This window comes from Coffea arabica, chromosome 10e (genome assembly GCF_036785885.1).
Source record: "Coffea arabica cultivar ET-39 chromosome 10e, Coffea Arabica ET-39 HiFi, whole genome shotgun sequence".
Lineage (NCBI taxonomy): Eukaryota > Viridiplantae > Streptophyta > Magnoliopsida > Gentianales > Rubiaceae > Coffea > Coffea arabica.
In genome coordinates this window covers 18,011,837-18,083,925 of record NC_092328.1, presented here as the reverse complement: position 1 = coordinate 18,083,925, position 72,089 = coordinate 18,011,837, and the positions used below count along the sequence as shown (strand labels likewise).

Here is a 72,089-nt window from a genome sequence, read left to right as displayed (position 1 = left end):
TCCTTATTTGTCACTTGTCAAACAACTACAACTTCTTGACCAATTAGACAAGGATTTCCCTGGGCTTGCCACTTGTCATTCTACTACAATTTCTTGACCAAGACTAAGAGTTAATATTTATCCTAAACCAAACTATTATTTCAACACCATTTCTTCTTATTTTTTCTTTAGTGAGAAAACAAGAAAGAAAACAAGAGAAAACAAGTCTTGATTCCCTATTTCATTAATGAGAAAACAAGGGAAAAAAATCCTAATCCAGTCCATAAATCCTTGAGTCAAGCATGAAAGGAAGCTATTGGAGGAGTTTTGGAGGAAGCAAAAAGCCGTGTAATCTTCTTGATTTGCTTGCCATCTTTGGGTTTGGAGATAAGGAGGTGAACTTTACTAGAATTCCTAATTTTCTTCCTTTCTTTTGAGTTTAGTTGATGTATGAGGTAAAAGGAAGGACTTGTATGAGGGTTTTATGATTTTTAAGTTATGTTGCAAAAATTCCAACTTTGGTGCATAATCTAGTTAGTTTAGTTTTGAACTTTATATATATGCAATTTTGATAAAAACAAAGGATTTTGTGGAGGCTTGCATGTTTTTCAAATTATGTTGTGAATTTTTTAGTTTTGGTTCGTGAAGTGCATAGCCTACATTCAAGTTAGATATTTGTAATTTTGATGGTTTTTCTTGTCAAGAATATATACCGTATAACACATGCTATACTAGCTATGATTTATTGTATTTTTGTCATGAAAATAAGGTTGAAACTTTGAAATTAGAGGAAAGGAATTAAAGGATAAGTTGCTAGAAATTCTTGTTTGAGTTGGAAGTTTGGGATGGTTTTGACATAGTTTGCTCAAGACACTTGCTAATATTTTGATCTTCACATGTATGTTGATTTGGAGCTTTTGAGTTTTAGGTTTGGGTTGGTTTTGATCTATCTTTATTCGAATTACTTGAGAAACCCTTAATTTTCACATGTAGGTTGGATTTGAACCAAAACAAAGAGATTTAAGCGAAAGGAAATTGTGACGACCCCACCTCCCCCTAAGGCGTACCAAAGGGTTCGGCGGACCGCCTGCCCAGCTCTCGCCAGGACTCACTCACTATCTCTATCGAGTAATGTACACACAACCATGAACCATAAATAACAATCCCAATTCCAGCTTATAATTTACATTGATAGAAATCGAGGTACAAAGTCTCAATATACTCAAACTGGTTCAAGGCGTATACAATCCAAATACAAAACATTCTATTCGAGGAATAGCACGAGTACAAGTCAAAAATCAAACAACTAGTCTATGCTAGACTTTACATATCTCGCACCTCGCTCGTACCCCTGAAAGGAAAACAAATGGAGTGGAATGAGCTAAAAGCCCAGTGAGGTTCCAAATAGCAAATTGACCATTATTTATAAGTACGAGTTTTCGATATAGCAAAGTAACGAGCATAAAGTTCATAAAGTGTTCATAAATGTGAACAGTAACACGTCAAGTAGCAATCTTAAAATGAGCAAATGTAGAAGTTTTTCAAAAGAAACAATAATCCAATAAACAATAAGTATTCCAAAGCATAAGGATACGGATGGCTCTCAGGAGCCAAATTCCCCTTTGCATTACCAGAAGCTTGATCACGTAGTAGTTGACACTCCGTCAACTTTCAAGTGAGTAACTAATCCAGTAGAACACCACTTACACGACTCTCCGTCCACCATTCACACCCCCTACTGGGCCCAAAATCCTCAATAAACACGGGTGGTAATACTCGAGTATACCGATTAGTCGAGGAGATATCACTCCACTCGACAATACAAGAGACCCAGGGTTCGTTACCCAATCGACCAAGCCCTTGCCGGCTCGACTAGAGTAACTCGCCACAGGGTTTCTGGAATTCCAGGAAGTGCGCGCATCATAATCAAGTATATCAAGTCAATTGCAACAATAAACAAGTATATCACGTAAGGGCAAGTGCGATAAAGTACACTCTTGCCCTTACAATTCACGTATATAACATGTAATCAGATTGGTCACGTATCAAGTTCAAGTATCAAGTTCAATTCGGTATTTGAAAGCACTCACCAAAAGATATAGTGCCTTTACTGGTCACTTTCAGGTTATACTCCGGTTCGGAGTCCAAATCTGCGATAAAACTCAGTTTGAGAACTTTGAAACATGACTAAGATTCACAACTTAGACGTTTAGTTCAATAAAAATCAAGAGATTGAAATTCACTCGGATAGTAGTCGTGAAACACTTGCTCGCTTTTTAAACGATAAAACTTTGTAACATTTATACTTGAAATTGTCTTGCGAGTTGAAGTACAAGGAAAACATACTTCGAGCAATCATTATTTCATTTCTCAAGGGTACAAGTTCGGCCAAGTCCTTACTTACATACCTCGAAACAAGAAGACTCAAGTACCCTAGATGGTTCAAGTACTATTCATATCAATTCGACCCAAGTCGCAAGTGTATTTATATAGTCCTCGAGCGTAAATTTGGGCAGCATGCCCTTTGTGTTTACCTAATTTTCCAGCCATTTAGGCTTCATTATTTTTCTTCAACAACAGCCCAACAACATACATATCAGCAATTTATGTCAAGAGCCGTTCCATAGGCTCACAATATCATAACAACAAGAATCGCATCAAGTACAAGTGCAGAAACGCAATGTAGTTCAAGACAGATTTGACGTACAAATGCGGTAATACCATACCTGAGGCTACGCTTATCGGATTAAAACGAAACCTACGCCGTTTCGAAGCTAAGACACAGAGCTACAACATTCATGAAGGTCACTTAGTCCATTTCCTAATGTAACTTAGTCAAAATCTCAGATTACTAAACCAGAAACCAATTCACCGGCAGTTTAAACGCATTATGCTGTAACGGACCTAACTCAGTGTACACAAGTCCAAATCATGTGTTCTTAGAGGCATTTTAAAGCTACTTCAGAACACTACAACTTTCATGTTTTGGCCCAGAGCTAAATCAGAATGGATCCTGGTCAAAAATCGTGATAAACTGGACTGAACTGAAGAAACGGACTGCTGGGAAATTCTTAAAACAGCAAGGGTATTTTGGACTTTTCACGACCTCCGTTGCTCCGATTGAGCTGAAATTTTATAGGAACCTATAAAATGCCATTCTCTACAACTTTCCTTCTTTGACCAAAGGCCAAATCGGCCTATAACATATAGATACAATTTCGGACAGAATGCTTGGGAAATTTTCCAGAAATCTGGAATTTTTAGCTCTAAGTGTAATTTCCTCAAATTTCTGGTTCTAATCACCACTAAACAACCTTATATAACCTTAATTGCAACATTTACACATCATACATCACATTGAGCAGAAAATCAGAACCCCTAGTTCATCAAATAAATTGGGGAAAACCTCTAAATCATGCTAATCATCCATGATTCCACCACTATAATCAAACTACTAACTTAATTTAACAAAATCAAAAGCAAAACTTAGAGAGATGAGTTCTCTTACCTTGGTTAGAAGTCTCTAAAAGCAGCCCCAAGCTTTCCTTTTCCAAACTTTCACCACCAAACACTAGCTAATCACTCAAGGAGAAGATTAATCGGTTTAGAATTTTTGTTTCTCACTTGGATGGTGTAAATCAAGAAGAAAATGGTTGTTTCTTGCTCTCCCTTTTCTCTCTCTCTTGCTCGGCTGTGAAGGTGCAGAAATGAGGAAGAAAGGCTGCTAATATGGTGTTAATAAGACAAGAGGATTAGGACTAATTATGACCACAAGTTGGCCTAACACTTGGCTCAATTTCAACCACTCAAATTTTCTCTTTCCTTGTTTTTTCTTTGCCTTAAATTTCGGCCAATAGGAGAGCTAAGAGGGGGAAGATATTTTTCTCCATTAGTGATAAACTTGTATGGCAAGAAAGTGGTAGTCAAGTGGTGCGTTCAATCGGTAGTGCGCGGGACCCGCCGGTTCGCGCCGTTTTTCTTAAAAACACACGTACTAGGATTTTTACTTCCTATTTACTAACCTTATATTATTGCTACTACTCACATATTATTTTTCACTTAAAAGTCACTTTTAATCACCAAATTGATCCTTGGTCAGTACCGAAAATTCATCCGGCGAAAAAAATCGCGAAAACCCCAATTTTGCTCAAATCTTGAAACCGAAGTGTAAAACCCTATTTCCAGGTTCATCTGCACTTATTGTTGAACAATTGGGTAGTAGGGCCTTAATAAATAATAATTTTCAAATAAAAGGAAATTTTTAAGAAAACGTGAGGAATTTACAATTTCAATAATTAACATTAGAATCTCTAGTAAAATATGAAAGATTTAAGAAACCGTTTAATCACAAGTAAACTAGGGTTTTTGATTAAACATTAGGGTTTCTAGTCGTTTAAAACAACATAAGGTTTTAAATCAAACCCGAAGAAATATACTTTAATATTTTCTTCACAAACAACCTCCTAATATTCGGGATGTTACAATCTCCCCTCCTTAAAAGAATTTCGCCCTCGAAATTCCAACGGGTACTAAGAGTCCTTTAAAGTCAGTCAGGTACTAGAAATCACTCCAATCCCTTATATATGACCTTATCATTTAGTAAAGAGCTAAGAGATAACCAAATAGAACATGCAAAAAAAAAAGGCTCAATTCGCATAACTAGCCCTAAGTTGAAACAAAAGTCTCAGATATTCGAAAAATTTAAAACATGGCTTAGCCTCAAGTCGAAAATTTTACCCCTGGCGGTGCTTGGAAACACAACAGGCAAAGCCACACAAATACGAATAAGTTCAAAAGCAAGGTCAAAGCAGGGTTCAAACATATAAGTTCAAAAGTAGATTCAATTACTTCAAGTTCAAGAAGCACGGGTACAAATAAGAACTCACTCGACTAGCCTATACCCAGCAATTGACATTCTCAAACAGTCGCCGAATTCAAATCCTCATATAGGTCATATTACTCATGTGTAAAAATCAAATCAGGTCCATTACATGTACGTAAGAGCACACTCACCAAAACAAGTTCAAGTCCCAAATGAGCTCATCTTAGTCTGTCTCAGACAGTTCAAGTATTGCAAACCCCTTTGATCAGTCCAATAACAAGGTTAAATGTTAGAATCATCCACGCATTAACCTTTCCATCAAAACTCACCTCAAGTGCAATCAAGATACAGACCCTTATTCTAACGCTCTTCACTATATGATACCCAAGTACAAGAATCCACAATAAGACAATTCACAACTCGAGCCGGCCGGTCCCAAGAGCAAATCATCCATATTAGAGATTCCCACCTGGCATAACTAACTAATGTCTCTAACAATAGACAATCGTTCCACACTTAACAAGTCAATTCCCACAGTGCGAGAACCTTCTCCCGGCACGAGCTCAAAAGGAGCTCTGATACCATCTGTGACGACCCCACCTCCCCCTAAGGCGTACCAAAGGGTTCGGCGGACCGCCTGCCCAGCTCTCGCCAGGACTCACTCACTATCTCTATCGAGTAATGTACACACAACCATGAACCATAAATAACAATCCCAATTCCAGCTTATAATTTACATTGATAGAAATCGAGGTACAAAGTCTCAATATACTCAAACTGGTTCAAGGCGTATACAATCCAAATACAAAACATTCTATTCGAGGAATAGCACGAGTACAAGTCAAAAATCAAACAACTAGTCTATGCTAGACTTTACATATCTCGCACCTCGCTCGTACCCCTGAAAGGAAAACAAATGGAGTGGAATGAGCTAAAAGCCCAGTGAGGTTCCAAATAGCAAATTGACCATTATTTATAAGTACGAGTTTTCGATATAGCAAAGTAACGAGCATAAAGTTCATAAAGTGTTCATAAATGTGAACAGTAACACGTCAAGTAGCAATCTTAAAATGAGCAAATGTAGAAGTTTTTCAAAAGAAACAATAATCCAATAAACAATAAGTATTCCAAAGCATAAGGATACGGATGGCTCTCAGGAGCCAAATTCCCCTTTGCATTACCAGAAGCTTGATCACGTAGTAGTTGACACTCCGTCAACTTTCAAGTGAGTAACTAATCCAGTAGAACACCACTTACACGACTCTCCGTCCACCATTCACACCCCCTACTGGGCCCAAAATCCTCAATAAACACGGGTGGTAATACTCGAGTATACCGATTAGTCGAGGAGATATCACTCCACTCGACAATACAAGAGACCCAGGGTTCGTTACCCAATCGACCAAGCCCTTGCCGGCTCGACTAGAGTAACTCGCCACAGGGTTTCTGGAATTCCAGGAAGTGCGCGCATCATAATCAAGTATATCAAGTCAATTGCAACAATAAACAAGTATATCACGTAAGGGCAAGTGCGATAAAGTACACTCTTGCCCTTACAATTCACGTATATAACATGTAATCAGATTGGTCACGTATCAAGTTCAAGTATCAAGTTCAATTCGGTATTTGAAAGCACTCACCAAAAGATATAGTGCCTTTACTGGTCACTTTCAGGTTATACTCCGGTTCGGAGTCCAAATCTGCGATAAAACTCAGTTTGAGAACTTTGAAACATGACTAAGATTCACAACTTAGACGTTTAGTTCAATAAAAATCAAGAGATTGAAATTCACTCGGATAGTAGTCGTGAAACACTTGCTCGCTTTTTAAACGATAAAACTTTGTAACATTTATACTTGAAATTGTCTTGCGAGTTGAAGTACAAGGAAAACATACTTCGAGCAATCATTATTTCATTTCTCAAGGGTACAAGTTCGGCCAAGTCCTTACTTACATACCTCGAAACAAGAAGACTCAAGTACCCTAGATGGTTCAAGTACTATTCATATCAATTCGACCCAAGTCGCAAGTGTATTTATATAGTCCTCGAGCGTAAATTTGGGCAGCATGCCCTTTGTGTTTACCTAATTTTCCAGCCATTTAGGCTTCATTATTTTTCTTCAACAACAGCCCAACAACATACATATCAGCAATTTATGTCAAGAGCCGTTCCATAGGCTCACAATATCATAACAACAAGAATCGCATCAAGTACAAGTGCAGAAACGCAATGTAGTTCAAGACAGATTTGACGTACAAATGCGGTAATACCATACCTGAGGCTACGCTTATCGGATTAAAACGAAACCTACGCCGTTTCGAAGCTAAGACACAGAGCTACAACATTCATGAAGGTCACTTAGTCCATTTCCTAATGTAACTTAGTCAAAATCTCAGATTACTAAACCAGAAACCAATTCACCGGCAGTTTAAACGCATTATGCTGTAACGGACCTAACTCAGTGTACACAAGTCCAAATCATGTGTTCTTAGAGGCATTTTAAAGCTACTTCAGAACACTACAACTTTCATGTTTTGGCCCAGAGCTAAATCAGAATGGATCCTGGTCAAAAATCGTGATAAACTGGACTGAACTGAAGAAACGGACTGCTGGGAAATTCTTAAAACAGCAAGGGTATTTTGGACTTTTCACGACCTCCGTTGCTCCGATTGAGCTGAAATTTTATAGGAACCTATAAAATGCCATTCTCTACAACTTTCCTTCTTTGACCAAAGGCCAAATCGGCCTATAACATATAGATACAATTTCGGACAGAATGCTTGGGAAATTTTCCAGAAATCTGGAATTTTTAGCTCTAAGTGTAATTTCCTCAAATTTCTGGTTCTAATCACCACTAAACAACCTTATATAACCTTAATTGCAACATTTACACATCATACATCACATTGAGCAGAAAATCAGAACCCCTAGTTCATCAAATAAATTGGGGAAAACCTCTAAATCATGCTAATCATCCATGATTCCACCACTATAATCAAACTACTAACTTAATTTAACAAAATCAAAAGCAAAACTTAGAGAGATGAGTTCTCTTACCTTGGTTAGAAGTCTCTAAAAGCAGCCCCAAGCTTTCCTTTTCCAAACTTTCACCACCAAACACTAGCTAATCACTCAAGGAGAAGATTAATCGGTTTAGAATTTTTGTTTCTCACTTGGATGGTGTAAATCAAGAAGAAAATGGTTGTTTCTTGCTCTCCCTTTTCTCTCTCTCTTGCTCGGCTGTGAAGGTGCAGAAATGAGGAAGAAAGGCTGCTAATATGGTGTTAATAAGACAAGAGGATTAGGACTAATTATGACCACAAGTTGGCCTAACACTTGGCTCAATTTCAACCACTCAAATTTTCTCTTTCCTTGTTTTTTCTTTGCCTTAAATTTCGGCCAATAGGAGAGCTAAGAGGGGGAAGATATTTTTCTCCATTAGTGATAAACTTGTATGGCAAGAAAGTGGTAGTCAAGTGGTGCGTTCAATCGGTAGTGCGCGGGACCCGCCGGTTCGCGCCGTTTTTCTTAAAAACACACGTACTAGGATTTTTACTTCCTATTTACTAACCTTATATTATTGCTACTACTCACATATTATTTTTCACTTAAAAGTCACTTTTAATCACCAAATTGATCCTTGGTCAGTACCGAAAATTCATCCGGCGAAAAAAATCGCGAAAACCCCAATTTTGCTCAAATCTTGAAACCGAAGTGTAAAACCCTATTTCCAGGTTCATCTGCACTTATTGTTGAACAATTGGGTAGTAGGGCCTTAATAAATAATAATTTTCAAATAAAAGGAAATTTTTAAGAAAACGTGAGGAATTTACAATTTCAATAATTAACATTAGAATCTCTAGTAAAATATGAAAGATTTAAGAAACCGTTTAATCACAAGTAAACTAGGGTTTTTGATTAAACATTAGGGTTTCTAGTCGTTTAAAACAACATAAGGTTTTAAATCAAACCCGAAGAAATATACTTTAATATTTTCTTCACAAACAACCTCCTAATATTCGGGATGTTACAGAAATGAGTTTTCTCCAAACCGATTTATAGTCAAAATTTTCCAATTTTGAACATCGAAAGCCTTCACCAGTTTTATTCCAAATTCTTGACTATAATCGACATATTTTTGCTCTATATTATACTTGAAACATTGTTTTAGCATGCACGTGATTTTGCTCTTTGATTTAAACAAGAAAATTTTGCCCTTTTGGAAGTTATATGGGAGATAAAACCAGCAAATTAATGTGTCTTCTAAGTGAAGTTTTGAAATTTCAAGTTTCTTATTTCTATTCGCGTTGAATTGCTAGACTCTTGATGTATTATCTGACCACAGGACTTGAGAGTGTCTAAGAAAAATAACCGAGGTTTGAAATGGAAAGATTGAAATCAATTGGTGAGTGTTCCAATTGCATGTTAGGACCATGTGACTTGTTGATTGAAATTGCTAGATATCTTGATTTGTTATTGCAATAGGCGAGTATGTACTTTATCACACTCAACTTAACTTTGCTTGAATGATACTCAATCTGCCGAATTGAGTGATACTGCTATATTTCTTAAACTGCAAATGAAAAGGCGAACGTGTATTTTATCATACCCGACCTAACTTTGTTTGAGCTCTTGTCATCCTATTTACAAGAGAACTGTTTACAAGTGAACTAATATACATATACATGATTTGAAAGTTGGTTGAAATTGTTATCTCATCGATTATATTGGGTGCTTAGGATCCCAAACCCCATCGGTTAATTAGTCGAATCGAGCCAACAAGAGATTGGTCGAGGAGATTGATAAACCATGGGTAGTGTTTAGTGTTTATTGTTTAAGCCATTGGATGCATCATTTGGAATCTGTATACTTGAGTATTACTATCTAGTGTTCTTGGAGTTTGGGTCCGACAAGGGGGTTGATCGGTGAACGGAGATTGAAGTTAAGCGGTGATTTACAAACATTATTATTGCTGCATTTCAAATGTTGACGGAGTGTCAACGGACTTGAAAAACACTGCTACAGAATTGGTTTACAAGAGCCCACTGTATCCTTGAGTTGCAAGTGAAATATTGAACGAGACTAATTGGTACGCCTAGAATCTGGCAGGAGCCATCATATCAGTTGTATCAATGATCCTGGGTGCTTTGCTGAGAATCTGGTAGGAGCCACTATATTAGTTGTATCAATGTTTGAATCTTGGGTGCTCTACTTAAATTCTGGCGGGAGCCATCGTATCAGTACTGTATCATTTTCTTGTTGGTGTTAAATTATTTATTTGAATATGTGAACTATTAATGACTTTGCTTGTAATTGTTCACCTTTTTCGCTTTATGATTTTGATATATGTGATTGATATCTTATCAATTTGACTGCATATTTTTTTGAAACTTCACTGGGCTTTTAGCTCATCCCATTATTTATTTTCCTTAATAGGGTGCTAGAATGAGAAAGACAAGAATAGTAATAATTTGTAATAAGATATCTTGAGTTTGTATTTGGTCGACACTGTATTATGGTATTAATCATTTAAGTTCTTTTCCTTTGATTTGAATATTTTGACGATTTGTAGCATGTAAATGTTACATTGAAGGATTTTAGTGTAATTGATTTGAAAATATTAGTGAGTGAGTCCTGACAAGAGTTGGGTAGACGGTTCGCTAACTTCTGGGGTATGCCTTAGGGGAAGGTGGGATCGTCACAGATGGTATCAGGGTTCTTAATGAGTTCAAATCGGGAGAGGGTTCTCGGACTATGAGAAATTGCTTGTTAAGAGTGAAACGAATTACCATTGTCGACGAAAATTAGATATGTATGTCGAGTAGGAATCTCAAATTTAGTTGATTTGCACTTGGGAGCGTACGGCTTGAGTTGTGAATCATCCTATTTTTGAATTCTTGTACTTGAGTACTGAATACTTCTTCTGATAGAATACCTGTGAATGGGAAGAATATAGTATATTGCATTATGATGCGAATAGAAATCACGAGTGAATTTGAAGTAAGTTATGATGGTAAAGGTCAAGGCGTGAAGGATTTTAGTATTGGACTTGGAATTGAACTGATTGAGGAGATTGGATCAATGAGTGCTGCCATAGGCTAGTCCAATAAATGTTTGGCTAGGGTTTCAATAGATGGTAGTTAGATTTGAACTTTGATGGTTGTCGTGAATATTTAAGGTGCTAGCACTGTTGACCTGGTTCAGTTTTCCTAAGAATGTATGCACTTGTTATGTGTTTACTTGACTTTGATGCTGTTTGACTTAAACTAAATATGTATTTATTTTGTGATGTTAGATAAATGTATTTTAACTTCTGATTGACTACTCTTGCCTATATGCTTATTTGATTCCCATCATTCTATATATCTATAGACGTGGATTTGTGTCAAAAATAAAAGCTAAAAAAATGATGCTGGGGACTTCCACATAGGCTTAGCAACCCTAGGATTAAGGGGGGTGATTGGAATTTGCTGCCGACCAAATCAAGAACCCATAACTGAGATAGGAGACCAAGTAGTGATAGACATAAATTGGATGATAGATCTTTTAGAATATCTAGTACCCTAATAGGACCAAGGGGTTGGGCTTGCAAACCAACTTAGAGACCAAGATATGGGAAAGGTTAGGGCTCTAGAGAGATGTTAAAAAAAAGCGATGTTTTTTGCTTAACTTTTCTAGAAGTCCTGACCCCAAAGCAGTTGAACGTTAATTAGTGAATATAATCCCTATCTTTGATATCTTAGGGTACCCAAAGGAAAGGTAAGTGATTTTTGTAGTATTCAAATTTAGAGATGCAGCTCGTTCATGGTGAAACATGCTTGATACTTTTGTGTTTATTAATATTTTTGTGGTGTTGATTAGTACTATAGTAGAAATGTAAGAATGTAAATCATCTAAGATTGAGAGTGTTGGATTATATATGGAGATTCCAAGAAACAAGATTTGGGTTCTAATATTGTATACAAACTTTTGGTGAAATTATAATGATCGTCCCGATTGAAGTTTGAAAAAGACACTATTGGGAGTAAATGTTATAGTATCTTGAGGTATTACCTCATTTGTATTTAGATTTCTCACCTATCTAATTTGAGAATAGTTAAGACTGGTTTTCATGGATGACTTGGAAACAAAAGAACTTAAGAGTTATATGGTTAGAGTTTTAATTTATGACCAGCTATTCCTTTAGATACTTTGATTTATCTGCTAGACTATCATTTAAGATTAAGTAACTCGGTGATATGAGGAATTCGAAAGCTATACATGAAAAATAGAGATTCTTAGAAAGGAGTTAGCATTTTAAAAGAAATTGACTGAACACTGGGAAGAATGATGGAAACAAGAGTATATCGAGAAAATTGAATTACTGACCAAGAACATAGAAATGAAAAGAAATGATATAAAGAGATACTAGAGAAGTTGCGAAATAAGTTTGAATTGGTGTATTCAATTATACAAGTTGCATCTTGTGAGACCCCGTAAATTTTCCCAGTTTCTAGGTTTTATTTTATTTAATTGCATGCTTTTCTACATTTTCTTTATTAGAAAATTTTCTAGATAATTTTTATAAGTAAATATAGTTTTTAGATGATTTTTCTAGTATCGGTTAGTTTTTGAGAAATTAAGAATGTATACCGGACGTGGGACCCGCTAGTGCGAAAAGTTCGGAAAAATTCGGCCAATTAGGTTAAGTGTTGGATACCGGGTTTATTTTAGCAGGTGTTAAGAGATAACTAGAGGATACTACATGAATTAGTGTGAGAGAGACAAAAGGATAGCTATGCATTTATGGAAGTGACAAGTGTCACTTGGAGATTACTTCTTACTTGTTGACTACTATTCATTACTTTACCAAATAAATCAAAAATTGACCAAAATTACCCCTTAATTGCAAGCTCTTGGCCGATTCTCTCCAAGCCAAAAAGAAAGGAAAAGCTCTCAATTTTCTAGTCTCCAATCTTGCCCAATCTTTCACTTCAACCGTTTAATCTTTAAACTACTCCATAAAACCTCTTAGTTTGGTGATATTAAGATTAGTTGTGAAGTTGTTTGGAAGGCTAAGGTGGTTAGTTGCTTCCTTTCTTGCATTTTAAGGTGAGCATCTAAGGAACTCCTCTTTTGTTCTTGATGATGTATAATTAATGGCTTGTGGTAGCCTAAGAGGTGTTTTTGTGGGTTATTTAATGATTTTAGTGAGATTGATGACATTTTTCTATTTAATCATGAATTTTCTGTTTTCATATGATTATTATGGTGTGGCTTGGTATGATGGTTGGAAATAATCTAGAATGGAGCTAGAATGCATAAATTGTGGTTGTTACGGAAAATTTCCGCATTTGACGGAAAATTTCAAAAGTTAGGGTTTCATGTAACCATATTCTGCCCGGTACTGTTACTCATAGTTAGAGGCCGAATTTGTGACAGCCCCACCTCCCCCTAAGGAGAACCAAAGGGTTCGGCGGACCGCCTGCCCAACTCTCGCCGGGACTCAGTCGTTCACTCAAGAAAATCAGAAATACAACCACCAGAAAGAGCAAAACAAGGATCCAAAACTTAAAACAAAATTTTATACATTGCTATCTCAAATGTACAACCATCAAATGTACAAAGGTTCTCACTTCACCATACAACCAGCCCGTGCCAAGCACTAGGGCGAGAACCATTACAAAAACAAAGACCTAGACAAAACGAGTCTATACCAAGCTCTCATCCTTGCGTGCCTTCCCCTGTTAAGGAAAACAAAATTTAAGGGATGAGCTAAAAGCTCAGTGAGGTTCCGAACACATAATAAAACAATCAATCCAATACACTAACACGGAATATCACTACTTCACGAAACATTTACAATGGAAAGCGATAAAACATTCATGAAAAGGATACGGCTCACATGGAGCAATTCATTCGATCATTCATTCGTTCTCTTGACATTTCCCCTTATTCCTCCAATCATTTGAAAATTTCATTTTTATAAATAAACCCTCATTCGTTCGTTCGTTCGTTCATTTCATTCACCCCCTCCTGGAAATTGGCCAGACTCCACCAACCTACAAGGTAATACTCGAGTATACCAAACGTTCACCCAGGTCACCATATCGCCCGATCGAGTCCGCTTCTGGCTCGAGTCGATCGGTAACAAGGGGCAGTGGCCAGTTCAGCCAAAAGGCTTACATTCATGCACAAGTAACATTTCAATCGTTCAATCATTGAAAAGTTCACAATCATTTAGGCTGAGTGCGATAAAGTACACACTCGTCTAGAAAACTCGTTTTGGCTAATCATTGAAAGCACTTAACACGTTATCAATCAATAAGAACAAGCCAATAAGTCAAGGAATATAGCAAACAAGGAACACTCACCTAACTATGCAAAATAACGTGCAAAATATCCTTCTGGATAGTATCCTTAATCACCGAGAAAACCTAAGATTCAAAGAATATAGCACAACCAATTAGGTGAAATCGAAGAAACCCAATAAATGATGAGTAAAACGCATAAAAATGACTTTAAAGCGAAACGGGGCATTTGTACTGATGGTCAGAAATATCTAGGGTTTCATAAACCAAACGCAAAAATTAAACTAGAAAGGGTTATAAAATTTTGCGGCAAAAAGCACTTGGATCAAAGACAAGTCGGAATCCAACTAGCCTTCAAGAAAAATTTCGGCAGCAAATCCCTTGTGTTTACCAATTTTCCAGCCATTAATGGCTTCATTATTTTCTCAAATCAGTCCCAACATCTCACACAAAATAATCTCATTTCCAAAAGCCGTTCACTAGGCTGAAAGTCATTCAAGTACGGAATTTAGCTAGGAAAATGACCGGAAATGAAAGTCAAGCCCTAAAATATTCCAATAAGCACAAGAAGACTTGATTACAAGTCATAAACCAATTCCAAATACCACCAAAATAGGGCTCCATAAGCATACATAAACATTAGAGGAAACCAGAAAAATCCAGAAATGATTTAGCTTTAGCCCTGAAAAAAAACAGTTTTTGACCTCATTTTGCGATAATGGTACCTAAGACACTACAATTATCGGATGAAGGTTTAAGATACACCGTTTCGAACCTAAAAGACAGGGCTACAACATTACAGAAGGTCACTCAACCCAGTTTTGAGTGCAACCATGTCAAAAATGCAAGATACTACACCAAAACCGTAAAACAGATTCACAAAATGCATTCTAGCGGAAACATCATAAACCAGGCTATCCAAGTCGAAATCCAGAAATTCCAAAACCAGATGAAAGCTAGGAAACAGGGATACATTTCATCAGAAGGCCTCAACAACCAATTTCGAAGAAATTCCAGCCAAAACAACCAATTACAGGCGCAATTCTTACATTCGGGTAAAACCAGGACAGCAAGGGTAATTTCGACTTTTCTCATTCTACGCTACTCCGATTGACCTGAAAGTTTGTAGCCACCTCTAAAATGTCATTCCCTACAACTTTCATGTTTTAAGCCAAGGCCAATTCGGCCTCTATATATGAGCTACAAATTCGGGCAGAATGAAGAACAACAAACCCTAACTTTTTCAATTTTCTTCCAAAACAGCAATTGATTGCAAGTAACCACTTTTCCCACCTCATAGAGTCCTTAAACATCATTTCCAACCATCATATATAGCCACACAATCATGTTCATATTAAAACAGAAAAATCACCAATAAATAGAAAACTTCACCAATTCAACCAAAACTCAAGATGTAATCCATCAAGTTTCATCTTCTACCACCACTAATCATAAATTAGGCATCATTAGAGGAAGGAAAGTGGTTCTTCTCAACTCACCATAGAAACAAGAGAGAGGGAACAATTGGTCCTCTTAGCTTTCCAAATAACTCCACACAACACCTCACTAACACTCACTTAATGTTTTCTATGGAGCAAAAACAAATTCCAATGGTTGATTTAGAAGATTGGAGCAAAGATTGAAGCAACTTGGAGAGCTTTCTTTCTTCCTTTCTTGAGAGAGAGAGCCGGCCAAAGAGGAGAGAAAAATGAGGAATTTTTGGTGAAGTTTTAGTTATTTAAGTCAATTGGTAAGACATGGAATAGTAGTCAAATGGTCCACCCAATAGCCAAGTGACACTTGTCACTTAATTTAATGTTTGCCTAACTTTTGTCTCTCTTATACCAATCCACTTAGCATCCTCTACTTATCTCTTAACACCCGGTAAATTAATTCCAGTATCCAAAACTTAACCTAGTTGACCGAATTTTTCCGAACTTTTCGCACTAGTGGGTCCCACGTCCAATATATGCTCTTAATTTCTCAGAAACTAACCGATACTAGAAAAATTATCTAAAGACTATATTTACTCATAAAAATTTATTTTCACAATTTTCGAATAAATAAAATGTGGAAAAGCGTGCAATTAAAAGAAAAATAAAACCTAGTACTTAAGAAAGCTACGGGCTCTCACAGAATTAGCCTTGGATTAAAACATGAAAGTTGTAGGGAATGATATTTTATAGTTGCCTGCAAAATTTTAGGCCAATCGGAGCAACGTAGCCTGTGAAAAGACTGAAATACCCCTGTTGCCCTGTTTCTGTCCGAACTTGGTAATCAGCTTTGGTATTTGGTTAATTTGATTGGGAATACGATTGATTTGGTTGTTGATGTCTTCTTAAGAAATATATCCTGGTATCTTAGCTTTCGAATGGCATTGGAATCACTTGAATTGGACTTTAGTAGCCTGACTTATGGTTGGTTAACCAGAATGCGCTTTGTTAACCTATTTTTACGGTTCTGGTTTGGTACATTGCAATTTTGACTTAGTTTCTCTACAAACTGGACTGCGTGGCCTTCTTCAACATTGTAGCCCTTTCTGTTAGCTTCGAAACGGTGTATAGTATACATCCATCCGATACTCGTAGTGCCAGTTGTGCCCAATACGCTTAATGGCGTCAAAACTATTTTTAGGTCTTAGAGCGTAACTTGCATTTCCGGATTTTCCCTAACTTACTTTAGTGCTTATACGTCCTAATGGAGCTTTATTTTTGGTAGTATGTGGAATTGGTTTATGACTTGTAATCGAGTCTTATTGTGCTTGTTTGAATATTTTAGGGCGTGACGGTGATTCGAGACGCTCTTTGGACGGACGTTTATGAAATTTCACTTGCGTGCTTGGTGAGTGTACTACTCACTTGTTTGTTACTATGTGGCTTTGCTATACTTGCAATTGATGCTTTGAATGTTACTGGCACCATGAAAATGGATTAAAGCGAGAGTGTACTTGATCACTCTCACTCTTTATGTCCTCTATACGACTGTTTACTGTATTACTTGATGGTATGTGAATACACTGGATTTGGTGTCGCTTGGACGAGTATCCAACGACCATTACTGTTACTACTGAGCTCAACCCCATTGGTAGTCGATTGAATCGAGCCGGCGAGGGATTGGTCGTGAAAATTGACGAGCCATGGGGACTGTTATATGGAATCTTGTAGTATGAGACTCTCGATTCCGGTATACTCGAGTATTACCAAATTTATACTGTTTGGAGTTCGGATCCGGTAGGGGGACGTTGGGTGGAAGGATTGGAAGTAAAGTGGAGCCTACGGTTGGTTACTTTGTAAACACTGACGGAGGGTCAATGAAATCCGATCAAGTATACAAGCGAGGAAAGGGGCTCTTGAGAGCCGTCCGTATCCTTTTACCAATTTTATTAATGTGTGATCGTGGTTAACTTCTTTATTGAATGAATTGGGGTGAAAAGTCTTATGTTTATATGAACTTGGTTGCTTGAGTGATAGTATCTCACTGGGCGTATGCTCACTCTATTCCTTTTGTTTTCCTTACAGGAATTTGAATACTTTTGGAAAGTCCATGAATGTTGGTTGTCGAGTTGAGCTTGTTGTAACTATCTTTTGAATAGCTTCTTTTGGGCAAAACTCTAAGTGCATTTTGGATCCAACCAAAAATGTTGAGTTGTAATTTGCAAACAGTACTTGTATAAACTTGTTGGACAACTTGGGTATGTCTTTTTGGTATGTAAATGCTAAATTTCAAGATGTATATGTTTGATTGATATTTGGTTGGATTTTGACGTGTCGGTTACTATTCATGGCCGACTCCGTTTTTATTTTTTTTTTATTTTGTGATTTTGACTTGTTTAAGCGCGCTTGTGTGTTCCGGAACGTTTAAACCGTATTGAATTGTCCCGTTAGTCCTGGCGAGAGTTGGGCAGGCAGTCCGCTAATCCCTTTGGTTCGCCTTAGGGGAAGGTGGGGCTGTCACTGGTGGTATCAGATCCTAGGTTTGAATTGGCCTGGGCGTGTTAGAAAGGCTCGACTTGAGGATTATTTTGCTTATGTTCCTTAAGGTTATTTACATTTATTTACTCTTTTGGTGTAGGATGGACGGATGTGGTGAGCCTAGTGATAGCCCTCCTGGTGAGCGATCCCGTGGAGTGCTCCTAGTGATCCCATACCAGATACGGTCAAGTGGGGCCGTCGTGCGTTGGAGCCCGGCTAACCGCCTCCGACGGTGTGAGTGTCGCCACACCTATGCCTACCCTAACACCTTAGTGTTGGCCGTGGCCGAGGAACGGAAGGAGCTGGCCAAAGATAATGCTAGGCTCGAGGCCGAGGTGAATCAATTGAGGGCGGCCAACGAGAAACAAGCCAAGCGAATTAAGGATCTAGAGTACGATGTGCTCGAGTGTGAGGATAGAGTGGATGACCTCTGCACTCAACTTAGGGAGGCACGTGAGCGTGAGACTAAGCGAGCTCGGAAGGTTAGGGTTCGAGCCGCGTCGATCCTGAACCTCTGCGCCGACGTGCTCGAGGGGGTGAGTGACGAGGCGTCGTGTACAGGGGCCGGGGCAGGGGGTGAATCCACCCCGTCGGGTGGGTCTACTAGCCCGACGACGGACTAGGTTGTGACTTCTAGGATCTTTTAGGATAGTTTTGTTTCTGTATATAGGACGGATAGGGAAAAGAGCCTTAGCTAGCCGTTTTGTACGTTGGATTAGCTACGTGTATATTATTTTTGATAAGGCCATTCCCTGGTGGATTGTCTATGTGTATACTTGACTTGACTGTACTTGGTTTAACTGGTTGTTGATATGTGCTTTGTTTGGAATGTATATATATGTTATTGTAAAAACTTTTGGGATTTTACTTACATGCATTGTTATTGTATTGTTCTAGTACGTTTGCTTAGATCAAGTAGAGTTCATGGAAGGTACGCGTAGTGGACGGGGATGTGGGCGCGGGAGTAGGCAACCTACGTCGGACCAGGGTGCTGGGGAAACCTCCTCTGGACCTAATCCTGAACCGAGGGTTGACCCCAACGTACAGATAGCTGCCGCTATGCAGCAAATGACCAACCTGCTGGCACAAGTGGTGCAGCAACAGGGTCAGAACCCTAACCCTAATCCTGGAAACCCTGGCAACCACGTCGAGAGCGACGACAGGGCACTTGAAAGATTCCAGAATTTTGCCCCACCGAAATTCGTTGGGGGGCCCTACCTGGATGTCGCCGAAAGGTGGCTTGAGAAAATGATAGACATTTTCGCTGCCCTGCACTACACCGAAGAACGGCAGGTGACTTTTACCATTTTTCAGCTGGAAGGGGCGGCCCGTTCCTGGTGGAATGTCATTCGGCAAAAATGGGAACGGGAACAAACGCCCAGGACTTGGGTAAATTTTATGAGAGAATTCAACGCGAAATTCTTTCCTCCTCTAGTTCAGGAGAGGAAGGAAGATGAGTTTATCCGACTCCGCCAAGGGGCTCAATCTGTGGCGGAGCACGAGAGCCAATTCACCCGCCTGTCCAAATTTGCTCCTGAGCTGATCACGACCGAGCAACGGCGGATCAGGCATTTTATCCAGGGCTTGAATGTCGAAATCCAGAAGGACCTCGCAGTGGCTCAAATTAATGCTTTTAGCGAGGTCATGGAAAAGGCCCAACGGGTAGAAAGTGCTAGGTTGCAAGTAAGGAACTTCCAAGCAAAGAAGCGCGGCTTTCCTTGAAGCAGTTTGGGGCAAGAGGATAAAGGTACCCCCTCCAAGTTCGGACGAGGAGCTGGAGGTGGACGACAGACGGGTTCCGACAGAGGGGCTCAGTCCAGGGGTGGCCCAACTGGGAGAGGCCAAGGCGGAAACTTCCAAAAGGGTTCAGGTTCGGCGTCCCGTGGGCCTTGGGGGTACTGCGGAAAGCCGAATCACTCCGAGGATAATTGCTGGAAGAAGGAGGGCAAATGTCTGCGCTGCGGAAGCGCAGACCACCAGTTGGCCATTTGCCCGGTCCTAAAACAAGATGGAAAAGGGAGCCAACAACCGCCGAGGACCAATGCTGGACCAGCTAAAGGAGATGGGTCCAAACCTAAGGTGCCAGCTCGAATATATTCGTTAGAACCCCAACAGGTCCCAGATTCCTCCGAGGTCGTAGAAGGTACGATTCCTGTATTCCACCGCTTTGCCAAAGTTTTAGTAGATCCAGGTGCCACTCATTCCTTTGTTAATTCAGATTTCATGTGTGTCATCGATATAAAACCTGCTAGTCTACCATACGACCTAGAAGTTAGTACCCCTTCGGGGAATCATCGGTTGGTTACTAGTCTGGTTTATAGGGATTGTGAAGTGTGGGTAGGAGAGAAGAGGTTATTAGGAGATTTGATAAGCCTGTCCATCAAGTGGTATGATGTGATTTTGGGCATGGACTGGTTAGCTAAGTATAATGCCGAACTAGATTGTAAGAAGAAAGTGGTGGAGTTCCGTATTCCTGGGGAGGCGACCCTAAGGTTGGATATAAGGGGTAGATTAGCCTCATCTGCTTTGCTTTCGGGCATTCGGGCTAGAAAACTGCTAAGTAAAGGGGCACAAGAATTTTTAGCCTTTCTAATCAACACCCCCACAGATAAAGTGAAGGTCGAGGATGTACATATAGTAGGGGAATTTCCGGATGTATTCCCTGATGAGTTAGTAGCTCTACCTCCGGAAAGGGAGATAGAATTCAAGATAGACCTGCTACCTGGAACCACACCTATCTCCAAAACCCCATAACAAATGGCCTCTGCAGAGCTCAAGGAGCTAAAGTTGCAATTACAAGACCTTCTGGAGCGGGGATTCATTCAAGAGAGTGGATCTCCTTGGGGAGCCCCTGTGCTGTTTGTAAAGAAAAAGGACAGAAGTTTGAGGATGTGTATTGATTATCGGGGCCTGAACAACGTCACGGTTAAGAATAAGTACCCACTGCCCCACATTGATGAGCTATTTGACCAACTGCAGGGAGCAGTGGTCTTCTCAAAACTGGACCTCTGACAGGGGTATTACCAGTTGTTGATTAGGAGAGAGGATATTCCGAAACCGCTTTTAACTCGAGATATGGGCATTTCGAGTTCGCAGTTATGCCCTTTGGACTAACCAATGCTCCTGCCGCCTTCATGGACTTAATGCATAGGGTTTTTAAGCCTTATTTGGACCGATTTGTCATTGTTTTTATTGATGACATCTTGGTCTCGTGAGGAGCATGAGCAACATCTGAGAGTTGTGTTGCAGACCCTAAGGGAGCATCAATTGTACGCCAAGTTCAGTAAGTGCGAGTTTTGGCTGGAGAAAGTTAGTTTCCTAGGGCACGTAATTTCCCAAGAAGGCATCTCGGTTGACCCAGCAAAAGTAGAGGCTGTGACCAATTGGAAACGGCCAGAAAACCCCACTGAGGTTCGTAGCTTTCTAGGTTTAGCGGGGTATTACCGGTGTTTCATTAAAGATTTTTCTAAGTTGGCCGGTCCTTTAACCGACCTGACGAAGAAATATGGTCGGTTCGTGTGGAATGCCAAATGTTACGCGAGCTTTCAGGAGTTAAAGAAAAGGTTGACTACGGCGCCAGTTTTAGTCCTGCCTAACGGAGTTGATGGGTTTGCCGTTTATACTGATGCTTCACGAGAAGGCCTGGGATGCGTTTTAATGCAGAATCGTAATGTGATCTCTTTTGCCTCTAGGAAGTTGAAACTTCACGAGCAGAATTACCCGACCCACGATCTAGAGCTAGCCGCCGTGGTTTTCACGCTGAAAAAGTGGAGATACTACCTATATGGGGTGACCTTTGAGGTTTACTCGGACCATAAGAGTCTTAGGTACCTCTTCTCACAGAAGGAATTGAACATGAGGCAACGACGGTGGATGGAATTTCTGGAGGATTACGACTGTACCATCAACTACCATCCAGGAAAGGCGAACGTAGTGGCCGATGCTTTGAGTCGCAAGGCTCAAGTAGCAGGGTTAATGATTAAAGAGTGGGATTTGCTTGAATCGATTTGTGAGTGGAAACCCTGCCTAGAGAGCCATAAAGTGATTTTTGGTAACATTAGGGTGACATCCACCCTATTAGAGCGGATTAAAGGAGCTCAAAAGGAGGATGCTATGGTGCGGAAATGGGGAGAGAAGGTGAAAAAAGGGGAAACGACTGATTTCAACTTCAGTCCTGAAGGTATTTTAAGATACCGGAACTGAGTGGTGGTGCCTAAAGATGAAATGTTGAAGACGGAGATCTTAGAGGAGGCTCATCGGTCCAAGTACACAATCCATCCGGGTAGTAGTAAGATGTATCAAGATCTGAAAGGAACCTATTGGTGGGACAATATGAAGAAGGAAATCGCTTTATACGTGCAAAAATGTCTCGTTTGCCAACAGGTTAAGGCGGAGCATCAAAAACCATCGGGCTTGTTACAGCCCCTTGAGATACCCGAATGGAAGTGGGAAAACATCACAATGGACTTCGTTTCAGGTTTGCCGCGAACGCAACGAGGACACGATGCCGTTTGGGTGATCGACGATCGATTAACCAAGTCGGCCCATTTCTTGCCGGTAAACATGAAGTATTCCATGAACAAGTTGGCCCAACTGTACATGGACGAGACAGTGAAACTACATGGTGTTCCTGTGAGTATCGTCTCCGATAGAGATCCCCGTTTCGTATCAAGGTTTTGGCAGAAATTCCAAGAAACTCTGGGGACTAAACTCAACTTGAGCACTACTTATCACCCTCAGACGGATGGACAATCGGAGCGAACAATCCAAACTCTCGAGGACATGTTGCGAACTTACATTCTGGATTTTGGAGGCAACTGGGGTCAACACATGACCTTAGTAGAGTTTGCGTACAACAACAGCTACCATTCGTCGATTCAAATGGCTCCCTACGAGGCACTATATGGACGAAAATGCCGGTCACCGATCTACTGGGACGAAGTTGGCGAGAGAAAGGCATTAGATCCAACAACTATTCCATGGATGGAGGAGGCGCGAGAAAAGGTCAAATTGATACGGCAACGACTCCAAACTGCTCAAAACCGACAAAAGAGCTACGCAGACAATCGAATGAAAGATTTGGAGTTCGAAATTGGGGACCATGTGTTTCTTAAAGTCACACCATTACGGAGCATTACGGCGGGTAAAGGAAAGAAATTGCAACCAAGGTTCGTCGGACCTTACAAGATTCTCCAGAGAGTCGGTACGGTAGCATATAGACTAGAGCTGCCGTCCAGTCTCTCTCAAATTCACGACGTCTTCCACGTCTCGATGCTCAAGAAGTACTATCCCGACCCATCCCATATCTTACAACCAGAGAAGCTTGACATAGATGAATCGCTCACGTACGACGAGAAACCTGTACAAGTACTTGACCGAAAAGTTAAAGAACTGAGAAACAAGCAAATTCCGTTAGTAAAGATACTGTGGAAAAATCACGGGACAGAGGAAGTTCCCTGGGAGATGGAAGAAGAGATGCAAAAGAAATATCCAGAACTTTTCGTGAGTTAAGGTGAGAAATTTCGAGAGCGAAATTCTTTTAAGGGGGAGAGAGTGTGAGACCCCGTAAATTTTCCCAGTTTCTAGGTTTTATTTTATTTAATTGCATGCTTTTCTGCATTTTCTTTAGTAGAAAATTTTCTAGATAATTTTTATAAGTAAATATAGTTTTTAGATGATTTTTCTAGTATCGGTTAGTTTTTGAGAAATTAAGAATGTATACCGGACGTGGGACCCGCTAGTGCGAAAAGTTCGGAAAAATTCGGCCAATTAGGTTAAGTGTTGGATACCGGGTTTATTTTAGCAGGTGTTAAGAGATAACTAGAGGATACTACATGAATTAGTGTGAGAGAGACAAAAGGATAGCTATGCATTTATGGAAGTGACAAGTGTCACTTGGAGATTACTTCTTACTTGTTGACTACTATTCATTACTTTACCAAATAAATCAAAAATTGACCAAAATTACCCCTTAATTGCAAGCTCTTGGCCGATTCTCTCCAAGCCAAAAAGAAAGGAAAAGCTCTCAATTTTCTAGTCTCCAATCTTGCCCAATCTTTCACTTCAACCGTTTAATCTTTAAACTACTCCATAAAACCTCTTAGTTTGGTGATATTAAGATTAGTTGTGAAGTTGTTTGGAAGGCTAAGGTGGTTAGTTGCTTCCTTTCTTGCATTTTAAGGTGAGCATCTAAGGAACTCCTCTTTTGTTCTTGATGATGTATAATTAATGGCTTGTGGTAGCCTAAGAGGTGTTTTTGTGGGTTATTTCATGATTTTAGTGAGATTGATGACATTTTTCTATTTAATCATGAATTTTCTATTTTCATATGATTATTATGGTGTGGCTTGGTATGATGGTTGGAAATAATCTAAAATGGAGCTAGAATGCATAAATTGTGGTTGTTGCGGAAAATTTTCGCATTTGACGGAAAATTTCAGAAGTTAGGGTTTCATGTAACCATATTCTGCCCGGTACTGTTACTCATAGTTATAGGCCGAATTAGCCTTGGATTAAAACATGAAAGTTGTAGGGAATGATATTTTATAGTTGTCTACAAAATTTCAGGCCAATCAGAGCAACGTAGCCTGTGAAAAGACTGAAATACCCCTGTCACCCTGTTTCTGTCCGAACTTGGTAATCAGCTTTGGTATCTGGTTAATTTGATTGGGAATACGATTGATTTGGTTGTTGATGTCTTCTTAAGAAATATATCCTGGTATCTTAGCTTTTGAATGGCTTTGGAATCACTTGAATTGGACTTTAGTAGCCTGACTTATGGTTGGTTAACCAGAATGCGCTTTGTTAACCTGTTTTTACGGTTCTGGTTTGGTACATTGCGATTTTGACTTAGTTTCTCTACAAACTGGACTGAGTGGCCTTCTTCAAAATTGTAGCCCTTTCTGTTAGTTTCGAAACGGTGTATAGTATACATCCATCCGATACTCGTAGTGCCAGTTGTGCCCAATACGCTTAATGGCGTCAAAACTATTTTTAGGTCTTAGAGCGTAACTTGCATTTCCGGATTTTCCCTAACTTACTTTAGTGCTTATACGTCCTAATGGAGCTTTATTTTTGGTAGTATGTGGAATTGGTTTATGACTTGTAATCGAGTCTTATTGTGCTTGTTTGAATATTTTAGGGCGTGACGGTGATTCGAGACGCTCTTTGGGCGGACGTTTATGAAATTTCACTTGCGTGCTTGGTGAGTGTACTACTCACTTGTTTGTTACTATGTGGCTTTGCTATACTTGCAATTGATGCTTTGAATGTTACTTGCACCATGAAAATGGATTAAAGCGAGAGTGTACTTGATCACTCTCACTCTTTATGTCCTCTATACGACTGTTTACTGTATTACTTGATGGTATATGAATACACTGGATTTGGTGTCGCTTGGACGAGTATCCAATGACCATTACTGTTACTACTGAGCTCAACCCCATTGGTAGTCGATTGAATCGAGCCGGCGAGGGCTTGGTCGTGAAAATTGACGAGCCATGGGGACTGTTATATGAAATCTTGTAGTATGAGACTCTCGATTCCGGTATACTCGAGTATTACCAAATTTATACTGTTTGGAGTTCGGATCCGGTAGGGGGACGTTGGGTGGAAGGATTGGAAGTAAAGTGGAGCCTACGGTTGGTTACTTTGTAAACATTGACGGAGGGTCAATGAAATCCGATCAAGTATATAAGCGAGGAAAGGGGCTCTTGAGAGCCGTCCGTATCCTTTTACCAATTTTATTAATGTGTGATCGTGGTTTACTTCTTTATTGAATGAATTGGGGTGAAAAGTCTTATGTTTATATGAACTTTGTTGCTTTAGTGATAGTATCTCACTGGGCGTAAGCTCACTCTATTCCTTTTGTTTTCTTTACAGGAATTTGAATACTTTTGGAAAGTCCATGAATGTTGGTTGCCGATTTGAGCTTGTTGTAACTATCTTTTGAATAGCTCCTTTTGGACAAAACTCTAAGTGCATTTTGGATCCAACCAAAAATGTTGAGTTGTAATTTGCAAACAGTACTTGTATAAACTTGTTGGACAACTTGGGTATGTCTTTTGGTATGTAAATACTAAATTTCAAGATGTATATGTTTGATTGATACTTGGTTGGATTTTGACGTGTCGGTTACTATTCATGGCCGACTCCGTTTTCGTTTTTTTTTTATTTTGTGATTTTGACTTGTTTAAGCGCGCTTGTGTGTTCCGGAACGTTTAAACCGTATTGAATTGTCCCGTTAGTCCTGGCGAGAGGTGGGCAGGCAGTCCGCTAACCCCTTTGGTTCGCCTTAGGGGAAGGTGGGGCTGTCACACATCTCAAGACATTTCTAACAACCAAGTGAAAAGTGATGAAGGAAACTTCCGCGATACCAAAGAAAAATAGAAAGAGATTAGTGGAGATGAACTTGTTATGAAAAATAGAGGAAGGAAGAGAAGAAATAATGGACACTTTAAAAAGAGATGTGTAGCCGCTAAGTGTGAAATTTGTAACAAAACTTATACTGAAATATGTTATTCGAAAACTGGTGCATGTTTTAGATGTAGCAAATTTGGACATCAGGTGAGGAACTGTTCAAAAAAAATGAATTTAGCAATAGTGAAGCTGCTGTAACAGTCGAAATTAGCAATTAGTGATGTTTTACCTGAAATAGTTGTATTTATTGGATTATGTGTAGTGAAAGATTTATGTAGTAAGTTGTATCTCCTTTAGAAACAATGAACTTGGTACCTGATTCAATGATTCAATTTTTGCAAATTATTCTTGGGTTTGTGGTTTGTAATGAAGGAAGGAATTTTGATTACAGAGGATACATGTTTAGTGATTTAATTGTAAAAATTATAGGAGATTTACATTGGAGACTATTTGCCAAATTATAGTGTATGATTTGAAAATCTGGCAAGAGTAGTATACAAGTTTCGTAGTTACGATTTTTTCTTTTTATCGATACCTAAGTCTATATCATCTTGAATAATGAAATTTTCTTTGAACTGCCTTAGCTTATTAGTTTACCCATTACGTTAGTAAGATTCTCCTTTAGGTACAATGTGGTGGAATCATCTTGGGTAAGAGGAAGCAACTTGGGAGTTGAAGGAAAATCCTGTAGAATCAAGTTTTGTACGAGCAAAAGTTGGAATTTCGAGGACGAAATTCTCTTAAAGAGGAGAGAGTTTGAGGCCCTGAAAATTTGTTTCCTATGATTTTGATTAGTTTAACTATTTACCTTGCATTTTTTAACTTGGTGCATGTTTAATTTGGTGCATGTTCAATTTTATAGTGCATTATACTAGTGTGACTAACTAATGAGGTGTGTGCAATAAATTTAGTGAATCAGAGGGAGTTTTGTGTAAAAGGAATTAGGTGACAAGAGGTGTTAAGACTTAATAGGATGAGAGGTAGATATTTTGGTGAATTAGAGACCACTAGATAGATATTACTCCTTGTTTTTCCACTTGTCAAACAACTACAACTTCTTGACTAATTAGATAAGAATTTCCTTGACTTGTTACTTGTCACTCTACTACAATTTTTTGACCAAGACTAAGAGTTAATATTTATCCTAAAGCAAGTTATTATTTCAACACCATTTCTTCTTCTTCTTTCTTTAGTGAGAAAACAAGCAAGAAAACAAGCATTGATTCCTTGTTTCATTAGTGAGAAAATAAGGAAAAAAAATCCTAATCCACTCCATAAATCCTTGAGGCAAGTATGAAAGGAAGCTATTGGAGAAGTTTTGGAGGAAGAAAACCTTGTAATCTTCTTGATTTGCTTACCATATTTGGGTTTAGAGGTAAAAAGGTGAACTTTACTAAAACTCCTAGTTTTCTTCCTTTCTTTTGAGTTTAGTTGATGTATGAGATAATAGAAACTAAAGGAAGGACTTGTATGAGAATTTTATCATTTTCAAGTTATGTTGCAAAAATTTCAATTTTGGTGCATAATCTAGTTAGCTTAGTTTTGAGTTTTATATATATGCAATTTTCATCAAATGGAAGGATTTTATGGTGACTTGCATATTTTTCAAGCTATGTTGTGAACTTTTCAGTTTTGGTTCATGAAGTGCATAGCCTAGGTTTAAGTTACATATTTGTGATTTTGATGGTTTTTCTTGCCAAGAATATATATCATATGACACATGCTATGCTAGTCATAATTTATTGTATTTTTGCCATGAAGATAAGGTTGAAACTTTGAAATTAGAGGAAAGAAATTTAAGGATAAGTTGTTGAAAATTCTTATTTGAATTGGAAGTTTGGGATGATTTTGACATATTTTTCTCAAGATACTTGCTAATATTTTGATCTTCACATGTATGTTGATTTGGAGCTTCTGAGCTTTAAATTTAGGCTGGTTTTGATCTACTTTTGCTCGAATTATTTGAGAAACCCTTGGTTTTTACATATAGGCTTGATTTGAGTCAAAACAAAGAGGTTTAAGTGAAAGGAAATGAGTTTTCTCCAAATCGGTTTATAATCGAAAATTTCCAACTTTGAACATCGAAAGTCTTGATCAGTTTTCTTCCAAATTCTTGACTATAATGGACATATTTTTGCTCCATATTATACTTGAAACATTATTTTAGCATACATGCGGTTTTGCCCTTTGATTTGAATAAGAAAATTTTGCCTTTTTGGAAGTTATATTCGAGGTAAAACTGGCAAATTGATGTGTCTTCTAAGTGAAGTTTTGAAGTTTTAAATTTCTTATTTTTATTCACTTTAAGTTGCTAGATTCTTGTTGTATTATCTTACCACAGGACTCGAGAATGTCCAAGAGATAGAGCCGAGATTCAAAATGGAAAGATTGAAATCAATTGGTCAGTGTTCTAATTGCATGTTAGGACCATGTGACTTGTTGATTGAAATGTGTCTTATTACTTGAAATTGCCGGATATCTTGACTTGTTATTGCAATAGGCGAGTGTGTATTTTATTGCATTTGACCTAACTTTGTTCGAATGATATTCAATGTGCCTAGTTGATTGATACTGCTATATATCTTGAACTGCAAATGAAAAGATGAGTATGTACTTTATCGCCCCCGACTTAACTTTGTTTGAACTCTTGTTATATTGTTCATGACTTGAAAGTTGGTTCAAAATGTTATCTCATCAATTATATTGATTGCTTAGGATCCCAAATCCCATCGGCTAATTAGTCGAATCAAACCAGTAAGGGTTTGGTTGATGAACCATGGATAGTGTTTAGTATTTATTGTTTAATCCATTGGATGCGTCCTTTGGAATCTGTATACTCGAATATTACCACCCAGTGTTCTAGTGTTCTTGGAGTTCGGGTTTAGCAAGGGGATTGATCGGTGGGCAGAGACTAAAGTTAAGCGGTGATCAACGAACATTGTTATTGCTGCATTTCAAATATTGATAGTGTGTCAACAGACACAAAAACACTGCTACGGAACTGGCTTGCAAGAGCCCACTGTATCCTTGAATTGCAAGTGAAATACTAAACAGGACTAATTGGTATGCCTAGAATCTGATAGGAGCCACCGTATCAGTTGTATCAACGTTTGAATCTTGGGTGCTCTGTCGAAAATCTGGTAGGAGCCGCTGTATCAGTTGTATCAACGTTTGAATCTTGGGTGCTCTACCTAGAATCTAGCAAGAGCCACCATATTAGTATTGTATCCTTTTCTTGCTGGTGTTAAATTGTTTATTTGAATATGTGAACTATTAATGGCTTTGCTCGTAATTGTTCACCTTTTTCGCTTTATGATTTCGATATATGTGATTGATATCATACCAATTTGACTGCATGTTTTCTTGGAATCTCACTGAACTTTTAGTTCATCCCATTATTTATTTTCTTTAATAGGGTGTGGGGATGAGAGAGATAAAAATAGTAATGATTTGTAATAAGATATCTTAAGTTTGTATTTGACCGACACTATATTATGGTATTAATAGTTTAAACTCTTTTCCTTTGATTTGTACTTTGGCTTGAATATTTGGACGATTTGTAACATGTAAATGTTATACTGAAAGATTTTAGTGTTATTGATTTGAAAATGTTAGTGAGTGAGATTTGGCAAGAGTTGGGCAGGCGGTCCACTAACTTTTGGGGTACACTATAGGGGAAGGTGGGGTCGTCACAGTAGTCATGGTCCGTTGATAGGTAGTTTTAGCATTTTTTAACTCGAAAGGTGTTACTCGATAGCAGAATATTCCTCACAGAGTGATGAAAGCGGTCTTTTTTCTATCCTCTTCTACCATCAGAATCTGATTATACCCGACGAAATAGTCACCAAAAGATTCGATTTCATATCCAACAGTGTTATCCAAAAGAATTTGAATGTTTGGGAGAGAAAAATCGTCCTTCGGTTTGGATTCATTGAGATCCCTGTAATTAATACACATACGCATTTCTCCACTCTTTTTTGGAATAGGTATGGAATTTGAAAGTCAAATAGAATAAAAAGAAACCATGATAATTTTGGCATTGTGCTGTTTCTCGATCTGCTCCTTGATTTTGAGACTTATATCAGGTTTAAATTGCGCGATTGCTTTACTGGCGAAAAGTTTGGATTAGTTGGCATCTGTGAACCACTATATCTGTAGAAATTTCGAACATATCATCATACGACCATGCAAATACATCTTGAAACATGGTTAAGAATTCAACCATCTCTTTTCTCTGCTCCATATTCAAATGCACACTGATTTTGATTTCTTTAACCTCCGTCTTAGTGCCAATGTTAATGATTTCTATCTCTTCTAAGTTTGGTTTGGATTTCTCTTCATATTGTTCTAGAATCTTTAAAATAGAATCAGATTTTTCCTCATTATCACTCTCATTTTGAATTTCGGATTCAATAATTTCAAATTCGTGAGAGATATTGAGTTTGCAATCATTGAATTCTAGAACGGTGACATCTGATGGGTTAAATGATTTTATTTTCAGACATCTGAAAATAAAGTAAACATGCACAATAAACAAATAGAAAATAATAAAAAGACAAATAAAGATCTTCCATTTCATTGAATTTGAAAGAGCAGATAGACACTTGAACAAAGACAAGTACTTTGCAAAGTAAAATGTTAGTTAAAAACACATCCCTACTAGAACTATGCAGTGGAGATGGGACTTCATTTAAACAAAACACATATTAACATAGAACTGAAAAAAATAATTGAAAATAAAAGCAATCCTTGTCTAAGATTTTGTCTAAATACGGATTTCAACTCAAGACAATCCCTTAAATTTATCAAAATTTCCTTCGAGAGGGAAGATAATTAGCAGTCCAATTTTGCATGGCTCCTTCAGAAATTGTTGGAAACTTCATATCTTCCGATAGTTCACCCTTGCAAGTAGTTCCAATGAATAATTGTGACAATTTCACTTCAATTTCATCGATCGGATTCTCCTCATCTAATTCATATAGGTTACCCTCGACGGACAAGAAAAAGTGTAGTGTAGGGGTGAAATACTCATGACAATTTGCTTTTCTTCTTTTTTTCGCTTTCTTGCAAGCTTGCATCTTTTTTGTCCTTAGCAGTTGGCTGAAATCCCAATCCAAATGTGTCTTTTTTTTCCAAAAGCTCTATCGGCTCTAAAATATCTTGCAGATTCTGTCCAAAATCCTTACCTATTTCATACCCTTCTCAGATCATCTCCTTGGCCATCATGACGCTAGTTTCAGGTGCATCTGTCTTTTCTTTGAACACCCATCCGACTGACACGATATCGGTCACATGGTAAGGAGAATTGAGACCTTTTCTACTACTTTCTTCATTCGAGCCAGAGTTGACAATCATAGTACAATTATATTCAGCGAACACGATAATTAATTGATCATTTATTTTAAATTTCAGCATTTGATGAGGCAAAAACGGCACAGAATTAGAGGTACGAATCCAAGATCATCCAAACATGACATTGTAGACATTTGGAAAGTCCATGACTTGGCAGGCAACTTGAAACTGAGCAAGTCCTATCTCTAACACTAGGTCTACTTAACCCATCGACTCTTTCTTTGCGTCATCAAATCCTCTTACTACAGTCGCTGATGGACGAAGTCTAGCATCATGAAATCCAAGTTTTGTAAGAGAATTCCGCGGGCAGATGTTCAAAACAAATCCATTATCTATCAGAACTCTAGACAACAACTTGTCATTGGACCGCACTGAGATATACGGCGCCTTATTGTGCTTGATTCCTTCTAGAGTCAAATGCTCATCAAAAAAAGTTATGTGATTGGAAGCCAAAACATTTTTCACAACGTGAGCGAAATTATCAATTGGAATATTCTTTGGTAGCCTCGCGCAAAACCCTATGCAGTGCTTCCCTATGTAATTCAAAAGTTAAAAGCAAATTCAAAATAGAGATTTGTGCCGACATTTTATTCAACTGTTCCATAACCTTGTACTTGCTCCTCCTCAGCAATTTGAGAAAATTCAGCACATCCTTTTCAGTTACAGATGGCTTTAACGACAAAGCATTCTCCTTCGCCTTTGGTTGGGTATAAATTTCATAATTGCCCACAATCCTTTCAAATCTAGTGACAGTAGCTATCTCTTCCTTTCGGCATCTCTCTATCTCTAATCAATAGGATGGGTTCACCATAATCCCATGATACTTCTTACAAGCAGTGAATAGGTGACTACTCGAAAAATTCAAATACCACAGATTTTGATGATTCACATTCAAAGAGTGACAAGTCCAAGATGAAAGAATCCCTACTAATTTCAGAGAGTCCTTCTTTCAGTATAAATGGTTTCTCAATTATCCCAACTATTTCAATCTCATTCACAATATATTGGGCAGACTCTTCAAACTTTTCATCAGAGGTAATAGCCTCCACAGTGCTCTTATGTTCCGAAAGAGGATTCTTGCTGATATTCGGCCCTTGTTCACCTCTTCTTCTTAAAACTATATATCTAGTATCAATCATGTTTTGAATTTTATATTTCAATATCCAGGAATTGGCAATAAACTGGCCAGGACTTCCAGAATGATAGGCGCAAATAGCTTGGTGATCATAACCAGTAGGGTCTCAGATTATAAGGGGGTCGAGGTCGAGTTTGCAAATTTGGTTGAGGAATTTGAAAAGGTGATGCAAGTGTACTTGTGTAGTTTGGTCGGAGGCGAGGATGGTTGACGATGGTGTGATAAACAGGTCGGGACGTTTGAGTAGGATGGGTAGGGAGACGAATATGTAGGGTAGTTTTGAAATCTTGGTTTGAGGGAGGGGCCTTAATCCCATACAAAGACAGTTTCTCCTTCCTTCTTTTTAAATTGAGGCTTCTTTCTATTATTTTTCTGACTTTGCAAGGCTTCCAACTGTGATTTTAAAGCCGATACATTGACAATTTTTCCTACCCTAACAAATTCATCAAATTCTTCAAGTTTGTTGACGCTAGCTGCAAATGAACTACCAGTGATGCGAAAGAACTCTTCAAAATATGGCGGATCATGAGTCTTAATAAATTTACGAAAAATCTCCTCTTCAGTCATAGGGGGCTCCACCTTAACAGCTAATTTCCTCCATCGCTTTGCATATGTTTTGTGATCCTCTGAGGATTTACTCTTGGTTTCTTCAAGTGTTGTTCTTGTCGGCGCACGCTCACAATTGTACACGTATTGCCTCACGAAAGCAGTTGATAACTTGAGTTAAGTTTTGATTTCCTCCGATTTCAAATTGGAGTACCAATCCAGAGCCTCACCTTCCAGACTTTCTAAAAATAATCGTAGCCACAAGTTTTCATCATCCATAGGTTTGCCAAATTTGATAGCAAACATTTTAAGATGCATCTTGGAATTCCCAGTTCCATCATACATACTAAATTTAAGAGTTTTAAAATCCAAAAGTAATTGCATATCCGGAAAGAGACATAATTCATCAAAATTCAGGCCTCCATACTTGTTCAATCCTTGACTTTTCTTCATGAACTTATGAAATAGAGGGTTCATCTATTTCTACCATCTCTTGAAAAACAGTATCCAATATGAATGGTTCTGTGGCGGGGTGTGGGGCCCTTGAGGGTTAGATGGGATTTTCAGGTTGACTAAAATACTGTTCGGATATGTGTGTGGTAAACCAGAGATAGGGTAAGTAAAGGCACTCCTAGGTGAATTTGTAAAAGGTGGAACAAAGATGGATTGGATGTGTGATATGTGATGTGACGACCCCACCTCCCCCTAGGGTGTACCCCAAGGTTTAGCGGACCGCCTGCCCAACTCTCGCCAGGACTCACTCACTCACTTCAAATATAATAGGTTATAACCTCAAGAGTTAAAAAAATACCAGTTTCCAAACTTAGAACATACATGTACATATCACATTAGGGCAAGTGCGATAAAATACACTCTTGCCCGACCATACCAATCAAATATCATTCGATCACATTAATCAAGTATTGAAAACAAGTGTCAAGTTCAGTCAGGTATTTGGAAGCACTCACCAAAGGTCTAGTGCCTCTCAAAAGTCACGTTCAGATCCAACTCCTTGGTTGGAGTCCAAATTTGTGATAAAATATCATTTACGAATGTAAAGCTCTCTAGAGTTCGAAACATAGGAGTTTCGTTCCAAGAAAATCAAGTAAATGCAACTCGTTTAAGTAGTATTCAAGATACTTAACAAATTCCGAAAAATTCATGCTCGCTCGTTTAGTTATGATCAAGAAGTGGTTTCGACTTTATAAGTTACACTTGGTATCAAAGACCGGAAAAATCGTATTTTGAAAGGGTCGCTACTTTCAGTTTTCAAGGGTACGAGTTCCGGCAAATTTTAGCTTATATACCCTGACTAAAGAAAACTCGAATATCATAGGCGATCCAAATCCATCTTGACCTCAAATCGTCGCTCAAGTCGCAGGTATATATGCCTAACTCTTGAGTGAAAAATTGGGCAGCACGCCCTTTGTGTTTACCTATTTTCCAGCCATTTATGGCTTCATTGTTTTTCTCAATTCAGCCCCACAATTACACACAAGTAATGTTACCAACATAGCCCTTCAATAGGCTCCAACATCATTCAATTACAACACAAGTCGAATGAGATAATTGGAAATCAGTTTTGAAGACAAAAGCTAAACAGTAGATTTGACGTCTTATAACATTTTGGTCACAACTGGAGCTACGTTTATCAGATTGGGGTACACTTTATACCGTTTCGAAGCTAAGACAAAGGGTTACAAATTTTATGAAGACAACTCAACCCAGTTCATAGTATATCTAGGTCGAATTTGCAGATTACAGAACCAGAAGTTCATGGTCAGTCTGGTTGTTAGCACTGGATTGAAACGGTAATAACTCAAGCTACACAATTCCGATTGAGGCATTTTTAGATGCGTTGGAAAGCTGAAACATAGGGGTAAAACTTTCTTGTTTTGCCCAAATGCTGATTTGATACGGATCAAAGTGAAAAATGAAGCCAGAATTGTGTAATCTCAAAACTGTCTGAAAAACTATACATTTGGCAGTCAAGGGTATTTTTGTTATTTCACATGATACAATGCTCGGATTGAGCTGAAATTTTATAGGAAGCTATATAACTCATTTCCTACAACTTTCATGTTTTAACCTAAATCCAATTCGGCCTCTATCATGGACGAATATGTAGGTCAGTAACAGGGCAGATTCATCACTATCAATGCTGGGAATTTGAAGCTAAAGCTGGAAATTTCTTTAGGTAAGTCAAACTAACATATAATTCCTCAATATTACACATGACTAAGTTATCAAACCATGGTTAATCATTAAGTATCATATAAAAGCAAAGAATTCATCATAAAACTGAAATTTACCATAATACTACTTCAACCCATGAAATTTCCTCACAAAGCAACCAAACTACAACTTTAAGCTACTAGTTTACACATATATGAAGTGGAGGGAAGTTTTTTACCAAAGTACTTTGTAACCTCAAGAAAAATGGTAGTTTAGAGCTTTTCTCTCCAAAATCACTCCACCAAAGTTTTTAAATCTCCTTAGTAAGCAAGTTTTATGGAGTTGTTTGCACAAACTTTGATTGGAACTCAAGATTCAAGCACAAGTTGAAGTTGGAGTTGAAGGTTTCTCTCTTGTTTTTTCCTCCCCTAAAATTTTGGCCAAACTCAAGAAAAATGGAAGAAAATGGAGCCAAGGAGAAGATAAAAAGGAAAGACAAATGCTTGGTCAAAATTTTCCTATGCATCCGACAAGTGTCACCACAAGAATAATTCTCATTTTTGCTTTCTTTTCTCTTTTTTTCTTGGTCCAATATTTCGGCTGCCTTGAGGATATTTTGGGGCTGATTTTAATCAATTAATAGCAAGGAGATTAAGGTAATAAAGTAGTGTTCAAGTGGTGCACTCATTCGGTAGCAAACGGTGCACGTCAGTTGGAGCCGTTTTTCTCTAACTCGCGCGTACTTGTATTTTTACTTATGGTTCACTCACTTATTATTAACACTTCTAATCACACACTTTTCTTACCTAATACTCATTCTTATCCATCAAATTTAGTACACACACTTCACCAAGTGATCACACTACCAAAATGCACCAAAACACACCAAAAACCCTAGTATGCACAAAAAAACCCTAACTTATGCCATTCCTTTAGAAAAATCATAACTTGAGTTATAAATATAAAAAATTCATAAAACTTGGCCTATTGAAAACTAGGTTTCAAATACTAATAATCTTTAGAAGACACCTCAAAGAGATTCAATTCATAAGTTGGTCCAAATTGAATCATAATCTACTACAACATTTCCATTGTAACTTGTGCAGGACAGAATTTTCAGCCAAATTTACCAATTTTCTAGAATTTCTAAGGATTGAATCAAACTCTGAATTTGATACAGTAGGAAGCCCTATGAGTTTAGTTTTAAATACAACAAATGGAACTCAATTCCGACTTTTCTGTACGAAGTTATAGCCAATTTCCCAAAGCTGCGCAGAGCCTCCTGCGAAAATTTCAAGATTTTCTAACAACTTGAGAATATGAAACTTTTCTTAACAAAATTCACTCTCTTGGCTCAAATTCGACCATTAAAGGAATCAAAAATCAAAGGTAAGTGAATTCACATAAGGGTTATAATGACACGTAAAATTTCGGGGTCTCACATGTGAAGTGATTGATTTTCTAGTTCGTGTTGATTATCATCAACAAGTATATGGTCATTTTAGACACCGTCAATGTTGTTTGAGACCAATTGATCGATCATGTGCCTTTGCCCCGCCATTTCTGCACTTAACTCATTGAATCTGTTTAACATCTCACTCAATTGAGCCCCCAGATTTGCAGTATCTAACGATGAAATTATTGCGGATCTTTCTGACGATTCTGGATGGAAACTCAAGTTTACGTGATTTCTCAAGGCTTTACTGCGGGACCGTATGATGATGGGGCTTCTACATGTAGTTATGTTTGGAAGTACCTAAGGATTTAGGAGAGAACCCCATTTAGAAACTCATTCTTGATTAACCGTTTGAAAAGAAAGAAGAAAAAGCATAAGTTAGTAGATATCAAAATAATTTGGATGCATGTGGGAGAGCCGTTTTTACACCAAGAGTTGGCCTAACATGATGTAATACTTTTGAAGTGGAACCCATTTACCAAACCTGCTTTTTAATAATAATCTTGCATGAAAGAGAAAAGTCATTTCATTGCCAAAATTATAAAATCCATGTACATCATCTACATTATTTCTCAAAGGTGGTTTTGTGCAAAATCATTAAATTTCTTCAACCTATCTATCACAGCATCTCTTGACTCTCTAGAATAAGGATTTCTCATGCGCTCCGTTTGATTATACAATTCTCCACATTTCTTTTTTAGTTCTTGGTGCTTTTCTCGCATTTCTTTCCATGACATTTTACTTTTCTCTATCAATTCCTTATTGGCTTCAACGGATTTCTTTAGTTGTAAATTCTCCCTATCCTTTGCCTCGATAATAGCCATCAACCTCTTGACCTCTTCGGATTGCCCTTCTTGCGGTCCTTTTATACCAGAGTCTCTAACCCAATCTTCGTATTGCGGGATGACCAAAACTTTCTGTTTGAGTTCTGAAATGTAGGTAATACGCTCATTGTCGGACAATGTTCCCTAAGCTTCAATAATCGGTATCTTCATTGGAATTTCACTTAGACAGATTCTCTTATCGAAACTGATAGTGAATTCGGCCAAATCCAGTATAGATGGCAACCCTTGAACAAATTTTAACTGTATAAGAAATCTTTTTGGAATATAAGCCATGATGTCTTAAGTTCCTAGTAATGGGAAAAAATCTGATGACTTAGCGTGATATGAACCTACCACAAATGGCATGAACTCATATCCCACACAGCCCTAGATCTAGACGAAGAATGAAGTTGGAGTTGCGGAAATTTTTTACCCTTCTAACCCCCGTAGTTATGAACCTATTGAATTTAATCTCAACCCACAACTAAATGGAATAGCAAACCAAGAATATTGGTAGATGATGCCATAACCAATTGTGATTTATTGGTTGATAAGTAGCGAACACTCAAGAAGAATTCTCAAGTATTCAAATGAAGAAATCTTGGAAAGAGAGTTGCAAAAACACAAGAATTTTTTGCTAGAAAATTCATTATTGCTAAGCTGCAAATAACGTGACCAAAGGCAACAAATTTTAACTGTATAAGAAATCTTTTTGGAATATAAGCCATGATGTCTTAAGGTCCTAGTAATGGGAAAAAATCTGATGACTTAGCGTGATATGAACCTACCACAAATGGCATGAACTCATATCCCACACAGCCCTAGATCTAGACGAAGAATGAAGTTGGAGTTGCGGAAATTTTTTACCCTTCTAACCCCCGTAGTTATGAACCTATTGAATTTAATCTCAATCCGCAACTAAATGGAATAGCAAACTAAGAACGTTGGTAGATGACGCCACAACCAATTGTGATTTATTGGTTGATAAGTCGCGAACAATCAAGAAGAATTCTCAAATATTCAATTGAAGATCTCTTGGAAAGAGAGTTGCAAAAACACAAGAGTTTTTTGCTGAAAAATTCATTATTGCTAAGCTGCAAATAACGTGATTAAAGACTGTATTTATAGCCTTTTACAAGACATAAGAAAACCAACTCAAACTTGGAAACAACTTATGATTTTCCTAAACCCAATAGGCAATAAAGGTTGGTACAAGCGGTTATGATTTTCCGACATTATGATTTTTCACATGACCTGGCCTTTATTGCCTAATTCAAACCGCTTGAACCGGCCAGGTCATGTGACCAAGTCATTATTGACCTTGCCTAATTCAAGTGACCAAGCTTGAGTTAGGCAATAATTACCTGGCCGGTACAGAGCCTACCCAACTCGCGCCAGGACTCAATACTTAAAAAATGAGAACATAGATTTCACGCTAAAAGAAAGTTCTATTTACTCTATTACAGCTTCAAAAGTTGCATAAACTAGTACATCAAGTCATACATACCACGAATACCAGAAAGGAAACTCTAGAAAAGCTGATAACTACAACCACCACGACAACTATATACATCTTACTAGTCAACTTATAACAAGTACAAATTCAACTATTCTATAGCCAAAAGTCTAAACACCTTCCCGAGCGATCCCTGCGTCGGCCCCCTGCTAAGGAAAACAAATGGAATGGGGTAAGTTATATGCTTAGTGAGTAATCAGGGATAAAAATGTAAACTCTCATCCAAATAAACAAGTAAATCAGGATATTTCACTTCAATAACAGAAAGGAAACATCACAATGGTAGGATACGGGTGGCTCCAAAGCCAGTTCAATTCCCCGAGCTTGAACGCCTGTTGACACTCCATCAACCAAAGTACTCATGGTCCGTAGACCTCACTTACTTTCCCCGTTCACCTTATCAACCCCCGCTGGCCAGTCAACAGCACATAGCAGTTCGAGCGAAACAAAATCACTTAACTTTAATCAAAGTTTTAACAAAGAACGAAATCCCAAGGTTAGCATGAAACTAATTTCGACAAAGCCCCGGCTGGCTCGAATAGTTCGTTTACCCTTGGAACCGGGTTGGAACCAAACCCTGAGATATCAAATCTCTCAATAGATGATATCTCTCAACAAAGTACACAACAAAGTACTTACCCCAACAGCACACAGCAGAAGGGGTTCAACTCAAATCATGTAATCACCCCCATCAGCACCCAGCAAAAGGGTGATACTCAACATAAGGCATGTATTCTCACATATGAAATCAAAACAAAGGATGAGCTTAGGTCGAGTGAAATAAAGTACACCCTTGCCTAAGTACCTATTTAACATATACAAAGCATTTTGACAATTTCACATCAATAAACAACCCAATTACTCACTCAAAAGAGTTAGCACGTAAATCAAGGTATTTTATACGGGTCCACCGACTCCGTCCGATTAGTCACTGCCTGTGACAGAAGATTATACTCAACTATCAGTGAATCGACCATCACAAATGGAAATAAGGACTAAAACGATCAAAGCGGCAAAAAAGGCAAAGGAATGCATGCGTGCGTGCGCGGAAATGAAAATGGTACAAAACAGGTTACACGATTTTGACCATAACTGGAGCTGTGGTTATCGGATCAAAATGTACTAGATAGTGTCTCGAAGTTTAGACAAAGGGTTACAACTTTCATGAAGACACCTCAACCCAGTTTTCAGTGTAACCAAGTCAAATTTACAGAATACGGAACTAGAACGCCAAAGGCTAGTTTAGTCCTCTAGTGAAAATTTGGCGGCATGCCCCTTGTATTTACCTATTTTCCAGCCATTTATGGCTTCAATGTTTTCCTCAAATCAGTCCCAAAGTCACACACAAAATAATCTCATTTCAATAGCCATTCAATAGGCTCAATGTCGTACAAGTACAAAATCAAGCTAGGAACATGTCCGGAAATGAAGTTTAAGTCATAAAACAAAAGACAGATTTGACGTCGCTTAGCGTATCGGACACAACCTAAGCTACGCTTATCGGATTGGGGTACAATTTATACCGTTTCGAAGCTAAAATAAAGGGCTACAACTTTGAAGAAGATCACTCAGTCCAGTTTGTCGCGCCCCACTTTTCGAATGATGTGTTGGTGTGTGTGTGAACATGTGCGAAATAAAATAAAGGCCATGGGACTTTGATAATGCGACGGTTTGGCCATATAAAGTTCAAAAAGGGTTTTTTGTATCAAAAATGGAGTCGCCACTTGGTATAGAGTTAGGGTGTACCAAGTCACCCAAAAATGATTTTTGTTTTTGAATGAAAAAAAGTAAATAAACCCTTTTAGAGAACTTTTGGGTCTACGTAACCAAAAACAGGGATCGGGAGTCACATTTGACGAAGGGGAAGGCAAGGATAAAGATCCAAGGCACCCCTTCGACCTAGCCAAGGCTAGTTGCGTGATTTAGCCCTACCTTTCCTAATTTTTCTACCAAAAATATGTATTGCATGTTTTGGATTTGACTAAATGAATGCAAAAGAAAGAAAAAATGCAAACCTAAATTCTAAAATGTCTCTTGTAAGGTTTTTGGTCCCAACCACATGAGTTGTGGCGGCCAATAAAGGAAAACCTTTATAGAGGTCGATTAATGCAAATGATGGATAAAGTGCAAGTGTGCATGTGTATAAAAAGGTGCACGTGTGAAATTGTATGAAAAATCCAAGTGTTTGTGTGCAAGTGTATGAAAAGGTGCATGTGTGAATTTGTATGAAAAATCCAAGTGTTTGTGTGCAAGTGTATGAAATATAGTGATAAGTGCATATAGGTGTAATTAAGTGCAATTTTGTGAAGTAGAAATCAAAATGAACAATAAGGAAAGGAAAAGTGATGAGGAAATGTGAATTGAAAAAAATGAGTAAGTGATAAATGAGAATGAATGAACCTAAAGGAATGCATCAGGTCGGGTATGGGAATGACTCCTAACTTTTTCGACTTCGATTTTCCCTTTGATTAGAAAGCAAAACTAGCGTGCTAAGGCTATCGAGTAGCCACACTCGCTCGTTTCCCTTATCAGAAGGGGACTCTTCAGGCAAATGTACCCTAACTAGCATGAGATGCAAGACCTAAAGTGAGGGGAAAGGGGAATCGATGAGCATGCCAGATGATAAAACTAAGGAAAAATGTATGATATGTAGTGAACAGGCAAATAATGCATTAATGAAAAACAAAGGAAAAATCTTATTGGATCTAGCGTTGGACTAGCCCTTTCTATGAATTCTTAATGAAATAATGAGCCACAACTAGCATTGGACTAGTGTGGTGACGTACATTCATCCATCACATTCATTCATGGCTATGGAAAGCGATTAGACATGCCAAACACCTATAAACACATAGCACATAACAATTAGCATGCTCGACTAGATGCAAGAACCTAATAAAGCAAATTAACACATAACAACAAAAACAAGCAATCAAGCTAATGAACCTATTACATTTGCTAGCTAGGCACATGTCTTCAATAGGTCTTCATCAAGTGCTTTCCAAGCCCTATCTATTACAAGCCAAGAGGTGTACACATACCCCATAAAGAATAACTTAAATAAAAAGCAAAAGTGAATGAAATAAATGAAAGGAATTAAAGAAAGGCAAAGAAAGCAAAGTAGACATGCATATTCACATAACACGTAGGAGCACGTAGGAGAAATGAAAATCAAAGAGATAGAGGTTACCTCCCTTGCAATTGGGCCCCAAATGGAGTGAAATCACTTATTCATCCTCCAAAATAAAAGAAATGGTCAAGGTACCAATTTATTTGGGAAAATTAAAGGAAATAGGCAAACACGAGCTCACTTGATCATAAAGCCCCTAAAGTCGTGACTTAAGTGCAATTGACAAAGCATGGTAGTTAATTGAAACAAACAAGCAATGAAGTTTGTAAAATCAAAACTGTGAAGGATCAAATTGATGAAATTATTCAATTGGTTGGGTTATAGTGAAACAAAGGGGAACTTGGGGGGTTGGAATGTAATTTTTGGGAGTTATTTCTTCATGCAAAGCATGCAATCCACGAAGAGAAGAAGAGAATAAGCTTCTGCAACAGCGAAACTATCATTTCTAAAGCCTTTTGTACTATTCCAGCCATAGTTTTGCTTTTCAATTCATTGTCTCAAGTGAAACAAAAATATAATCTTCATCCGAACACAGCCCAACATCCTAATCCAACATCAAACCGCAATCTCCAATAAGAAGAACAAAGTTCAACATTCGAATACACAAACAGCAAGAGACATTCTGCATTTTCGGCATACGGTTTCAGCAATGAGACTTGCTGCATTTTCTTTCAACAGCTTTTGCAAACCACTTAACAACGCAAGTAGTTGAAAGAAATTCATGCGAAGCTTTCATGCAAATACAAAGGGAATAAACTTCTGCTATGACACAAAACTCTCGGCAGTTAATGAAGTTTTGTTTTTCTGCAAATTACATCCTTCAAATAAGCTCAGGTGCATCAACCTCGATCCATTGCTACCATTAACCAAAACATTTACCCATCAACTCTCGGCAATCAAGTCTGATGAGCATCCGGATTTTTAAACAAAAGAAACATACACTACAAGTCTCAGTTATTCACTCGACCGAGCATTCACTCGACCAAAGCTAGAATCTGAGTTGCTTAACAGTAAAAAAAATGGCAAGGGACGCAAGTCCTTATAAGTTTCTTGGTCCAGAAATTAAAAAAATGCAGCAGAGATGGAAATCAGGAAACTTAAAATAGACATGCATAACTGAACCACAAATCATAGATTTTTATCGAACTAAAGCTTCAGCAACCAAAACCAGAAATTCTGACATCTAGATACCAACCGACAGGGAAATGAAATCCCAACCAAACCATACGGCCAATACTTTTTATTTTCAAAACTCACGGTCAAAATGCACAAGACAGCAGAAAACAGGAAAGCAAAGGCAAGAGAAACCTCAAGGAGTAAACATAACGAAACTATGGAACAAGCCCAACAAATCAGCGGCAAAAGAGATGTCAGTTCATGTATCTTCCTAGCAGAATCCTAGTTGACTAGACTACAATTTCTGGGTTTCATGCCAAAAGTCCGAACAAGTACCAAGTGTCCAACCCAAGGCAACAATCAAGATTGAATCTTGTATTTTGGAATCCCAAGAATTCTAAAACCAAACCCACGCACACAGAGGAGGACCAAAGGTGCAACCTTTAGTTCAATGGATTACCTGATAAAGATTTTGACAAGGCTGAAGCCAAAAGAAATGAGCCGGCGTCAATCTTCTATGGAACTTCTGGAAAACAAGCCTCCTAGTTTCTTCCTTTCGTCGGTCTTCCTCCTATAACTTCTCTTTTCCAGATGCAGCCGCAACTCCAGCTCCTCTTTTCAGTTTTTCTTTCGCTGTTTCACTCTAAAATCTCTCCCCCCGTATCCTCTCTTTTCTCAAACCTCAGACTCTCTCTCACGGAAGCTCTCAAACTCTCGGCCACCCACTCCCAGTCTTCCCTTCTCTTCCGTCAAGCCCCTCTGTCTCTTCCCCCTTAGCTTTTCCCTCAGCCCCTTTTCTCTGTTTTGCTCTCCCTCTCTTTTTGGCTCTCTGTATGCTCCCCAACTTCCCCAGAACCCTTCATCCTACGGCCCTCTACTCTCTTGTCCTTCCTCTCAAATTGCAGCCGTCAACCAAAAAACCCCCCCTTGCGGCTGCCTTTCTTTTCTATTTATACGGGAACCCCAACCCTAAACTTCAGCCAGCTCTTCTGTATTTGCAACCAAGGAGCCGCCTAGTCCTTCCTTGCAAAGTTGCAAAAAAAAATGCAGCATGCATGCGACACCTTTTCTTCTTTTTTTTCCTTTTTTTATAACTAATTAATATAGATAACTAATTAATAAAAAATATAGATAACTAATGAAGAAAAGCTAATTAAGATAAAAATAGAATGCTAATTTTCTTTTCTTTTCTTTTCTCTTTTCCCTCTTTTTTCCAATTGATAAACAATAACTTGTATTTGAAAAGGAATAAAATATATTTTTTGTGAAGGATTTTTCTTTTTCTTTTTCAATAAATTCCTATGCTAAAATTACTAAAAAAAGAAAAGAAAATAAAATAATAACATAAAAACTAAAGAAAATACAAGAAAACAACACTAAAAATTTGGTGTCTACAGTTTGCCCCTCTTTGTTTGAGTTTTGGAAAAACTTGAGACAAAGAAGTAGACACCAAATACTTACCTGCATTATTCGGCTGTGAACGACTCGAACGATGGGGACTGACCCATTTTGACGAGATTGACCGGGACGAGAAATTTATAATGGACTGATCTGAACAAGAATTTAAAAGACGGGACTGACACCAACATGAATTTGAAATCGGAACTGACCCGAGGGGACTGACCCCAACATGAATTGAACGGGACTGACCCGAACAGAATTTAAACGGGACTGACCCGAACACGAATTTAAACGGGACTGACCCGAACACGAATTAAACGGGACTGACCCGAACAGAAATTAAACGGGACTGACCCGAACAGGAATTTAAACGGGACTGACCCGAACAGAATTTAAACGGGACTGACCCGAACAGGAATTAAACGGGACTGACCCGAACAGAATTTAAACGGGACTGACCCGAGCAGAATTTAAACGGGACTGACCCGAACAGGAATTAAACGGGACTGACCCGAACAGGAATTAAACGGGACTGACCCGAACAGAATTTAAACGGGACTGACCCGAACAGGAATTTAAACGGGACTGACCCGAACAGAATTTAAACGGGACTGACCCGAACAGAAATTAAACGGGACTGACCCGAACAGGAGATTTAAACGGGACTGACCCGAACAGGAATTTAAACGGGACTGACCCGAACAGAATTTAAACGGGACTGACCCGAACAGAAATTAAACGGGACTGACCCGAACAGAAATGTAAATGGGATAGACCCGAATAAGCTTTTAATCATGGGACTGACCAGAATAAAATGAAAATCATGGTGCACACTAGTGGGACTGACCCACGGCTAGCGGCAAAGTAAATAAAATGCACACTAGTGGGACTGACCCACGGCTAGTGGCGAAACAAAATGAAATGCTCACTAGTGGGACTAACCCACGGCTAGTGGCTAAACAGAATGAACTGCTCACTAGTGGGACTGACCCACGGCTAGTGGCTAAGTAAAATGAAAGGCTCACTAGTGGGACTGACCCACGGCTAGTGGCTAAACAAAATGAACTGCTCACTAGTGGGATTGACCCACGGCTAGTGGCTAAAGCAAATGAAAGGCACACTAGTGGGACAAACCCAACGGCTAGCGGCGAAAGCAAATGAAAGGCACACTAGTGGGACAAACCCAACGGCTAGCGGCAAATGCAAATGAAAGGCTCACTAGTGGGACAAACCCAACGGCTAGCGGCGAATGCAATTAAAAGGCACACTGGCGGTACTCGCCTCACGCTCCAGTGGCTGTGAAAATGAAATGTACACTGGCGGGACTAACCTCTGCTCCAGTGGCTATGAAAATGAAAATGCACACTGGCGGGACTAACCTCTGCTCCAGTGGCTGTAAATGAAATGTACACTGGCGGGACTAACCTCTGCTCCAGTGGCTATGAAAATGAAAATGCACACTGGCGGGACTAACCTCTGCTCCAGTGGCTGTAAATGAAATGCACACTGGCGGGACTAACCTCTGCTCCAGTGGCTGTAAATGAAATGCTTACTGGCGGGACTGACCCATGCTCCAGTGGCTGTAAATGAAATGCACACTGGCGGGACTAACCTCTGCTCCAGTGGCTGTAAATGAAATGCTTACTGGCGGGACTGACCCATGCTCCAGTAGCTGTAAATGAAATGCTTACTGGCGGGACTGACCCATGCTCCAATAGCGATGTAAACGGTCAGCAGGATAGAACTCAGTTCTGCCGAGGTTGGCGGGATAAAACCCAGCTCCAACGTGATAAACGGTCAGCGGGATAGCACCCAGTTCTGCCGAGGTTGGCGGGATAAGACCCAGTTCCAACGTGATTAAAGCGGTCAGCGGGATAGAACCCAGTTCTGCCGAGGTTGGCGGGATAAGACCCAGTTCCAACGTGAGATAGCGGTCAGCGGGATGAAACCCGGTCCTGCCGAGATTGGCGGGATAAAACCCGGTCCCAATGTGATATAAGCGGTCAGCGGGATTAAACCCGGTCCTGCCGAGATTGGCGGGATAAAACCCGGTCCCAATGTGATATAAGCGGTCAGCGGGATTAAACCCGATCCTGCCGAGATTGGCGGGATAAAACCCGGTCCCAATGTGATATAAGCGGTCAGCGGGATTAAACCCGGTCCTGCCGAGATTGGCGGGATAAAACCCGGTCCCAATGTGATATAAGCGGTCAGCGGGATTAAACCCGGTCCTGCCGAGATTGGCGGGATAAAACCCGGGCCCTAATGAAAATAAAAGCGGTCAGTGGGATAAAACCCGAGCCTGCCGAGGTCGGAGGGATAAAACCCGTGCCCTAATGAAAATAAAAGCGGTCAGTGGGATAAAACCCGAGCCTGCCGTGGTGAACTTGATTTGATTTTTGACTTTTCTGGTGATGATTTTTGATTTTTGATTTGATTTTTTTGATTTTTTTGATTTTTTGATTTTTTGATTGATTTTTCCTGACTGAGAGACTTGTCGAAATAATTTGCCCCAGTGTGATGAATTGGTCAGTGGGATTAAACCCAAGCCTGCCCAATGGGAAATTGGCGGCACGAAGTCCAGGCCCAACGTGATCTTGTGAAGTTGCCGGCACGAAATCCAGGCCCAACTTGATCTTTGGAATGTTGGCGGCACGAAGTCCAGGCCCAACGGGATTTGGTGAATGGCCAGTGGGATAAGACCCAGTCTTGCCATCCAATTGGTCAAGAAATTGAATTTGATTTGTCAAGAAACAAGAAATTAAATTTGACTTTCCAAGAGACAAGAATTTGAACTTGATTTTTGATTTTTTGATTTTTCGAAAGAATCTTTTCCAAAAATAATTTGCCCCCAGTGTAGGGCCCCTTTTCCTTTTTTTCTTCTCTTTCTTCGGCATCGGCCTTCCATATCACCGGATGCTCCTTCGTCGATTTCAACTATGAATACCTGCACAGGGGGCTTACATGCACTCAAATTTTCATGAAAAAGACAGCGTGATTGATTTGAAAGTCTTGCTTGACCCTTTGATGAATTCCTCAAACAAGCAATAAAAAATTTGCCCCAATGTGGGCTTATTTTGTGAAATCTTGGAAATAAAAATTTTGCCCCAATATGGGCCCATTTGATTGCAAAAAATTGGGTTGGATGCCTTTCCATTTGCTTGAACAAAGTAAGAAACTGAACGTCTTGCTTAAAACCACACAGAAAAATTTCATGATGAATTCCTCAAAATAATGCCAAATTACAAGAGATTTCTTCCTTACCTTAGCATCGAAGCTTTGGGTAATGGGCGTTATTTCTGATTTGGAATTGGGAAGTCAAGATTTGTCTTATTCATGTGCTCAGATGGTATGTAATCCCTTCAATACCATATCTTAGTGAAAGCAAAGAGTTTGTCACCCTCATGTCTTAAGAAAACTTAGTCAACGTATAAGCTTCATGGGCTTGCAAAATTTCGGGTAGAAATGATAGCTAAACATGTAAAAACTGGTTATACCCTTATGATCACGAATGATTGATGGACTTCTTATGAGCATATCCTCACTTTGGGTTGTCATGAAGGAATAAGTCAACGATGAACTTTATTAGCTTGTAATTTGGCTTGAAAACGATAGTTAAAAGATAAGTCTTTCAAGGACATTGCACCGAAGATCGCATTTTCCCAAAATTACCCCTATTCTAAACTCAAAGATCTCAGACTTTGTTTGCATTTTTCTCATCATTCACCAGGGATTTCAGCGTCGAATTTTCTGCATTTTCTGGCATTTACTTTTCTTGCTTTGCTTTTTGTCTCTTTTCCCTTTCCCTCAACTTGGCGGGTTTTCACATGGTGAGTAGCGTCAACCCCATACCCAGGCAATTCAGAAATACAGCTTAAAACTTTCGGCATCAGAAATTTCCTTGACAAGGCCATTGCAAAGAACAGAAGTCAGGACTTTTGGCTTTTGTAATGAGGTCAGGTGGAGTGCTTAGAAAAGTTAAGGCTTGAAAACGGATTTCAAAAGTGGTTTGAAGAATCTGAGATCGCATTATTGCGCCAGCCCTATTTTAGGGCTAAATCAGAATTTGCCCCAGTTTATGCTCAACTGAGGCCTTTTCTTTCATTTTCTTTCTTCTTTTGATTTTTCGGCCTTCTGCCATTCTTTGAAATTTCACAAAATTTGCCCCAGCTTATTTTTGAACTGGGGTTCTCTCTTTTCTTTTATTTTTTGATTTTGTTGCTTTTCACTTTTTCACTTCTCGAAATTTTCCTTTTCAACTCAAACTTGCCCCAGTGTGGGGTTTGCGATTCTCAGGGGTTGCCAAATGAAATAATTTATTCTGAAGGCTCAAAAGGGATAACTAGGGATAGAATGTTTGATTGGAAAAGAAGATGGCCTGACTTGTATTTCGTTCCTTACAATAACCCTGAAGGAAACTTTCATTAACGGTAAATTTTTGGCATGTATCTGAATTAACTGATTGAGGAAGACCCTTGTTCATCCATATGTGTGAAACATAGGCGATCCACGCGGACAAAACTCTCCCTTTTCTTTTTTCAAAATTGGAACCCAAGTGGAATCAAATTTCCCCAACTTGCGGTTCTCTTTCCCCTTTTTCTTTTCCCTTTTTTCAAAATTCCCCAATCTCCTTCCCCAATGTGGGGTGCGATCATATGTGCACTCGAAAAAGAACCACCAATTTTTGCTCAAATAGGGATGCAAGGGGTAATCAGTGTTTAGGTTGTAGAAACGATGGCCAAAGTATCATTCTTACGCCTCATGACAACCAAGTAAACGAATTTGCTCGTTGAGAATCCATTCCCTTTTGAAAATCTTCCCAATGTAGGGTAGTGATCATTAAGGCTCTTATTTGAAACGAAATTATTCTTTCAAAGGCTCAAACGGGAGAGCAAATGATAAAATCTGTATAGATAGAGAAACGAACGCTTGAAGTATCATTCCGAATTTTCAAAACAAATAAGGATAATGCACTTTTTGCTTTCACTTAGATGTGAATTGAATCCGGTTAAACCAATGGGGATTTTTCCAAGCAAAGATTGTCCCAATTTGCAATTTATCAATCAATGTGACTGATTTTATTTTGGGGTTAAATGAAGGAGAAAAGGTATCTCATTGGGCCTTTTGAGTGACCTCTTTTAATTTTGAGCACTCTTATTGTGTAGCTCGGATCACCAATCTAGCGTACACAAGGTTTTAGAAAGCATACACTTATGAATTTCCAGGCTGGAGATTGAGGAAATCTCGATTTGGTCTTATTTGTCAAAATTCATCATAAAATCTCCAATGAACAAGAATAAAGAATGAAATGTACATAAATTTACACAAAACAATAATTGTCCAAAACTTTATTACTAACAAGATTAAAACAAAATTTGTCGTTCAATTATAATACAATGAGAAGAGAGAAACTTGTAAAGAGCTCCACATATACACTTTTCATCTCATTTTCTTTTGGAACAAAATGTATTAACAAATCAAATAAACAGAATTTTCCTTTGAAAAATAATTACAAAATCTCTCAGAGGCTTTAGCGTAAAGCTTTCAGACTGATCATTTATGTTTTCATTGTAGGATCTGCCCAAGAATCACACAATACTTGCAATTTTGACATTTTATTAGATCAGAAGTGTCATCAGATGTAGAAAAATATTTTCCCTTTATTGGAGCATTTTACGAATGCAAGGGGAGGGGGGAAAACAAAAGAAAAATACCCTGAGTTAGTAAGCAAGAATATAAAATGGATATGCATGTCTTATGGGGGAACCCTTTTTGTGCCAAGGGTAGGCCTAGCATGAAAATGCAATCCTCCAGAGCAGGCACTATACAATACCTGATGGATCCAATCAGCGTATGGAGTGAAAAATAATTTGAAAAATTTGGCCCATTGGAATGAGAAGAGACGTTTGTCAAAATGAGGACCTCGTCCGAAGGGATCGATCACTTTTGATCGATACAAGAACTTGCAAAAACGCACGGGTTTGACCTTGATGAACTTCATATCGAAGAGATTGGAATTCGTTTTGACAACTTTTCTTAGTGAAGCACAGGTCAAAACTCCAACTGATCAAATGGCTGGATGCAATGGATGCTTTTCAAAATCGACTAGGTTTTCCATTTTGAAATTCGACATTGAAACCCTAATTGGTCAAATGAAATTGACAATTTATTAAAAATCGACCGGATCACCCTAAAAAGGGAAACAGGTCAAATGAATTGAATGAAATTTAATTTATCCAAAATTAATCAGATCACCCTAAAAAGGGTAAATTGATCAAATAGATTGAACGAAACTTGATTTATTCAAAATCGGTTCGGTTGCCCTAAAAATGGGTAAATTGGCCAAATGAATGAAATTGAATTAGTGATTTATTCAAAAATCGGCCGAATGACCCTAAAAAGGGTAAATTGGTCAAATGAATTGATGATTTATTCAAAATCGACCAGGTGACCCTAAAAAGGGTAAATTGGTCAAATGAATTGACGATTTATTGAATGAATTGGCAAAATGGATTGGTTGAATTGTCCGGCCATTGGTTATTTCAAAATTATTAAGGTGCATTAGTCTATGACCTTCTAAAAATCAAATTTTGGCCTCAATTTATTTATCGTCTCAATAGGAGGAATCATTTGTGAATTTCTTCAAATTAATGTCCTTCACGCAAGGGATTTTTACCAATTTGATAAAATGGCCAAAAAGTGATTATTAGATGCTCATATTCCAAAAATCACTCTATGAAAAATGATCGGATCCTACCTTACCTTGTGCACTACCCCTTTGGATAGTACAAAATGTAAACGTGCAAGTCTCTTTGGATTAAGTATCCGAGACACAAGGTGGTTTATTCCTGACACGGGATCCCCTAAATGGCATTCCCTTTCTAGGGTTTATGCATGATGCCAGTTTATTAAAGCAGTAAAACATGCAATTTGAAATGAAATCATGACATAAAAGGACCTTTTATACGCCAAGGTAGGCTTAGAATGCCATGCAATTATTAATCTATGAATGCAATATACCAAAATCTTTAAACGTGTAATAACCTATCTACGAGGGTAGGTTCTAAAAGAAGGTCATGCCGGACCTCTTATTTGCTAGGGTTTGTGAATGTAATGGGGACACAAAACCAAGAAGAATTAGTTCAGCCAGATAAATACACATAACACATTGTAGCAACGAGATAAAGCAATAATAATCAAAGACATAAAGCAATAAAAAGGAAAAGGGGTTGGATCCCTCCCCTCGTGAATCGTGTCCCTAATAAGGCAAGGCCGACTCTATCCTAGGCAAGCTATCATTGATGCATGAGGTATTGGCTCACTAATGCAACTAGACTCGATAGGTTTAGGTCCCCGAGCCTTCAGACTTGGAAACCAAGGGTTATCAATCCCAAGGTTCTTTGTCGGTGGCTCGAGCGATTCCCCAGACATTGCTACGCACACATCGTGTCACGGCTACATGTCATGAGTGAATCTATCAAAAATCCTCAACCTTCGACTAAAAGCTAAAGGTTATGAACCCAAAGCTTAAAATGGAAGGTTGAGTGACCCCTTGGATCAAGCTACGCACACATCGTGTCGCGATAGCAAGTCCAAGTGAGTCGCCTAAAATCCTAATAGGGTGGAGTGGCGTGAAAAGCCACTAAAAAGAAAAAATAAAGGAGGGATAAGAAATTAAAGCGTATGCACGTATGCTTGTGCTCGTTTGGAGGGGAGGGATCAAGAACCCACGCGAGGCTCTAGGGTATGTCCCCCACCCAAATGCAATGCAAGCGTGAGATAAACAAGTAAACATACATCCAATCATCCAATCACACATTCGTGAGCGAGGGAGTAGTTTGGTACGCCTACGAGGACAAAAAGCCCTAAAATGAGAAATGCAACCCTAATATCCACATGCTATACATAAAAGGGGTAGAAAAAGGAAAAGAATGGCTAAATCAAATGCTTGGACCCACTTAGGAAGTCCCCAGTGGAGTCGCCAACTGTCGCGCCCCACTTTTCGAATGATGTGTTGGTGTGTGTGTGAACATGTGCGAAATAAAATAAAGGCCATGGGACTTTGATAATGCGACGGTTTGGCCATATAAAGTTCAAAAAGGATTTTTTGTATCAAAAATGGAGTCGCCACTTGGTATAGAGTTAGGGTGTACCAAGTCACCCAAAAATGATTTTTGTTTTTGAATGAAAAAAAGTAAATAAACCCTTTTAGAGAACTTTTGGGTCTACGTAACCAAAAACAGGGATCGGGAGTCACATTTGACGAAGGGGAAGGCAAGGATAAAGATCCAAGGCACCCCTTCGACCTAGCCAAGGCTAGTTGCGTGATTTAGCCCTACCTTTCCTAATTTTTCTACCAAAAATATGTATTGCATGTTTTGGATTTGACTAAATGAATGCAAAAGAAAGAAAAAATGCAAACCTAAATTCTAAAATGTCTCTTGTAAGGTTTTTGGTCCCAACCACATGAGTTGTGGTGGCCAATAAAGGAAAACCTTTATAGAGGTCGATTAATGCAAATGATGGCTAAAGTGCAAGTATGCATGTGTATAAAAAGGTGCACGTGTGAAATTGTATGAAAAATCCAAGTGTTTGTGTGCAAGTGTATGAAAAGGTGCATGTGTGAATTTGTATGAAAAATCCAAGTGTTTGTGTGCAAGTGTATGAAATATAGTGATAAGTGCATATAGGTGTAATTAAGTGCAATTTTGTGAAGTAGAAATCAAAATGAACAATAAGGAAAGGAAAAGTGATGAGGAAATGTGAATTGAAAAAAATGAGTAAGTGATAAATGAGAATGAATGAACCTAAAGGAATGCATCAGGTCGGGTATGGGAATGACTCCTAACTTTTTCGACTTCGATTTTCCCTTTGATTAGAAAGCAAAACTAGCGTGCTAAGGCTATCGAGTAGCCACACTCGCTCGTTTCCCTTATCAGAAGGGGACTCTTCAGGCAAATGTACCCTAACTAGCATGAGATGCAAGACCTAAAGTGAGGGGAAAGGGGAATCGAGGAGCATGCCAGATGATAAAACTAAGGAAAAATGTATGATATGTAGTGAACAGGCAAATAATGCATTAATGAAAAACAAAGGAAAAATCTTATTGGGTCTAGCGTTGGACTAGCCCTTTCTATGAATTCTTAATGAAATAATGAGCCACAACTAGCATTGGACTAGTGTGGTGACGTACATTCATCCATCACATTCATTCATGGCTATGGAAAGCGATTAGACATGCCAAACACCTATAAACACATAGCACATAACAATTAGCATGCTCGACTAGATGCAAGAACCTAATAAAGCAAATTAACACATAACAACAAAAACAAGCAATCAAGCTAATGAACCTATTACATTTGCTAGCTAGGCACATGTCTTCAATAGGTCTTCATCAAGTGCTTTCCAAGCCCTATCTATTACAAGCCAAGAGGTGTACACATACCCCATAAAGAATAACTTAAATAAAAAGCAAAAGTGAATGAAATAAATGAAAGGAATTAAAGAAAGGCAAAGAAAGCAAAGTAGACATGCATATTCACATAACACGTAGGAGCACGTAGGAGAAATGAAAATCAAAGAGATAGAGGTTACCTCCCTTGCAATTGGGCCCCAAATGGAGTGAAATCACTTATTCATCCTCCAAAATAAAAGAAATGGTCAAGGTACCAATTTATTTGGGAAAATTAAAGGAAATAGGCAAACACGAGCTCACTTGATCATAAAGCCCCTAAAGTCGTGACTTAAGTGCAATTGACAAAGCATGGTAGTTAATTGAAACAAACAAGCAATGAAGTTTGTAAAATCAAAACTGTGAAGGATCAAATTGATGAAATTATTCAATTGGTTGGGTTATAGTGAAACAAAGGGGAACTTGGGAGGTTGGAATGTAATTTTTGGGAGTTATTTCTTCATGCAAAGCATGCAATCCACGAAGAGAAGAAGAGAATAAGCTTCTGCAACAGCGAAACTATCATTTCTAAAGCCTTTTGTACTATTCCAGCCATAGTTTTGCTTTTCAATTCATTGTCTCAAGTGAAACAAAAATATAATCTTCATCCGAACACAGCCCAACATCCTAATCCAACATCAAACCGCAATCTCCAATAAGAAGAACAAAGTTCAACATTCGAATACACAAACAGCAAGAGACATTCTGCATTTTCGGCATACGGTTTCAGCAATGAGACTTGCTGCATTTTCTTTCAACAGCTTTTGCAAACCACTTAACAACGCAAGTAGTTGAAAGAAATTCATGCAAAGCTTTCATGCAAATACAAAGGGAATAAACTTCTGCTATGACACAAAACTCTCGGCAGTTAATGAAGTTTTGTTTTTCTGCAAATTACATCCTTCAAATAAGCTCAGGTGCATCAACCTCGATCCATTGCTACCATTAACCAAAACATTTACCCATCAACTCTCGGCAATCAAGTCTGATGAGCATCCGGATTTTTAAACAAAAGAAACATACACTACAAGTCTCAGTTATTCACTCGACTGAGCATTCACTCGACCAAAGCTAGAATCTGAGTTGCTTAACAGTAAAAAAAATGGCAAGGGACGCAAGTCCTTATAAGTTTCTTGGTCCAGAAATTAAAAAAATGCAGCAGAGATGGAAATCAGGAAACTTAAAATAGACATGCATAACTGAACCACAAATCATAGATTTTTATCGAACTAAAGCTTCAGCAACCAAAACCAGAAATTCTGACATCTAGATACCAACCGACAGGGAAATGAAATCCCAACCAAACCATACGGCCAATACTTTTTATTTTCAAAACTCACGGTCAAAATGCACAAGACAGCAGAAAACAGGAAAGCAAAGGCAAGAGAAACCTCAAGGAGTAAACATAACGAAACTATGGAACAAGCCCAACAAATTAGCGGCAAAAGAGATGTCAGTTCATGTATCTTCCTAGCAGAATCCTAGTTGACTAGACTACAATTTCTGGGTTTCATGCCAAAAGTCCGAACAAGTACCAAGTGTCCAACCCAAGGCAACAATCAAGATTGAATCTTGTATTTTGGAATCCCAAGAATTCTAAAACCAAACCCACGCACACAGAGGAGGACCAAAGGTGCAACCTTTAGTTCAATGGATTACCTGATAAAGATTTTGACAAGGCTGAAGCCAAAAGAAATGAGCCGGCGTCAATCTTCTATGGAACTTCTGGAAAACAAGCCTCCTAGTTTCTTCCTTTCGTCGGTCTTCCTCCTATAACTTCTCTTTTCCAGATGCAGCCGCAACTCCAGCTCCTCTTTTCAGTTTTTCTTTCGCTGTTTCACTCTAAAATCTCTCCCCCCGTATCCTCTCTTTTCTCAAACCTCAGACTCTCTCTCACGGAAGCTCTCAAACTCTCGGCCACCCACTCCCAGTCTTCCCTTCTCTTCCGTCAAGCCCCTCTGTCTCTTCCCCCTTAGCTTTTCCCTCAGCCCCTTTTCTCTGTTTTGCTCTCCCTCTCTTTTTGGCTCTCTGTATGCTCCCCAACTTCCCCAGAACCCTTCATCCTACGGCCCTCTACTCTCTTGTCCTTCCTCTCAAATTGCAGCCGTCAACCAAAAAACCCCCCCTTGCGGCTGCCTTTCTTTTCTATTTATACGGGAACCCCAACCCTAAACTTCAGCCAGCTCTTCTGTATTTGCAACCAAGGAGCCGCCTAGTCCTTCCTTGCAAAGTTGCAAAAAAAAATGCAGCATGCATGCGACACCTTTTCTTCTTTTTTTTCCTTTTTTTATAACTAATTAATATAGATAACTAATTAATAAAAAATATAGATAACTAATGAAGAAAAGCTAATTAAGATAAAAATAGAATGCTAATTTTCTTTTCTTTTCTTTTCTCTTTTCCCTCTTTTTTCCAATTGATAAACAATAACTTGCATTTGAAAAGGAATAAAATATATTTTTTGTGAAGGATTTTTCTTTTTCTTTTTCAATAAATTCCTATGCTAAAATTACTAAAAAAAGAAAAGAAAATAAAATAATAACATAAAAACTAAAGAAAATACAAGAAAACAACACTAAAAATTTGGTGTCTACACAGTTCGTAGTGTATCCAGGTCAAAATTTCAAAGTACAGAACCAGAATCTCACATTCAAGCTAGTTAACCGCACTATGCGTAAACGATAATAACTCAGGCTACAAAAGTCCGATTGAGGCGTTTTCAGGTATAACATAGCACTACAACTATCATGTTTTGGCCAAATACTAATGTAATACGAATCAGGGTGAAAATAATGCGGTCAGATTGGTGAAATGTCAAAACTGTCCACAGAGCTCTACCTATGGCAGTCAGGGGTAGTTTTGTCTTTTCACATGATACAGTTCTCAGATTGAGGTTAAATTTTACAGGAGGCTATAAAACATCATTCCCTACAACTTTCATGTTTTGTACTAAGCCTAATTCGGCCCCCATCATGGTCAAACAGAATCAGGCAGAACAGGGCAGTGAAGAATCTCAATTCTGGAATTTGAACTTTTCCACTAGAAATTCATATCCAACAAGTACTCTATCATCAAAAGCATCAACTACTAACTCAATAACATCAATAGAGAGGTATATAACTATAATCAAAGCTGAAAATGTAAACCCTAGCTCCATATCCAACAAATCAATCAAAACTAATCGATTAACCGTTATAAGGCAAGATTAAGAGCTTCTAGCTAAACTTGAACAAGATTAAATGCAGAAAGGGATAGGAAACCATAATACCTCACCAAGACTCCTTGCAAGAGAGAATCACAACATTTCCCTCCAAAGTTTCACCACACAAAGCTTCTTAAGAACTAAAGGAAGAGTTTAATCGGTTTAGATTTTGAATTTTCACTCAAATTAAGCTAAAAATCAAGATGGAAATTGAATGGTTTCTTCCCACTTTTCTCTCTCACTCTCACGGCTGGAAGGCTGAGAATGAAGGCTCAAATGAAGCTTCAAGAAGGTTAAAATGATAGGAATTAATTTGGGTCAAAGTTGACAAGTGTCACACTTTGATTGGAAGTCAAATTTTGTTCTTTTCTCTCTTATTTTTGGTCCAATATTTCGGCTGCCTTGAGGCTATTTTGGGGGCTGATTTTAATCAATTAATAGCAAGGAGATTAAGGTAATAAAGTAGTGTTCGAGTGATGCACTCACTCGGTAACAAACGGTACCCGTCGATTCAACCCGTTTTTTCTTAAATCGCGTATACTAGGATTTTAACTTATAATTCACTCACTTATTATTATCACTTCTAATCACACACTTAATATCATCTAAAACTCACTCTTAATCACCAAATTTGATACACACTCCGTACCGAATGGTCACACTACGAAAAGGCGAAAAAAACCCTAATTTGCGATAATTTGAAAATGAAAGGGAAAACCCTTAATTCTATGGTTGATTGCAATTACTGCGGGTGTGAATGAGTAGTAAAGCTATTAGAAAGGAATAAATGCCAAATAAAAGGAATTTTAAGCAAAATGTGAGGGATTTTACAATTCCATTGATTACATTAAAAATGAGAGATTTAAGAAAATCGGTTAGTCACAAGTAAACTAGGATTTTTTTTATTAGAATTTAGGGTTTTCTAGTCCTTTAAAACAAAATAAGGTTTTAAATCAAATCCAAAAAAAAATAAACTCCAGTATCTTCTTTACAAACAGCCTCCAAACATTCGGTGTATCACAGCTTACCTGGTTGACTTGACCAAGCTTAGCAATAATGACTAACTTATGATTTTTCACATGACCTGGCCTTCTCTGGCATTTGGTACAAGCAACCAATATGTCGGCCAAAATGGTCGGTACTATAGAACACTATCGATTTTTAATCTCAAGAAAGAGGTCAAACATGAGTTTAGTAATTTTTAAAGCAACCTTCTTATCTTTTCATGGAAACAGGCACGTCCCAACCATGACGAGTCCATATATCCACAGTCTTTTGCATTCCCACATTGTCTTAGACATAAATGAAAAGTTCTCGAAATGCAATCTCGAACCCATCTCTTAGTGCTAATTTATCAAATAAGAAATTAACATCTATGCTTTGATCAGACCCTTATAATACAGACTCCTTCAACCTAGTGAAGTGACAAAACTCAGCCTTGCTGGAGGCGAATGGGAAAATTACAGCTATGCTATGCACTGATAAGTTAAGAATGTGAGAACCCAAAAATTTCTTTATTGCTAGTCATTATTTTAGTTTCTTGCTTACAATTTCTATACCTTTCTTTATTATATTAATTTTTGAGAGATTTTTATAAGGGAATTAAGTTGTTAAGACATTTTTCCGGTACAAGTTAGTCTATGTGACGTTAGTAGTGTATATTGGATGTGGGACCCGCTAATGCGATAAAATTTTGATGACTAGGTGACGTTGTACTAGGGAATATTATTTTTACAAAGTGCTCGGGGATAATTAGAGGTTAGCTAAGTAAATTAACCATTGGTAGCCAAAACGATGAGAATAAACCCTAGTGCGCCATTTGTCGCGAAACCAATGGATGGTGGATTTTGACCAAGACTTTCTTACTTCTTCTAAATACAAAAATTTGACTAAAATTCCCTTTTATTTTGACTCAATTACCTTATGATAGTTTTACTACTCATTTACTCCCTCAATAGTTGTAATGAATAAGAGATTTAAGAGTTTTACCCTTAGTTTTATAGTTCGGGTAAATTAGGGTTTTCGCGTATTTTGGTAGTGTGATTAATTGTGGAAGTGTGTGTACTAAATTTGGTGGTTAAGAGTGAGTTTTAGATAAGAAAAAGTATGTGATTAGAAGTAATAATAATAAGTTAGTGAATTATAAGTGAAAACCCTAGTACGCGCGAGATAAGGAAAAACGGTATGAACCGACGTATACCGTTTGTTACCGAGTGAGTACACCACTTGAACACTACTTTATTACCTTAATATCCTTGCTTTTATTTCAGCTAATTAACCCTAAAATATCTCTTAACCCAGCCACAATGTTTGACCAAAGACAAAAGGAAAAAAAGAAAAAATTGAGCTTTGATCCTACGGCGACACTTGTCGAAAATCTACCCAACTTTGACCCAAGTTTCTTACCTTTACTAAAACTCAAAATTTGACCAAAATTTCCTTCACTTTCTTGTCTTCTTGGCCAAAAATAGGGAGAGGAAAAAAGAGAGAAAACTTCATCTTGCATCTTCAATTTCTTCCTCAAATCTTGAGTTCCAACCGTTAAAATTGCAAACTACTCCATAAAAGTTACTCACTAAGAAGGTTTAGAGCTTTTGCTGGAGTGATTTTGGAAGAAGAAATCCTAAACTACCATCTTTTTTAAGGTTCCAAGGTAACTTGTCTAGAAATCCCTCTTTGCTCTTAATAATTGTAAATTGGTGGATTAGAGTTGTTAAATATGTAGTTTTGTGAGAAATTTCATGGGTTGAAATAGTGTTATGATAAATTTCAATTTTTATGGTGAATTTTCTGCCCTCATGTGATGATTAATGATTGGCCATGGTTTGATAGTTTTGTTATGTGATAAATTAGTGTATTATGTGCTAGATGGACTTGCCTAAAGAAAATTTCCAGCTTTAAGGTTGAAACTGCCCTGTTCTGACCTGTTTAATTCATCCATATTAGAGGCCGAATCAAGCTTAGGTTGAAACATGAAAGTTGTAGGAAATGGTGTTAACTAGATGACTACAAAATTTCATCTCAATCAGAGCATGGTAGCATGTGAAATGACAAAAATACCCTTGACTGCCAAATGTACTGTTTTGTGGACAATGTTCTGTTTTCTCTGAGATTGCATATTTTGACCTTGAAAAGGAACGAATTGGGTGTTGATGTCTTCATAGGAAATGTATTTCTCTGTCTTAGATTCGAAACGGTATAAATGTTACCCCAATCCGATAAGCGTAGCTTCGGTTGTGACCGAAACGCCAAGAGATATCAAACCTGTTATTTTGTTATTTGTCTTGAACATTAGTTCCGGTCGCATTGTTAGCATTATTTTGTAATTGAATGACATTGAGCCTAGTGAAAGGCTATTGTGGTAAGATTATTTGTGTGTGATTTTGGAGCTGAATTGAGAAAAATAATGAAGCCATAAATGGCTGGAAAATAGGTAAATACAAAGGGCATGCTACCCAAATTTTCACTCGAGGGCTAGTTGGATGTACTCGCGACTTGAGCGAAAGGTTTTAGGGTTGTTTATGTTTTTAAGACCAACTGCTACCTTTTTACTCCAACGCCACATAGTTAACTTGACTAGGCACACTACTTGTAGTCGAGCCTCATTTGTGCATTCCGTTTCCTGGGTTTGTGGATGAGGAAACCATAATTGTTTTACCTTGGTTGTTGTTAGGACGTGACGGTGATCAAAGCCATCCTTTGGGAGAAAACTTTTGAAGTTATCTTTGCTTGAACTGGTGAGTGTACCCTCCCCTGATTTGTTGCTTAACTGGTTTATTTGTACTTGAAATCTGTGACATGAATGACTATGAACCCTATTTATTTTGAATGAGATGAGAGTGTACTTTATCACACTCGTTCTCTTGCCTATGTGATCATTTACTGTGCGAATTTGAATCTGTTATCTGTGTCTGTTCTGACGTCATTTGGAGGCTTGTATCCAACGATCCTTTTGTGACCTCTGAGCTCAAATCCTGTGGCTATTTACTCGATCGAACCGGCAAGGACCTGGTCGATTAGATAACGAGTCACGGTAGTCTGTTTCTGGGAAATCTTTGGGTATTGGAAACTCTGGATTTCCGATATACTCGAGTATTACCACCTCTGTTCTGTGTGTGGTGTTCGGGCCCGGCAAGAGGTATGATCGGTGGATGGAATTTGATGTCAAGTGGGGTCTACGGTCATGTTTGTTTCCTCGAAAGTTGACGGAGCGTCAACGAGTTGGGATCAAGTACTGCAATGGGAATTTGGCTCTTAAGAGCAACCTGTATCCTTTCTATCTGAGGTGTTTGTTCATTTCCTTACATGATGTGTATATGTGCCTTAAAAGTGAAATGCCATGATTCTTGACTACTTGTACTTGTGGTACCTCATTGAGTGTAAGCTCACCCCGCTCCTGTTATCTTTGTTTTCCTTACAGGGTTCAATATTTTGAGAGCTATGACTTTTGAAGAAAGAGTCGAGCTAGTGTAGACATTCTTTTGATCATGCTTCTCTGTAATCAAAACTCTAATTGTATTTTGTATACGTATGGTTACTATGACTTGTATTTTAAGTTAACTTGTTGAAGACTCTGATGTATATATGTATATAAGTGTGTAATCAAGTGTTTCAAGCGTATTCGTTTGAGATTGTACGTTTCTATGGTTATGTGAACTTTCTTATATCCATTGGGAAAATCGAGTGAGTGTGAAGCTTGAACGAGGAAGAAAAATTTGGTCGGATTTTGACGTGGCTGCGGTCCTTCACATTTTCCGATGATTCATTTTCCCAAAGTTCTTTGGACCATTTAGTAAGGTTTATGAATAATTTGATCCGTAGTCCTGGCGAGAGCTGGACAGGCGGTCTGCCGACCCTTTGGTTCGCCTTAGGGGGAGATGGGGCCGTCACAAAGAAGACCAGTTACCTCTTCAATTCACAGTCATTTCTTTGTTTCCTATCCTAAATGCCGAACAACTAGGGTCCTATAATTGTACCAATGCCTCTACCAAATAACCGTCCGATTCAATGTCTTTAAAGTTCCCGATTGGTCCTAGGTGAGATGACACTTGATGAATTTCACTAGACGAAAGAAGTGCGAGCCACCTCCGAACCTCACTTGGCACTACCAACAAATTTTTGATTCGTTGAGGATTGTCCATCTGAAGCACAAAGGTCGAATCAAATACGTTACCTATGAGCCCCACTTCTCCAATTTTTGGCAAAATTAAACGTGAAAATCCCATAGAGGATTAGATACTCAGGGGAGAAAAGGTTGGCCTAATGCTAAAATGGGATTTTCTAAATGGCATTCCCTCTAAAGTTAATGCATGATGTTAATTTATTAAAATAAATAAATATGCAATTAACAAAATTAAGCATGACCTAGATGAACCCTCTTTATATGCTAGGGTAGGCCTAAAAAATGAAGTGCCATATTAAGGTACTAAATACAACAAGATATAATTTAAACGTGTAATAACCTATCTAATTAGGTGGGCTCTTAAAAGAATACCATGCCAGAACTCTTATTTTTTAAAGTTTGTGAATGCAAGAGAAGAGAAAATAAAAAGAGGTTTGTGAATGCACGTATGAAGTGACTCTTTGAGGGGAGGGATTAATATTATTAAGCACACATGAAGGTTCTAAGGTGACATTCCCCCACCCCAAATGCAAAAGCACGATAATATAAATGAAATTAAACAAATCATTCATCACATACACGGAGAGCGAGAGACGATTACGGGTGTAAAATGCAAAAATCCTAAAACGTAAAAGAAAAAGAAAAATGCAACCTAAAACATCCTAATGTGATATATAAAAAAGGTTAGAAAAAGAAAAAAATTAACTAAACCTAGTGCTTGGATTCACTAAAAGTTCCCAATGGAGTCGCCAAAACTGTCATGCCCCATTTTTGAAAATAAAAATAGCGTTGAAAAAATGAATTTTTGATTTTAGAACATAAATAAAGAAAAAGGGTCTAAAATGGGATTTAGAAAAATGCGACGGTTTGGGTCCAACATAATAGTCTAAAAAGGGTTTTTATAAAAAAAAAAAAAGAATTGCCACTTGGAATTGAATTTAAGTGTACCAAATCACCCAAAATATATTTTAAATAAAAAATTGATAAAACCCTTTTAAGACGCTTTGAGATCTTTGAAAATAAGATAAAAGAGTTCGGGAGTCAAAGTTGAAGAAATGGACCGCAAAGATTTGATAGGTTCAAAGTTAAGACACCCTTTCAACCTAATCAAGGCTAGTTGCGAGATTTAATCAAAAATTTTTCTAATCTAACTTATAAAACTTATCACATTTGGATGTTTCTATATGGATGCAAATCATATCTAAGGGGTATCGAGAAGGACAAAATGTCTCTTCAAAATTTAATTGGTATCAATCACATTAATTCTGATACCCAAAAATGATTCTTTGAAAAAGTCACGAAAAATGCAAAAGATGAGATTAAAAAAAATGATGATAATATATAGATAAATATACGTTATCTAAAAGACGAGAATGCAATATAACGAGTACAGGAGACTAAAATTCATGACTCAATTTTCCTTTTCATGGAGAGGTAATAGTGTGCTAAGGCTAAAAAATCATGCTCGCCCATTTCCTATATTTGAAGAGTGACTCTCCTAAACTAGTCAAACAAATGGACTAGCCTATATCTAATTTCCTAAAATGAGATGTAATTCTAAATCATATGATCCAAACATATAGAAAGTAAGGGAATAATAGTAGGAAAAATATCATGAAAAAAATAACCTAAAAATAGGAAAAATACATAAAATGCAATAAATATCGCACAAGGTATGAATCTAGTGTGAAAACGGTCTAAAGGGTCTAGCATTGGATTAGCACATTTCTACAAGTCCTCACTAGCATTGGACTAGTGAGAAAACATTCAAAACATGCAATCACATGAAAATAAAACATATAGGAGCATATAAAAAAAATCTGGAATGTGTCCAAGCAATTATATTGTAACTAGGTTTTATCCAACTAAGAGTTCTCTCTAGCATAGGGTTGTCGTGCGTCTATTTTTGGTAGTTTAGGTTTTCTGCATGGCTGGCTTTCAGCCGCCTGGAGGGGGGGCTGGCCGCTCCTTTGCGGCTGTGCTCCAGGCGCAGCCTTCACCCTCATCATCTCCTTGCAAGATCAAGACTGCTGCACAATACCGTGGAGAGCCGGCCGTCCTTTTCTCGGCAGAGGATATTGCAAAGCTTTCTGCTCCTTTCACTTTTGCTGTGGTCGGAAAATTTTCCCATGGCAGGCCAAGTCTAGATGTCACTCGTAAGTCACTCCTGGCGATCGGTTTCAAGTCCACTTTCACTGTCGGTTTGCTAGATCAGAGGCATATCCTCATACGGTTTTGCTTGGAGGAAGATTTCCTTCGGTGCTGGACAAAGGGGTTCTGGAACGTTGCAGAATTCCCAATGCGTGTTTTTAAATGGAGCCCAGATTTTACAGTTTCAAGTGAATCTTCACGAGCCCCTGTCTGGATTGCGTTAGAGCATTTACCAATCCATTTTTTTGATAAGGTGTCACTTTTCTCTATTGCCAACACCATTGGCAACCCACTACAAATTGATACCGCAACTGCATCTTTGTCGAGGCCCAGTGTGGCACGCATCTGCGTGGATCTTGATGTCTCACAGGACCTACCCGAGCGTATCTGGATTGGGACAGGCAACTCTGGCTTCTGGCAACGCCTCCTCTACGAGAACCTGCCGCTGTATTGCCCTCTTTGCAATAGACAGGGGCACTCCAGTGATGGCTGTCGACAGCACAAACATCGCAGGAATGGATCCAGGGGCACTCCTCTGACGGCGGCGGCGGTAGCCCAGACCCACGAAGACACGACTGGTGCAAAGCAATCCAAAGCTCCGCAACTAGCGTATCTCATCACCAGAACTGGCCCAAACCAGAAGAATGAAGAACTGGGGCAGCCATCACATGTCTCTATGGCTCGACAGGCGCAGGTGGGCAGCGGTCAGGTTGAGTGCTCTAGTTGCGTGTGCCTAGATGGTGGGCAGGTTGCGGCGGGCCAGGTTGAGGATAGCGGTGCTCCCGCTCCTGTCTTGAAAGTTTCTGCAACCTCTCCAGTCTTGGGTCGTATCTGCGATGATTCGCAAATCCAGCAAGTTGCGCATGAGAAGCTGTCCCCCCAAGGCTCCCTTTCGGATGGGGAGGATTTGCCAGAGGTGGGTGCGCGTGATAGGAAGACACTGGTTGCCTCTTTTCAGCAGTTCAGCAAGGCACTGGGGCCTCGGGTTCAGCAGAAGTTTGCTGAACGGGAGGCAGATGGTTTCACCATGGTACTCTCGCGAAAGGCAAGGAAGAAGCGAGCTACCACCCCTCTGACCCGACAGGTCTTGACACGGCAAGCTGCTAAAGCCATTACGGTACCTTTTCACTCTACCTCCAATGAATAATTTGCTTATTTGGAATATTAGGGGAGCGACGAACAGACTCTCTGTAAGTCGCTTGCGTTTATTAATTCGTGTTCATCAAGTTGCTGTTTTAGTACTCTTAGAGCCTATGGCTGAAGCTTTCAATATTGAAAGCTTGCGGTTGAAGTTGTCTTTTGATTTTTGTTTATTTAATCCCTCAAATAAGATCTGGGTCTTTTGGCGGTGTGGTTTTCATTTTAATGTCATGCACAACTCAGAGCAAGTCCTCCATGTCATGGCGGGTCATGACTCTTGGACCGGGACTTTCTTTGCCTCTTTCATTTATGCTAAATGTACAAGGGTGGGAAGGCATGCTCTGTGGTCGGAACTCCGCGCTCTTGCTAGCTCGATCACAAGGCCGTGGTTGGTAGGGGGGACTTCAATGCTATCCGTACGCTGACAGAGTATACGGGTCGAGCACATCAGGACCTGGGAGCCATTTCTGATTTTAACACAGCAATCTCAGACTGTCATCTTCAGGAGTTGCCTTACTCTGGAAGCTCATATACTTGGTCTGGCGTTCGGTCAGGATCTAGGATATGGAAGCGGTTGGATAGGGTCCTGGCCAATCACCAATGGCTCAGTTTCCTACCAAATACTTCGGTCCAGCATCTAAATCGGGCCACCTCTGATCATACGCCCTTATTGGTGCATCTGCGGGGGGCTGATGCTAGTGCTCCCAAGCCTTTTAAGTTTCAAAATTTCTGGGTTTCTAGCTCGGAGTTTCAATCGACGGTGCAGAGCAATTGGGAACTTCCTACGCAGGGATATGGTATGTACCGGTTGGATTTCAAGCTAAAACGCTTGAAGGCATGCTTACGCCACTGGAGCAGGCAACATTTTGGCAACATATTTCAGGCTGTTCGGCAGAACGAGTTTGAGGTCCAGCAAAAGGAAATTTTGTTCGAGGCTGCCCCGACGGACGAGGCGAGAGCTGAGCTCCATCGGGCCAAAGGCATCCTATTGCGCAGTCTTCGGGTGGAAGAGGACTACTGGCGTCAAAAGGCCAGCCTACGGTGGTTAAAGGATGGGGATTGCAATACACGCTACTTCCATGCTTCAGTGAGGGAGAAGCGCTCGAAGCTGGCTATACATCGCATTAAGGATGCTGGGGGGAGTTGGCTTGAGGATGAAGACAGCATTGGCCAGGAAGCGGTTGGTTTTTTCCAGAGTCTTCTTACAGCTGAGGAGGTTAGCGACGTGGATGATCTGCTGGTACACGTTCCGCGGCTCGTGACTGAGCATCAAAACGATGTCTTATTGGGGGAGGTAACCATGGAGGAGGTCAAGAGGGTGGTTTTCGACCTCGATAAGGATAGTGCCCCGGGTGTGGATGGATTCACTGGCATTTTTTTCCGTCACTGCTGGAATATCGTAGCTCTTGACATCTTAGCAGCGACTAAGGATTTTTTAGCTGGGACTCCGATCCCAAAAGGAATTGCTAGCACTTTGATTGTCCTAATCCCGAAGAAGCCAAACCCATCTACGTTTGCCGATTTTAGTCCCATTAGCCTGTGCACCTTTGTAAACAAGATTTTTACAAAGGTCCTTGCTAATCGTTTGCAGCCAATCCTCTCGGGCATTGTTTCTGCGGAGCAATCTGCTTTCTGCCCTGGTCGTGATATTGCTGAAAACGTGCTCTTGGCGCAAGAAATGATTGCCTCCATTGACAAGAGGGCACGGGGAAATAACTGCATCTTCAAGCTGGACATGATGAAGGCTTTTGATAGGGTGTCATGGTGGTTCCTACGGCAGCTACTTTGCAAGTTTGGTTTTGACTACCGATTCATTTTGCCTATTTTAAATAACCTCTCCCACAGCTGGTTCTCTGTGTTGGTCAATGGCAGGTCCAAAGGTTTTTTCCAGGCCTCCCGTGGGATTAAGCAAGGCGATCCTCTGTCCCCCCTCCTCTTCATTCTGGCATCTGAGGCTCTAAGTAGGGGACTGAATGCACAGGTCGAGGGGGGCAGAGTGGTTCCCTATGCAACGTCACGTGGTTGCGTTCGGGTCACTCACTTGTCCTTTGCTGACGACATCATCATTTTTTCGCGCGGAGATAGAAGGTCGGTCGGGAATTTGGTTCGGTTCTTAAATTTATACCAAACTGCAACAGGCCAGCGGATTAACAATCACAAGAGTTTATTCATAGCATCGAGGCGGTGTGGAACTGGCCAGATTCGTCGAATTCAACAGATGACTGGTTTCAGGCATGGAACTCTGCCGCTTCCTTATTTGGGATGCAACCTATATGCAGGACGTAGGAAAAAAGAATACTTCCAATTTCTAATCGATAAATTCATTGCTAAACTTGCGGGCTGGCAGAAAAAGATCCTCTCCCAGGGGGGGCGACTCATACTTATTAAGCATGTGCTCTCTGCCATACCTACGCACGTGTTAGCCGTCATGGACCCGCCATCCGGGGTGCTAAAGGAGCTGGAACGCCTTATGGCCAATTTTTTCTGGGGGCAGACGGAGCTGGGCCCTAAACATCATTGGCGTTCCTGGAAAAACCTATGTTATCCAGTGGAGGAGGATGGCCTTGGCATACGTTCTTTTAAAAGCATACAAGGGGCTTTCAGCTGCAAACTGTGGTGGCAGTTCCGCCATTCTTCCTCCTTGTGGGCACTATTCATGCGATCCCGTTATAGTGAGGACAATGGGGTAGTCTGTGGAGCATCCAGAGTCTGGCGACGAATGCTGTCTGTTTCTGATATGGTGACGCAGTCCACCCGCTTAATTGAGTTAGACGACAGAGCTAGACCAGCTTGGACCCTCACATCTTCTGGCGATTTCACCATTTCTTCAGCTTGGGACGCTTTGCGGCCCAAAAGAGCTTGCCTTGGATCTAGGAAGTGTGTATGGAGTGCCAGTGCTCCTTGCAAGATTGCTGTCTTTATGTGGAAGCTGCTCAATCGGTATCTCCCTTTCCCTGATGCCCTTCAGCGGTTTGGCCTCCAACTCCCCTCAAAGTGCTCGTTTTGCTTGAATGGAGAGTCTCAAGATCACGTCTTCTCGGAATGCGTTCTAGCATCTCAGGTTTGGAGTTTTTTCGCCAGGGCCATGTGGGTTCCTCAGTCGCCTACGGCCGACACTATCTCCCGTTTACAGCAATGGTGGCTATGTCATCCTCCAGGCTCTGCACGGGGTAAGCTGTGCAAGGTATTGCCGTCGCTAATCTGTTGGGGCCTTTGGAAAGCTAGGAACATGGCGGTGTTTGAGGGCGTTGTTTTAACCCCAACTCAGGTTTGCTGGAATATTCAAACGCTGCTGCATCACTTGTCCCAGGTCCGGCCTTTCGCTCGAGTGACGCAGGATGACGGGGAGCTGGTCCGCTCGGGCTTGTTTCTCCGACTGACGTCACCGAAGCGGATGGCCCCACGCTGGGTCCTTTGGGAATCACCACCTGAGGGGTTTGTAAAATTGAATGTTGATGGCTCATCTCTAGGGAATCCAGGCTCATCTGGTGCGGGAGGTGTGTTTCGTGACTCGGGGGGTAATGTCCTCCGTGGTTTCTCCTATTTTTTGGGCTCAAGGACAAACATGGAAGCGGAGGCCTCGGCATTACTGGAGGGTATGTTGCTCTCCACAGGTTACCACTCTCTGCAAGTTGAAATGGACTCTCAGGTTCTGATGGCTATGGTGAATGACAATGGACGAGTACCTTGGAAGCTATGGAAGACTATCTCACGCATCCAAGCCTTAGCGCTGGGTCGCCAGGTTACCTTCTCTCATGTCTATCGGGAGGCAAACGGGGTGGCTGACGCCCTGGCAAATCTAGCAAGTTCCACGGGTGTCGATCACAGCTTTGGGGCCTCCACCCTCCCGGACTACATACAGGGGCTAGCCCGCCTAGATAAGATGCGAATGCCTTATGTACGGTTGTCTTAGCCCTTCTGGCGAACATCTCAAAACAGAACATCTCTTGTGTCTATTTTTGAATAAATTTGGGAGTGGCGTCCCCCCTCGTGTTCGAGGTTAGCCGGATTAAAAAAAAAAAAAAAAAAAAAAAAGGAGCATATAAAAAGAATTTAAAATAATAATAGAAGGTACCTCCCTTGAAATAGTGTTTAAATGAGGTAGGATTTGTTCTATTTATACTCTAAAACCAACAAAATAGTTAAGGTACCAATTGAATTAACAATTAAGAAGAAAATGTAACATATAGCAAACTCACTTTATTATTGTAGAGGAATATTATCAAATATAAAATTCCTAAAATTTATTAATTAGATGCATTTAAATGAAGAATGATCAACAATTAAATGAGATGAACCATTCTAGCTAAGAAATAATAAAGATCAGGGACCTAATTGCAAAAAATTAAAAGTTTTTGGGTCAAATTGTAATTATTAAAAGGGGTCAAAATTGAATAAAAGATAAAGTTTAGAGAGCAAAGTACAATTAAATTAAGGATCTAAATGAAAAAAATTCAAAGTTTTAGGGCTTCAATGAAAATACTCGATAGATCAGGGACCAAATTGCAAATTCTTTTTTGGTTTTGCAAGAAAACGAGCCTTGGGCTGCCTTTATATGGTTTCTTGTGTCGAAAATCCTCTTCGGCCCAGAGAAAAACTGAAGAAAAGAGTGGGCCAGCCTTTTTGTTTTTTAAACCAGACCCAACAAAAAAATAGGGTTAGAGCATCAAAGCCCGTACATGAACCTTACTACAAATCAAATTTGACCCAGTTTTTTATCTTAGAAACACAAAGAAAATAGCCCAAAAGGTTTGAAGAAGATCAAACATACCAATAAAATGAGAAAAAAAAATTGAATATAGCCAAGAACATCCATGAAAATTTCGACGAGTTAAAAAACCCGCCGGAAACTAGAAAAATCCCGGCCAAAAAGGCCGGAATCTTACCGGAACTCCATTTTTCAAGCTTTTTAGCCCGTATTTTTACATATACACAAAACTCATGCTATTGTGAATTCAAAAGAACCTCAAACAAAGTCCAAAAATCAAATAATGATATAAAAATATAGATCCAAATTTCTTGAACATAAACTCTCATAAACACACTCAAATATCTAGTATTAATGTTGAATCGAACAAGGAGAAGTTGGGGATATACCTAATGAAGCTTTGTGAGCAGATTAGAGCCAAGAAAAACGCGGATAGAAGTAGTTTGATGAAGCTTCAAACTTGTGCAAAGGGTAGCCAAACCAGTGATTTCGGGGCCGAATTTGAGAGTTTTCTAGATTTTTTTTGCAACTTGTTCATTGGATCCATTTTTCCAGCTGTCTTTGATATATTTTTGAGGCGATGAGGTGGCCTTTGTACTGGTAAGCTTGGGGGAAAAGAAAAGAAAGAAAAATCGAATCCAAAAATGTATCAAAATCTAGCTGCATTGTACCGTAGCAAGAACAAACGCACGGGCGCGTGAAATTTTTTTTTTTTTGAAAATTACATATTTCATTTTTATTATATTTTCATTTTCTTTCTTGATTTTCCTACAAACACCGATGAAAATTAGGCACGATAAAGATGATTTTTCTTAGAAACAAAATGAAGTAGAAATAAATCAAAATCAAAATCAAATAAAAGAAAGAAAATAATGAAAATGAATTAAAAATTTTGGTGCCTACATTCCAGCCACTCACATTGGTATCAAGCAAGTCACAAACTCTAGGATCTGACCACATGAATTTGGACTACTGCAAAGATTGAAAAAAAGGTGGTCTTGGCATCCAAGGGATCATTCCAATGATTGATGTTCTTGCCATTACCTATCCTCCAAATCTTCCATTTCTTCAACAATTTCTTGCCTTCTAATAAACTCCTCCATAAGTAAGAGAGACTGCTCCCTACTTTGGCGTTCAAGAAATCTGAATTAGTGAAGTATCTAGCTTTCAATACGCTTGC

General features: G+C 39.1%; 1 protein-coding gene across 1 annotated transcript; it reads left to right on the top strand.

Moving 5' to 3' along the window:
* Positions 1-18,164: 18,164 nt before the first annotated feature.
* LOC113711377 (uncharacterized) lies at positions 18,165-70,114 on the top strand. The gene is made up of 3 exons (XM_027234545.2): positions 18,165-18,545; positions 64,853-66,178; positions 66,572-70,114. The coding sequence occupies exons 1-3, from the start codon at positions 18,165-18,167 to the stop codon at positions 70,112-70,114; spliced, it is 5,250 nt and encodes a 1,749-aa protein (XP_027090346.2).
* The last annotated feature ends 1,975 nt before the right edge of the window (positions 70,115-72,089 follow it).

Bases quoted from the DNA above. Each gene is read 5' to 3' on its own strand.
- LOC113711377 (XM_027234545.2), top strand. From the start codon at position 18,165: ATGGACGGATGTGGTGAGCCTAGTGATAGCCCTCCTGGTGAGCGATCC. The intron at 18,546-64,852 runs GTTAGGGTTCGA...GCTGGCTTTCAG, and splicing joins AGACTAAGCGAGCTCGGAAG to CCGCCTGGAGGGGGGGCTGG. The intron at 66,179-66,571 runs GTACCTTTTCAC...CGCTCTTGCTAG, and splicing joins AAGCTGCTAAAGCCATTACG to CTCGATCACAAGGCCGTGGT.